Source organism: Kryptolebias marmoratus, linkage group LG4 (assembly GCF_001649575.2).
Source record: "Kryptolebias marmoratus isolate JLee-2015 linkage group LG4, ASM164957v2, whole genome shotgun sequence".
NCBI classification, from domain to species: Eukaryota; Metazoa; Chordata; class Actinopteri; order Cyprinodontiformes; family Rivulidae; genus Kryptolebias; species Kryptolebias marmoratus.
The window spans coordinates 6,429,047-6,501,135 of NC_051433.1; the positions used below are offsets into that span (position 1 = coordinate 6,429,047).

Consider the following 72,089-nt stretch of genomic DNA (forward strand, 5'->3'; position numbering starts at 1 on the left):
ACACTGCTTTCCTGTGTTGTGCCATGAAAGGTTTTTTGTTTAAAAATCATTTGTTTAAAATACTTTGTTTTAGAGAGCTATTTGTTTATCTTTTAAAGCTATAAGTCTGTCTTCAGAATAGTTGCAAAGTGTAATATAAAGAGTTAATTGGACTAACTCTCCTGTTATACTGTTAAAACTAAATCACAGATTCACAATCTGCAGTGACTCAAGTGTGTTACCTGTAGTTTTATTAGTTTTTTGTCAAATTAAAATGGAATTAAAATTGATTATTTTAAAGACACAAACAAATACAACTTATAAAGACACTGAAAGACAGCTTTGCACTGAATGCAGTACCTGTGAACGCACACAAGGTGTCACACCTAACAACAAATCCTGTGACTTCTAAAGTCACTGCATCAAAGTGTTTTACTTCATTCTGTAACCAGATAGAATTTTAATGCTATTTTAACCTGCAGTCAAACTGGATTTAGTGGCATTTCTTATATTCATATCAACCTTTCATGGTTTGACAAAATAAGATTATATAGATTTTAAAGTATTTTGTACTCATATTGTAGTTGGATCTAGAATAGAAAGTAAAACAAAAGTAAATTATGATTCTATTTTAACAGTTGATGCTTCTACAACACAATAATATAACATCCACTGAAGATATTTTTCTTCTTTTAGTATTTTTGAAAAATGCTGCTCTGATTAAAAAAATAAATAAATTCAGAGCAGCACCTGTAGTTATAATGAAGCTTTTTTGTTCAGAGTTTCATTTAAAAAAGACCTGCCAGCAGATTATGCATCTTTCTCAGAATCTTATTGCTACTTTGACCCTTTCTCTAAAATATTATAAAGTTTTGAGACCACAGTTTTCACATAATGTTCATAACTGAGCTTCCGTTGATGAGAAAGCACTGTTAACCCTCTCAAGGCAGGCGTTGCAACAACATATCTGATTTTTCCTGTTACTAAAACTTTATTTGAACCTGAGAGGGTTAAATAAAAACCTTGGAATCATTTACATCAGACAAATAAAGATCCAGCAAATAAAGATAAGTATTTACGAGTTGCCTCTCAGACTTATTGTTGTAAAAAGCTAGATGACTACTCCGTTACCAAGTTTTCTAATTAGGCTTTCTGAATTTTCCAGCCTGCTGTGGTCATGGAAAGCTCCCCGGGGACCTTTTAACTCAATGCTCCGTCTGCTGTCTGGTCCTGGGTGATACTTTAGGTCACCTTCTTCATTTTTCATGGGTGTTAAGCTGGACAAATGTGATGCTCACATTTCGTCCCACAAGCTTTGGTCATTGACCTCCGGGGCTGGCGCACTGCAGCAGAGCAGTCACAGAGCACTTTCCTGTCGTAAATCTTTATCTCTTTGAATCATTACCTGCCCTTCTCTGAACGGAGACGCCGTTCTCCGAGTATAACATTAAATTTAGGCATCAGGCAGAGCAGATATGAGAACACAAATCATCCCCAAAGAGGCACTGTAAAATACAATAGCTTTATTAATGTCCACCAACAAAAATATAAATGATGTATGAAAGTAACAAACCCTAAAAGCCCATTTGATGTGCTATATTATTCAATAAAATAACGTCTTTGATAAATTGAAAGCTTATTAATAAAAACTCCTCAATACTCTAAATTATTTAAGTTAATTTAAAAGGCATATAAATAATTAAATTGTTGGGAACACTTCTTCTGCAACAAGTTTGGGTCTCTGAAGAGTCTTAATTTAATACTAAAGAAGGAAAATACAGTGTTATATAACTAGTACAGTGTTATGTAGTTTTATAACATCGTCTATAAACAGTAACAATAACAGATAAAAAGCTTACTGAGAACAATTAAATGTGACAAAATGACTATCTTCATAATCTGAATTACGAAAAAAAACAACATTATCAATGTTGTTACTACAAAAAGATCTTACATAAGCACAATTAATGAAGTGAATTACTTTTTTTAGCTTTTCTGTTTCTTGCACCCCTCTAGGTCCTCCAGATGTATCCAGGTAAAAACCTTACAGAGCAAATTCCCAAATGGTTCTGAAACAAGAAATAAATTCATTTTCAGTTGTAGATTGTTGCATTTTGATGGTGAAATCACTGTAGCAGCAAATATGATCTACTGCTGGTGTTCTTTGAATGCATCATGTGCTCAATTATAAATAAATTAACTGAAACATGCAAAAGCATAAGATGCACAAAAACATCCCAGTCTTAATATTTTTTTTTAGTTTTTTTTTTTTTTTAATTTACATCATTTAAAAGGTTTGACCAAAGCGGCTACAACTATGTCACATTCCCATCATGTGTAAACAAAAAAAAGTTAAACATGTTTAACTTTCATACAGGTTCTGTCTGTAGATGAATGAATTTCTGTCACCTGACACCAAAAGTCAAAGGGCTATAAGACTTTTGGCCTTGCATGTTGTGATTTGACTGTAGTGTCAGCGAAATATCTCACAAACCAGTGGATCGATTTCAATGAAACTCTTAGAAAGTAATCATTGGATGTGCATCTATGACTCTTTAAGTTTAAGAACAATTCAGCTCAAGATGGCCACCACAGCCAATGACTTTGAGAAACATAAAAATGTCTACAACTCATCAAATAAAAAAAAATATTGAGCTCAATTTGGTGTGGTAGTAGCCCAGTCATCATCCTCACAAATGCTACGAGAACATGGAGCATTTCTTGTTTTTTGTTGTACTGCAGTACAGCATTCACACTTCAGCGCACTCGATCCTGAATCCAGAAAAGTTGCAGCAACCAGAAGAAACTGGAGACTTTTTAAGGATTTAATTAAGCCCAATCTGCTGAGTTCCAGGTGACTTTACCCTCTGGAGGGTGCAAACGACGGCACACAGACTGCTGTCTGTGCAGCTCTGAAATTGAATTAACATGTCTGCTGACAGTACAGTAACCCAGTCTGCTGATATGAGACACGTCTATTGTTTCCCTTAGAGCAGAGGGATGCAGCTTGTCACCAGCTTAAAATAAAAGGAAGAACAGTGGGGCTACATGGCTAATTATAGTTCCATTTAGCATTGTAAAACAGTCTGCTGTGTCACAGTGACTGGACCATGTGGCAGTATTTGAATGGATTTCTTGAGGTGATTTCTTATCAAAGGCAGGGCTGGATTTGATCTCTTCATGGACCAACCCCATGAATTATAAATGATGGCCTCACTTTGGCTTTGACCTTGCCTGAGCCATCTGTCTTTTAAATGCTAAAATGCTAACAGAGCTTATCCTTAGGGACATCACCTGCACAATCAGTGATCAGAAGGGTGACCTGAGTGTTAACTAGTGACAGCATGTAATGTACTACAATGTCTGAGATTTAAATTAGCTCAGAAAATACAAAAAAAAAAAATACAAAAGCAGCGCAAACAAAACGTATACAGTGATCCAGAATGTGTCCTTAATGTGGCCGTTTGAAACAAAGCAGCAAGAAAAACAGCCTTGGAGGCAAACGTAGATCATCTTATAAATGATTAATTTGGTCTGCATATTTAACTTGGTGCTTTTGCTTTTGAAGCGATCCCAGTAAAGGCATTGTCAAAGCCACAGCACTAGACATTTCTCCGGGTAGAAAAGTGTTTTGCCAAATAGAACAGGAAATTTAAATGTTTATCTTGTTCTTTTTTTAATTAATATCACACACAGTAACCAAAAAAACAACAGTCTTTCCATCTACATAAACTTAATTATTTTTGATCTCCTCAACTTTTTTAGCTAGACTGTTTTCTCTCTAACAGGCTTGTTGTAGCTCATCGGAGGAGAAACATCTGCTCCTTCAGTCTGCCATTCACACAGTCACACCAGAAATAAACATATTTTATCAATGCTAAAAAAGAAGATAACACCAACCCTTTTCTTGTGCTATGACAGGCATCAACGAGTGAATTTTATCATTGTGGTATCAGCAATGAGAACCAGCAGCAGGCAGGCGATAATAACAGCCAACATGAGGCGTTAATGAGTGTTCAGCTCCGAAGTCTCACACTGGCACTCATCACTTTTATAATTAAACATAAGAAGAAGAAGAAAAAAAGATGCGAAAACCTTTACATCTGCTTGATTATGAGTACATTTCATCCCAGAAATGAAATCAAGCGAAGTAAACTTCATGCAGTTTGCATACATGTTTAATGAAAAGGCACTCTTTGCAGAATAAATAAAACAGCAAATTATGACACTGTGTACTGTACAAAGTTGACACATACAGTAACAGTCCTCACATATTCAGTGCTTTGTAACATATTAAAGTGCTGACTTTTGAAATGACCAACTTTTGTCATGTTATTGCTTTTCTCATTGTATTTATTGCTTTTTTATTGGGTGAAAAATACATTCTTATTTTCACATCACCAAATTGCATATTATAGAATTATTTTAAAGGCATTGACTGAGATGCAACTACATTCACTGACATTTCAACACAAGCTCGATTTATATTCACAATATTTTCACATTTAGTAGATTTTCAATGAATGAAATGTGGCATGCATAAATAGTATGGATTTATATTTTATCATTATCTGCATTACATAACACCTCCTGTTTGTCTTTATTTCACAAACCTATTTAACATGACCTCTGATTATTATCCTGATTATTATGTGGGATATAAGAATATTTACTGTATGTTCAAATACTATGACATTCAACCCAGTACATATAAAATCTTCCATTAATAGGAGGTAAACCTTATTTCGGCCTCTTTGCCATGCGATAAAAATGATAAAACAACAGCAAATGGAAAAAACAAATTTTAAATAAAAAGTGCTTTTTTATTGGTTTTGTCCTTGTCTTTAAATCTGATCAGAAATATATAATATCTCACATTTACCCTAATAAACACGTTTTCCCTTTCAACAATGGATGATGTAAAACTCTAAAAGTGCTTAGGAGATATGTAGAAAAAAGCTTTCAGTGCAATAAATTGATATGATTTTAAAGGGTGAAATTCACATTCAAGTGTTATGTTGGGATTATCCATTTACAGCAAAAACCCTGTTTATTGGAGCTTAATGTGAAAAAACAGAAACAAAACCCATAGATGAAAAACAGGTGATTTTAATGACTACACCTGCTGCATGCAACTATTGCATGTAGAGTATAGTCAACATTAGGCAGGTTTGTTTTATACTTTGCAGCCTGTCTAAAATTAATAGCAGACATTCAACAGTGCCAGCTATCTATCACACAGATATTGTTACGCTGAAGGTGCTGCTGGCTGAGCGTTCACAGCTAAAGATTTGCTGAGAAGACAGTGTGTACACTGATGTCCTCCTACTTTGCACTGCACTCACTCGCCTGCCCTTGAACACCACACCAAGGCCAATCTCAATTTTGCTGAATATGATGAAATGGAGACTAACATAGAACTGTGATGTAATATGAGCTACGATTATACTTCCAGTTAAAATGCTCTGATCACCAAACAATTTTTTCTTTCCTGTGGGATAAATTTGCTCAACTAAATCACACCAGTTGAAATTTTTAAAGCTTGCAAAGCCTTTTCTCTCTATACAGTACTTGCACTTGTAGTTAAACTTTCAAGGTGAAATGTTTGTTTACAGAAAGGGTCGTGCGTTTCTTCGAATTAGACTAGATTCTTTCATCACAGTTAACAGAAAAAGTGTTTGCAGTTATGTTGATTGCACTTTGACACATCTACATGCAGACAGACAACTTGTGTAAAGACCATCTCACCACACAGTGCCTATTAATACTGTAATTATCTGTGTTTGAAGTACAAAATGATGAGGAAGATAAACTAACAGATATGTTTGATTTTGTCCATTTGTGTTTTTTGTGCCCTTAATAATGATAAGTAGATAAACAATCCATCAGTGCATGCCGTTTTTCTCATTCTGCCAAGTGCCGTTGCTTTTGTTCAACGAAAGGCTGCTTCCACTCTTGTTAGCGGCTGACATTTTCTGTGTAGCTTCCACTGCTGCGTCCATCACCTGTTTCTCCTCCTGCTCAGTCTCACGATGGTAAAAATAGTTGAAGTTGGAGACAATGACAGGAACAGGCAAGGCAATGGTCAGGACACCAGCAATGGCACAGAGAGTGCCGACCATTTTGCCTCCCATGGTGATGGGGCACATGTCTCCATAACCCACAGTGGTCATCGTCACCACAGCCCACCAGAAGCCATCAGGAATGCTGACAAACTGCGTCTGGGGCTCATCCACTTCTGCAAAGTAGATGGCACTTGAGAAAAGGATGACTCCAATGAAAAGGAAGAAGATTAGCAGTCCCAGTTCCCTCATGCTGGCTTTTAAGGTCTGACCCAAAATTTGAAGACCCTTCGAGTGACGGGAGAGCTTAAAGATTCTGAAAACTCTCACCAGCCGAATGATTCTGAGTATTGCTAATGACATGTTTTGACCTGAGTTCACATCATCATCTGGTGTTGTGGCCAGCTCAGTCCCCAGGGTTACAAAGTAGGGAATTATAGACACTATGTCAATTATGTTCATGATGTTATTAAAGAAATCACTTTTGCTGGGGCACACCACAAAACGAACACAAACCTCAAAGCAGAACCAAATTATACAAATAGTTTCCACAATGAAAAATGGGTCTGTGAGGTATGTCATTATGTTTTTAGCAGCAGGACGAGGGACAGACATGTCTTTTGTACCGTTGATCATTTGGGTGAAACCTGTAGGAAAGTCACTGTCCTCCCTGAACTCCGGAAGAGTTTCCAGGCAAAAGATGAAGATGGATATGACAATGACAAGCACAGAGACCAGAGCTACAGATTTGGCTGCACTGGAGCTCTCCGGGTATTCAAACAGAAGCCAGAACTGCCGCTGCAGTTCATTGGTGGGCAGAAGGACTTCAGGTTCTTTGATAAACCCTTCATCCTCACGGAACTGCTCCATCGCCTCGTGACCCAACTCATAGAAAACAATTTCATTAGCAAAAACATCTAAGGGAACGTTGGCTGGTCTGCGGAGTCTCCCCCCTGACTGGTAGTAGTAGAGAATCCCATCAAAAGATGGCCGATTTCTGTCAAAGAAGTACTCATTTTTCATTGGGTCAAAGTAATTCATTCTCTTTACAGGGTCACCCAGCAGTGTCTCTGGAAACTTACTTAGCGTGCTGAGTTGGGTTTCAAACATCAGTCCGGAAATATTGATGACAACTTTCTCATCTTTGTCTTCCACACAGTGCTTTTCAAACAGATCTTCATTTTCATAATAATCCTTCTGTATCTTACTGAAGACACTGTCTGTTGGAGACTCGCTGTTGATCAGGAGCTTCAGATTTGAGATCAGGCTGGCACTGCTGGAGTTTGCCTTAGAAGTCAGAGTTGGAGGAGTGGATGGTGACAACCCATCCTGACCGGACTGACGCCTGCGCCGTCCTCTGCGCGGTGACTGGTGAGGAGAAGCCAGCCGGTGGGTTAACAGATTTTGATCGGGTGCCTCCGAAGTTGGCGAGGTAGGGTACCCAGAGTCGTTAGGATCACCCAGGTTGATGCCAACATCATCCATGTTTTCGAAATTGACAAGTGGCACCTCCATCGCCTGCTTTGTCGCTAGCTGCTGCTTCGACAATCAGCCTGGTTCAGGAGACGGAGGCGACACTTCAACCAGTGCCAAGCTGAGGATCCTGACGAGGCTTCCCTCCTCCTGGTTACCATTCAGGCTGCCGTTCACTAACTGTAGTTTCAGGGTTCTGGTTAATCTGCAAAACAGGGTTGTTGAAAGAAAATGGATTATATTTTCTCGAGTGGTGCAATCTACAGGAGTTTTGTTGATTAAGAGATTTTCTGTCAGCTCTTGTTTGCATCAGCGCAGAACCTGCCATCTGATATTCTGCATATACAGTTATTTTTTTCCCTTCAATTTGTCTCCAATGACCTAAACAAAAATACAAACTCGGCAAGCTATAACGTAAAAGTGCTTACAGGCAGTATGGACAATTTTATTGCTGATCATGTGCTACAAAACTGTTTTTTTTTCTTCTGACATAACACTTGATTCTTCACTAATGACTGAAAGTACAAGCTCATTAAACTGGCGAATGTTTAACTTTCTCACTTTTCTAATGTCTGATTGTTTGGTTCTAATCCACAATTCAGTTTTTCTATTCCAGTTCACGACAGCTCTGAGTTTGCTTCATCTTTTATTAGTTGTTTATCATCTATCTTTGTCTTGTTTGAACAGGTAACCTAATCCTGAGCACATGCCATCAGGCTGTGATGCACTTGACACTAAGGGCCCTGCAAGACTCAGAGAGATCCGTGTGCCTTTGTTTCCATTCACAGTGCAGCAGATAACATAACAGTTGAGGATATAAAATTTAATCTGATATAAAAAAAACTATGAAGACTTTATGTAAGACATGCATGCTGATTGGACCAATGGTCAGAATGCATATTTAACTTTACCTTGTGTAAACAAACAGGGGTTACTGGGTTCAAAAGAGAGGAAAAAACAAAAACACAAGAACTGAAAGGTACTATTTGACATCCTTAGATTTCAGAAACTTTTCCGAAAGTACTTTTCTGCAGGTACAGCCTTTTTTTTTAAACTAACATGTTACTATCTGGCATTAACTTGACAATCAAAAAGCAGTTTTTCTCAACTCAAAGATCATCATGCTTATCAGATCTGAGCGCCAACGTGCCGCATAAAGCATGCAGATGTAAGGACTCACCCGTGTCCCTGGCTCTGCAGAAGTTTTAATGTCCTCTCTGTCCTGCCAGGCAGCTTCGTTCTGTACCTCTTTACTCCCTTCACTCTCCCTCATCAAAACTCCCAATCAAGAGTGTCTGTAGCAGTATTAAAGCTCCCACTAAGTAATTTAACACTGTGAGCGAAACCAGAGATGCTCAAAGCACCCACACAAACTCACAAACATACACAAGTTCTCCCTCACACACACAAGCACTAGACAAACAAAAAAGGCAACTGACTTTATTTTAAGTGGGGGTCACCTGGCTTTGTTCTCGCTGCTCCCTCCTCCGTCAGCAGAAATGCTTATAGGTAAGCCCTGTGATAGGAGATTTACTGTGTGGGAGCCAATCGCTGCTTGATCAGAGGAAGGGAGTGTGGGACCCACTCGTTCCCCCTTTTTCTGCAGAGTAAGCATCCACATGCAGGATCATCCAATCCAACCTCACCTTGGGGGTTTGACTGTATTCCTCCCCTGTTACTCCACTTGTCAAAGTTCCTAACATCTGCAGCAGTGTCTTTCTGCTGGAGTACATCAGCTTCTTCTCATTTTCATCCTAATTTATACTGACACAAGCTATTATTTCATCTGATATCAGTATTATAATACATATTGATAATGACTGAAATATTGCAATAGTTTTCAAAATCTTCACACAAACTTTATTTTATTTTTGTAATTCCCCTGCAATCATGTCCTAATGCAAAACACATGCAAGGTCCAGTTTGGACAAACAAAAATAAGCTCACTGGGAACTCTATAACTCTAGTATTTTTGCAGCTTGCATTTACAGAAAGTTGAAAGTTAAAGTGACTTTGAGGAACTGAAATTGTAAACTCCCATATCAAACTGCTACACTTTCTCTCAAGAGCCAAAACCTGCAATTAAAGTTATTCTTGCACTTTTTTAGAAGGACGATCAAGTTGGCAGGATGGGTTCAATATTGTGCATTACCTGATTGAGAACTACTTGCCTATTAGCGGATTTCATGTCTTCATCTCGTTGTCGTCCTGCTGCAGCCAGGAGCTGCTGGTCCTCTGTAACATTGCGGCTCGAGCAGGACCACTGCAGGCGAACACAGGCACATGGCTTCAAGGTCACAGCAAACTCTTTTAGGATATCACAGTCCATGCATTACCCCACTCTCACATTATTATGTGGTCTCACGAGAACATCAGCATACATTAGTTTAAATTATGCTGAAGGCTTTGACACAGGGAAATCCATGCAGGTTTTAAGACACAGAGACATGCGTGCGCTCACACACACATCGATCTGCTGACTTAAACATCTTCCACGTTTTTCCTGAAAGATCCTGCAATGACATTGAGGGTGCAGTCAGTCAAGGCATGACCTGCCATTTAAACACCTCATAATAAAATCTGCTACAAGCAAAGAGAGACAGGGAGATAGACGGTGATCACAGACTGCACAAGTCAGACCAAGACAGTAAATAATCAGTCCTTCTCCCTGCAAAACGATTTGTGTCAGTAAAAGTGGAAAAGAGGAGGTAAATGGATGAGATATGAACTCCGGGATGACGTAGAATGCAGCTACCGCATTGTCACTCATCTCAGGGGAACCAACAGGCTACCAGAGGGATTAACGCCCCTCCCTCTACCCTTCCATGCAGACCTCCATCCATCATCTGTCCCTCCTCCTTCCCTGCAACCGCCCCCCCTCCTGAAGACACTATCACCTTACTGATAAGCAGGCTGTGTTGACAAAGCAAATTATCCATCAGCAGGGTTATTTATGAACTTTACTGATGATGCATGGGTCGAGAAGCACCTCCAGCACACCTTCATGAACATGACTTCAAGTCATGCCTGATAGAAATATAAACATTTTGTCAACAGAAATAAATCCCAACTTAACACTGAAGTAAAAAAAAAGTTTTAAGATTTGTCTGAAATAGAGTAAAACAGAGTAAAATTAACACCTGAAAATCATTGTTATAGGACTATTTTTTATAATGACAAAAAATGACAACATCCTTTCTACATATGTAAATGTCCTTCATGCCACGTTTAAAAACTAAACTAACCCTTTTTTCTCTCTCTATTTTAAGTTTGACTTCTATTTTTTAGGTCCACTGTAGCAAGCTAACACAAATCAAGAGTCTGTCAAGTAGTTTTAAAAAGGTTTATGTTCTGTTTTTATAATAATGTCTTATTTTTCAGTAGTTTTGTTCCTGTTCAGCACGAATAGCAGAAAAAAGAGAAAGTCCAGAAAAGACGGCCATCTTGCAACAGAGCTGGCTGTAGATATTTAAACTACATAAATTAGCATCTTCACTTCACCAGCCATGCAGAATGGCTTTTATAGGCAAGTGGCAATGCATCTAGTTGTCATATCTGTCAACTAAATTTAACATGTTTTTCAGGCTTTTGTATCTCAGGTGTTTTGAGGTTTGTGATGAACCTGCTGTAGTTGTTAGCAGCTTGAGGAGGAGGAGGACCCCTTCTATTTCTCATCTAAATAGGTTCTTGTTTAATTTGTTTTTTAGTGCCATCTGTGTTTCTCATTTTTGTCTGTTTGTCATTTAATTATGGTGCTGATCCAGATTTAATTTACACAAAATCACTGCTTTAGTCACAGTTTGTAAGTGGATATTCTCAGGTGCGTTGTAGTAGCTATAAGGAATTCCCATCTTGTCACATTTTTAGCCATACCAGACCCAAAGACTCTGGTATTGACACAGTACCAATGAATCCAAGGTGGAGTCTGTAGATTTAGCTTACTTCCCAAAGATTCATCAGATTCAGTCAGACTGGTAGGATTCATGTGAATGCCAACAGTGGTTTATCTGTCAGTGGTTTCAATCCTTAAACAAGACCAATAATACAAATAAAAGTTATTGGAAAACAGATATAAAACCAGCCAGTCTGCAGATGACAGCCTGGTTGGGAATGAGTAAAAACTGTGAACTACTCATCTTGTGCATATGATCTGGGTAATTCTATCTGAAAAGCCCTTATGCTCATCCATTAAGGATGACAGGATTTCAAAGTGCCTGTAAGGTAGCACGGATTAGATATTCCAGACTCGTAATTTTATAGCTGCTGTAAAGGCAACTGGTTATTCCAGTCTAGTAATCCTATATATTGCACCAGGGGTTCTCCTTATTACGTAGCTGGTTGGTTAGGAGAACACAAGGGCATAACAGCTTTAAAAAAACTCCTACACAGCCCAAAAATGAGATACGAAGGACAAAAGTTCATTTTGAATTCTCCAAAATAACAGAAGTATGCTTGGATTTGCTTGTTTTTGTTGGAGATTATCAGCTTCAAAGGCTTAAACAGACAGTAATCAAAGTTTTTAGGTTTCTTATTTAAATATTTGTGAAATATATTAATGTGCAGAGACTGTCAAACTGGTAAATTTACAAAAAGAGCCCACGTTTTGCAGTGGGTTCCAGATAAAGGGTATGTTACGCATTTGTGCAGACATTTGCTACATTCTATCTCCCTCTCATTACCTTTCTCCCTCCTCACATCATGAAACAAAGGCAATTATGCCAGAGCAGAGAAATGCAATCCTTAAATTCATGTGACAAGGTGAACACTGTGTGGGGTCATAAAAAACCATGCCCTTCTCCTTGAGCTTTGTGGGCTCAATAACAATGTGTTACCTAACATCATTCGTACAGTGTGTTGAAATTCACTCCACTGACTTTCTTAACACCTTCCGGAAATTGTTTTAGCAACAGGGCTGTTTTATTTTAACAATAGTACCCTATAGTTGTCTTGTTAAAAACACAGTTTTGTCCCAGGTATAGGGTAAAAAAAGTTTAAGATTTGCCTTCCGGCAGCAAATGTGCCATATCATAAATTAATAAGTTTGATGCAAATTAGAAGCTTTGTTAAAATTACACTTTCCAATTTACTAAATGAAAAGGAGGGGCTCCACGTTTGGAGCTGATTGTTAGATCTTATGTATGAAGTTTTAGGTGAAAGGTCATGTGTTTGTTGATAAGTTATTTGAAAAATACTTCCAAAATAAGCTTAGGAGCAGAGTGTTTGTTGTATAAACACTCTGCAAGAACTCAGCTGACCCCAACCTTATATTTTTAATGCACTTTCAAGCTGACCTATTGAGGCGGCTGACTTTTGTTTTGAAAAACACACGGTGCCCTTTTGTTAATATTGGCAACTTTCTAACTACTTCAGACCAATATGCACCAAAAAAACCTTGCAAAGTAAGTCCAGTAAACTTTATAATTTAACTACGAATTACATATAAAAGGCTGATCAAGATAATAACAAGGCTGAAATCTCTCATGGTGTTCTGACATGTTCTGCATTTATTGATATTGTTATTATAAAATTTTATTTATTCATCTATTAATGTGTTGTTTGAAGATTCCATCTTGACTAACAAACATAGTTCTTGATTTTGAAACATGTAACAAAAAGATGCAAGTCACTCTACAGTGAAGACGCCAAATATTCAAAATAAGTAACAATAACATCATGTCCTAATGTCTTAAATATTTGACTCTTTTTCTTTTGTTTATGCTTGCAGACTGGTTTGTCATTAATACACAGCATTAGATGGATGTTGTGTGGTTTTAGAGCTGCATCTTTCAATACTTGGTAAATACTGTTGGTGGGAAGAGTACTTTATATCACATACACAATAGAATACAAGCACTATAGACTTAAATCATCAATCTGTTCCTCTTTGCTGGTAGAGCTAGTTAATCTTCAGAATCATTCTGCTCGTATCTTATAATTAATGATCACCCTGCTCGCTGAGACCATTGCTCTAAAACCACACAACATCCATCATGCATGTGTTTTGCAGCTAATAAACTCAGTCAGAAGAATATTTGTGTTAGCTTATAAAATATTTCTGTAGCAAACCCAAGGACTAAATCTTCACATGGTTTCTGGTTGCTTTGTTCAGCCTCTGGACGTTTATGTGCAGGAATTAGATACCCCTGTGCTGTTTGTGTCTCAGAGGTGCTGCCATGTTGCTGTGGACGGACAGACAGGTATTCAACACTAATCACCGGGTATCGCCTTATCCAGAGGAGCATTGTTGGCCTTTGTTGCAGCGGTTATGCTCCACATGTTACAGCTGCCTGTATCTGCGGGTGGATAAATGACAGAACAACATGCACTCTTTCCTCCGAAGGAATTTGTTTTTTACCATGAGACAAGGTTTCTGAATACCAGGCGTGACAAAAAACATAATTTCTTTGATTGTTTTTAGTCTTTGTTTACATCTGTGTGGTTTCAACTGAATTACTCTCTTTGATCAAATATGAATAATAAATGAAGGCAAGCTGCTAAACCGCCTCATTTCCAGCACCTGACATCAAAGCTCCACCCAGGAACCCAATTATGTCAGCAGGCAACCAGCTCCAGTTTCATACATGATGATTCATATGTTTAGAGGAAAAGCAGAACAGAAAGCACTTCACAGGATCGTAATCAAACCTGCTGCAATTATCTTTTTAATCAGTGTAATGATAGGACAAAAGTGAAACACTGTTTGAAAGAAACCATCTTACTGATTTGCTTTTTAAAGGTCTCTTAATGAAAGTCACTGTATTTTCAAACAGTGGATTTTTAAAGTAATGATCATCTTTTTTCTGACTTTATTAAAGGAACATAATTACAAATGAATGACACACAAATCAAGTGCACCAATGTTTTTGGAAGTGTTCCTTCAAGTTATTTCATACATAATGTAGAAAAGAATGTCTTATAAATGGCCACATCGAAAAATATTTTTACTTGTTTCTGTCTCTTTGTAAAATATCTTATGAACCACTGAACAGATTTAATGACACTTTCAGGTAGCAATCACTGAATGTGTATATACAACTTATTAACCTTTGAAGCCAAACCAATTCAAGATGGCTGCCACATCCAACTAAACTTGGATCAGATTTAGAGGTATTGAGCTACAGGCCTACAATTCAAACAGAGCTAAAACAGAGATTTACTGTTTTATTCAGTTAACCGATTTACCTGTAAGGATCTGTTTTTTGGTAGTTTTATTTGATTTTTTTTAAATTTATTGTTCTTTTGGGTTTAGTTCAGCTTTGTGCCATCAGTCACTTCCTTCCTCAGTGGGAATTTTCCATAGTCAGCCTGCTACGCCCATCTACACCTGTTCCTCATGAGTCTCAGCTGCTCCCACTGCTAATCACTCCTCCCAGGTCCATATAAAGTGTTTGCTTGCCCTGATTATGCCCGTTATGAGCCTTATGCCCTGTTTACGTTTGGTCTCTGTGTTTCCTCGAGCTCCTTGTATTTATGGAAGTTGGTGCTGCCATGCCAGCTTTTTTTTTTTTTGATTGTTTTTACTTGAGCCTTTTGTCAGTCTGCATTCCTGGGTTCAAAGCTCACACAAACCTTGATAACCAAATGCTTAAATTTTGCATTTCTCATTACAACGGGGCATTGATTTCAGAAATGTCCTGAACTTGCACCAGAATGCAGGATAGAAAGTGTTTCAGGGGTGTAATCTACACACACGCACACGTGAACTTGTATCTCTGTAGAGGTTCAGACAACAGAGCACGAACCGCGTCACTGATGACGACTATTTGTCAGAGGCACGAGGCTGAAGCCTCATCAAGTGATCGTTGCATACATAATGAATAAACCACAACCAGACGCTCCCTTCAAGCTGCTATTCAGCTCATTTTCTCTTTCTTCCTTTAATTGGGCTCCTTATTTAAGCTCATTTAAGTGCCCTCAGTTTATCCAGATTCTGTTTTCTTCGAAAGTACAGTTCTGAGAGTACATTTGACAACATGTGATCACAGAACAGCTTTTTTTTATTAAAAGAAAAATCATATGTACGGAAACTGAGAAAATAAAAAGACAAAACCCATGCAGAGCTCCTGATATTTCCACAGAGCTGTTAGTGGGATGTGAACAGTAAAAAGAAGCATGGGACTAAAGTGTTGATAAAATATTAACTCGCACAGAATATTTAAAGCCTCTGACATGTTTTTACTGCTTTCTATTTTGAATATGGTCTCAACATGAAGTGTGTGAAGCCAGCAGCACATAATCATTATTATTATTTGATTAAACCCTGAGGAGACCCTGACCCTAGCCCTGAGCCAAAAGGCCATAACCCCTTAAGTTTTTATGTTTTCAATTTTTTTTTCTTTTTTTTTTTGGTGCAAACTTGTATTTCAAACCATGCATACCTTTACTTGAAACATTTTAAATTTAATCAAGTGCTGATAGCTGTAAAGTGGTTACAGGCTCTTGGCATTCTTCACAGAGAAAAGTGAGAAAAATATTAATTTCCTTTCTTGCTGAAAGCTTTAAGCGGAATATATCAGCTGCTTGTTTAAGATAAATGAGTGAAGTGTAAAAAGAGATTGAAAAACTCAGCCTGCATATTGAATCTTTGATTACATCAAGTTTGGTTTTAAAATATCACATTTAAACAATTAGACAAATAATAAAATAAAATGGTTTCCAGGATGAACTCATTTGATTTTTTAAGAGAGTTGAATAAACACATTTTTCAAGATGACAGATATTTACTTTTATTTTGCTTACTTTGTTAAATAAAGGCTCTTTCTCCAGAAGGGATTCAGCTCCCTGTATAAGTGGGTTTGATGAACTACAAACATGTCTAAAAAAGAACCCCAAACCTCAAAAGGAAATAAAAACTAACTAAACATATTAACCCAAAAGGTGAAGCATCAGCAAATTAAAAACTTTGAATAACTTCTAAAAAAACAGCTCGTGAGTTCTTGTAAAACCAGACTGCAGCTCCACATGATCACATCTCTAACATTTATTCTCATTGTGCAGCTGTTCTTTCATTCATAAATAATATTTGAAAAGCATTTATTTGTACAAACTCTCACTTCAGATAATACTATAAGTTGACTCTTTGTCCGTTTCTCAGGTCAAACCTGGTCAGACCTCATCCTGACACTATGACCTCTTCTTGTTTTGCTTTTTTTTTATCCACGTTTGTCTGGTCTTTTATGTCTTCATGTCTCCAGGTTTACAAATGAGCATCTGTTCATTGGTTGTTGTGTGTGCTTTAACAAGTTTCATGGCTGGCTCACGTTAACTTGGCTCGTTTGTTACCCCCACAGGGTTAGAGAAAGGTGTGTGCCGATACACTGGTGTGCTAATTATCCATATGGTTGTAAGAGAAGCAGAAGTGTGCTTATGTTCTCCTGTGTCTTAACAATAAGGGTTGTTGTTGCTTTTCATTAAAAACACTATTATAGCCAAAGTCTTGCAGTGTTTAGTGCAGAAAAAGAAAGATAACTCAACACTTTTAGTTTAGAGCTGGACAGAAAATTGTTAAAATCATACTTTAATAAGCTTTTTTCCCCATCAAATCCATTTTTAAATCTTGTCTCATTTTTCCACGTAAATAACATTATTAGTGTGTTAGCACTCAGAGTATGTGTTGAGGATGACTCTCAGCTACAACCGTATTCAACTTGAGCTCAGTATTTGTAAAACTGACTAAGTAGGCATTTTTGTGTTGGTTAAGGCCTATGCTTTTATAATTTTCTGACCTTTCAGAATCACCTTCTGTCCCTTTAAAGGAGACAGAAATTTAAGGTTTGACACCACTGAAACAGGTCAAATCATTCTGTGTAAAAGTAAGAAGGCGTATCTCGGATTTAGCACCATCACAGTACTTGTAGCAAAGTGTGACATGAAGAATAAATGTCTGCTTGTGTTAAAGTTAAAACACACCATTTGCTAAATGAACAGCTTTTATATTACTGATATTTACAAGGAGGTTTTGTTTTCTGTGGTTTGTTTGTTAGTAAGGTTACTTAAAAACTAATGAACACAATTTGATTAAATTTTCAGGAAATATTGGAGTTGTCACAAAAAAACCACGTGATTAAATTTAGGTGGTGATCTGGATCACGATCGGGATCCTACAGTTTTTGAATGACTGTATGGCCTTGGCAGAAGGTTGAGCTCTCTGATTGCTTCTAGTTTATTTTAAAATCCTAAAGGTAAAAAGTATTCACTCATTGACTGGTGTCACAGAAACTGAAGCCCAGTGCACACCTCTAGAGGGCAGTAATACTTCCTTTTCCTGAACATTAAAATAAATACTAAAATTCTTCTTGAATCTCTGATTATTATTATTTTTTTTACTCAGGCTTAAACTCATCCTGGTGACCGCTGCACTGTGCTAAAAATTAAAACTCAATCTTCCCACATGTTCCATTCTCACTGTCTGGTGCTGAAAATAAAGCTGAACACCTCGTTATAGTGAGGTGCTTTATGATGCCAGGGCAGCCCTGTTAAATTAGCTCCAAGTCCCACAGCGCTGCTTGACTAATTACAAGCTGGTAAGTACAATAGAAGCCCGTGTGACTCCTCAGCCGTGGTCCTGTGGGCATGCTAGCATCACTGACAAACAACACACAGGCATTCACACCACCTTAACAATAACAGCTACAGTGTTATGCACGGTGGCGGACACCTGCAGCAGGACAGCACCCTTGGCTGGAGAGCTCGATCCCATCTGGCTTTCCATATTTTGCCCTGGTTTCTGGAAAGCGGGCTGCAGAGTGCTGCAGTGCATGGCCGGATCAAAGCAAGACTAATGACTACAGAAGAGCTGGAGCTCCACGGCACCGAGGCCCCAAGTGTTCCTGCTCTCCCCAAGCTGACAAAAGATGGCAGAAGATAAAGTGGCAGCTAATTAACTCAACAAGATGGGAAGAAAAACCTAACAACATATTATGGAAGCTCAGAAATAAAACACAACCTCCCAGGCAAAGAATTAAAGCGTGTTTTGTTTCAAATCTGAAAAAAAAGATAGCAATAAAAAAAATTAATCTTAAACAAAAGAAAGAAAGAAACAAAAAAAAAATTATTTTTTTGTCTGATTTTTCCTGTTATGGTTTATCACACAAGAATAAAAGAATTACAGAACCAAAGAGAGGTCACTTTGAAGAGTTTCTTCAGGAATCTGACCACTTAAGCATCTTTTTCCCTACTTTTCTTCCTGCCTCCATCTCTGCTCAGATTCATCCTCCTCCTCCTTCTATCTCTTCCTCCAATAAAAAGGCTATTAATAGAACACCCTGCTCTCTTTTTTAAACTGCAGAGAGCATCTAGTGTGCACTTAAAGGGAGGCAGAAGCTGAAGATACCAGGAGGAGTCTGAAAATGTCCTTTACTCCGCCTGCGGCTACAAAGACGCTGGCTGTCCTAAGAATAACAACAAACAGGCCTTTGATAGATTTGTGGCATTTTATATCAGCACAGATGCTCTATGGCTAAAATTAGATCCTCAAATCATTTGCAGACGTCGTGAACATTGTCAGGAAAAAGAGTTGGTGTAATATTATTTAAAAAGAACACATTACCTCTGAGCTGAGAAAGTGAAGAAATTACACACAATCAATAAACACACTTAACAGCAGTTTCATTTGAATAATTATTAGCTTCATTATTATTACTTTTGTCATGGTTATGATCATTTGGAAGGTTTAAAAGTATTTTCTTTTATTTCACATGGTTTTCCCATCCACAGATTGTCCTTTTTTGTGTAAAGTGCAGATAATACTATGATTTAAATTCAAAATTCACATACAGTATGTAGTACGTTTGTTTGTTTTGTTTTGTTTTTTGTTTTTTTTTACTCCGTCACTCATTTTATAATTATTTACATTATTCTTCCACATTTCATTTCACAGAAAGAAAATCCACCAACCACTGCATCAGCATCGTTGTGTGTTTTTAGGCCTCGATGATACAGGAGGACAGGGGTGAGGTGAAGAGCTGTACATATTGGTTCAGTGGATGCAACACTATCAGGCTCCAGGGTCAAAAGAAACAAAAAGAACACTGGTTTTCAAACACACACTTCCACACAGATTGCATCCAGTTTCTCATAAGTAAGAGTTATATTTAGGGGCTTTGTTACAGAAAGCTGACCTGGCATTTCAAAGAAACCTGAAACCCAGAAAGCTAATATTCACATTTCTCTTTTGTGGTCAACTCAGAGCAGCAAAATGTTGCAGGTGGTTTCACCTCTGCTTTAAGGTTCCTTTCAAATGCTCTGCCAGCTCCTTAAATCACCATAAAACAGATGCCTGATAAACCACTAAAATAAATCTATACCTAAATCTTCTTTTCTCACATAAACTACCAGCTTATAATCACTCCCTGCATAGATTTCTCTGTATTTTCGCTGCAGTGCTTCTTCTCATGGAGCGGATTTGCTGGCAGGTCCCTCAGTGAGTGACAGATGATATTCTTAGAGACTATGGTTCTCCCCATAAAACTGTACTACATCATTTTGCTTTAATTTAAAGAAGATTCTGCTGTTTTTTGTGCTTTAAACAGAAATAATTGTAGACGTTAAACTACAATGTTGTGATCTCTGACACATGAGTTGCTACATATGAATTTGGCAGAGGTACAGTAACGTGCACCGTGTCAAATGCAACAGATAAATGTTAACATTTATCATCGTTTCTGTCCACAGAAAAGGAATGAAGACGATAAGATGTGGTGCATTTGCATGCATAGACAATTGTTTTTTGGTCATACTAAATTTTATCCCCTCAACAGCAAATGGCTGTTGCATAAATGCAGCTGCTCAACCATGCTATGACAGTGACATTCAATCGCTTTTCTCAAACACAACTCTTCATTGTGCATCTTCACACCAAACTCAGTACCCAACAGATGATCAATAAGATCTTAGTTTGATTTAGGGAAAAAAAAAAGATTTTTTTTAAAATAACATGCATATTTTTTTTTTCACAAAAACTCCTTCACCTAAAAAGTATGTGAGTATTGCTGAAAAAAACTACCTACTTTCACGCTACCTCAAGTCACTCATTTTACATTCCCTGTTACCTTAAAACTACTTTTGAAATGCATTTAAAAAATCTCTAAAAACCTATGAATTTGGACAGAGACGATTAAGAAAGCCTCATGTCAGGCAGTTGGATGATGCATCCTGAGCACAAACTGGCAGCGATGGCATTGAAACACTTTGCTACTGCAGGTTTAGACTGTAGTGAACCAAATGAAACAACAAGGTTGGAAATCCTGCAATCACAGAATTCTTTGAGACAGTTCTTGCTACACACCTCCTTCCAATCCATCGCCTTTCTGCATCTTCCCACATCTGTGGGAAGATGCAGAAAGGCAGGAGACACTGAGACACATCAGACTATCACTGGGTCAGACAGTATCTGCTACAGTGCTGCTAATTATCACCTCCCATATTGATGTTACTGCCTTTGACTGTCACCTTGGCAGTGTTGAGCGAACTGTGGGAAGTCTTAGCTGGATATGATCCTAGAATCAGAACCTAATTCACTTTTGGTGCCAACCTTTAAAGACACATTGAGCTTCTGGCATCTGAGACTTATTCAGAGGACAGTTAGACTCCATTTAAAATCTGACCGATGTAACGTCGATAAGTGTCTCTGCATAAAAGCTTTGAACAACAATCTGACTTTAAACAGCTATTTACCAAGGGCAGTTTTGATTTAAGTGAAGGAAACTTCTGTAGAGACAGCGTAAGTGTCAGGTTATCTAAAAACTCACCAAATGACAAAACAAATTAAAAATGGCGAGTGAGAGTGTGTCTTTGGCACTCTGAACAAGCTCTAAAACAGAAGAACAGTGCTCAGAACAATTATTGTCACTAATAAAAAAGAACATTTAGCTGCACATTGAGGACAAGCTTTTGCTTATTCTTAAACATCGCCTTTCTATGTTTATAAATTATCTGATATAAGTTTACGTGTACTCTATATGTTTTCTGTCAGTATAGATATATCGGTTCATATATAAGAAATAAGTATATCTATGGCAACATTTTTTTCTGTCTTAAAGGCTTCCTTTTTGAGCTTAAATGCTTGCTAGAAACATTTTTTAAGGTCATGCAAGATTAGGAGAATAGCTTAAATCCAGATAAAAGGCAGGTAAAGGGAAGCTTTTTTTTCTATACACGATTCCTTAAAAGTTGCTATTTTTCATCATCATGAGGACGTGATTGGACGGACCTGTGGAAAAGACACCACTGTAAGACTATCATCTCTGCAGCTGTAATCAAAGTCCAGAAGCAGAGTTTGAGTTTACGTCCCAAATCACAGCTCAGTTTACAGCAGACTGGCAAACGTTAAATGGCAATGACTTCTACATGGAAGGTTAATATTGATACACGTCCTTTTGACTTCATGATTAATCCTTAAGAAATCTCCAAACATACAGCTTTAGGTTGTTGTGTTTCTTGTAACAGCTACCAGCAGGCATCTTTTTAAATGTGTGGATTTGTACAGAAGGCAGTGTGCAGACAAATATACAGTGGCCAAGTGGAGCAAGTGGCAGTTAGGAAACAAGTGGACCTTCTCATTGAGATAAAAAATGTCATGCAGTAATCTACTGACTATGTTTTCTAATTACACCACCTACCAACCTATTGGCTATCAGTTCAGTCACAGTTAAGCTACCTATCTATTTGGATAAGTACTCTAATTGTGAAGCTGTGAAATACAAAACAAGAAGAAACATTCAAGTTGTCTCAAAGCTCTGCAGTAAGACCAGCTTGGGTGAATGAAGGTGAGAAAGCTTGCATTGCAATACATACAGTACATATAAGACCAAAGCAGTGAAAATTCAAGGCCATTCTCAGTCATTCATCAGATACTGATGTCTACAGGGAAATAAAAGATGTCAAGCCATAAGCTTAGAGCTGATGGCTGTCATTCATCCTTAAAATAACGGTGTATTTAACCACCAACTTTGTCACAAGTCACCCTCGGGCCAAATCAGCACTGGAGTGGGCTTGCTTTATGCTCACGTGTCCTTTTATCTCTAAATGGTAAAGCATAAGACAGTTTTGTTTCATTGGCTCTAAGAAGCAGCATATGTAGTGCATGGCAGGCTCTTCAGAAAGTGCTCTTCAGAGCACGTGCCTTGGAAAATGAGAGACGATGGGACAGGAAACAAACGCAGGGATTGTGTTGTGTTACTTCTTTTCGTTTTAAAACTTTCCCTGTGTTTCACCTTTTTTCCCCCTACTGTTGTTTACAGTTGTGAGCAAAACATTTGTTTTTTAAGCAGCCACTCAGACAAACCCAACTCCATGCAAAAATTCAAAATTTGAATTTCAGTTTTGAAGAGTGAAGACAAGATTATTTTCCATATTTTTCAATGGTCACCAACATTCTGTATTCTATTGCCTTGATTTTTCCATCATGCACAATGTGGCAGGGTGTACATCAGTCCCATTCGGTTGCTCGATTCCACATTTCCCACTTCGATGGGGAGGAAACCAGACGACTACACGTCTGTGAGCATCTTGGTGATGTTTACGTAGTTTGTGTTGGCCAGTGTACAGTTGGCGGTCTTAAGATTCTCCTCCTGAAAGTCCTCATTGCTGTTGTTCACAGCCTCCTGGATCTCCATATAGTCTGATTTACTGATGGTGGAGCCACTCCGGCTCTTCTTCAGCTCCTCAGCTGAATCGGCTTTGGGCACATTGACCTGCAGATACTGAGCCTGTTCTTCACCTTCAGTCTCACGGTGATAGAAGTAGTTAAAGTTGGACACAATGACAGGCACTGGCAAGGCAATGGTCAGCACACCCGCAATGGCACAGAGGGAGCCCACGATCTTGCCACCAATTGTAGTTGGGACCATATCACCATAACCGACAGTCGTCATGGACACCACAGCCCACCAAAATGCATCCGGGATGCTCTCAAACTGTGACTCGGGCTCATCTGCTTCAGCAAAGTATACAGCACTGGAGAATAGGATGACCCCTATAAAGAGAAAGAATATGAGGAGGCCCAGCTCTCTCATGCTGGCTTTCAGGGTCTGACCTAAAATCTGAAGCCCCTTGGAGTGACGAGACAGCTTGAAGATTCTGAAAACTCGTACTAATCGAATGACCCTGAGAATGGCTAAAGACATGGCTTGCTGACCTGGTTGACCATCTTCTGCCCTATCTGCCAGCTCTGTGCCAAGAGTGATAAAGTAAGGGATAATGGCAACAATGTCAATAATGTTCATTATATTACCAAAAAAGCCTGCTTTGCTTGGGCAGGCGAAGAAGCGCACTAAAAACTCGAAGGAGAACCATATAATGCAGAGAGTCTCCAGGACAAAGAAGGGGTCAGTGAAGTAGGTGGATGTGTAGCTGATTATTGTGGTGTTGGTCTCAGGTGAAAATACTTCCGCATGAGATTTGTGCATTTCATCCTCGTCATTGCGGAAAATGGGAAGTGTCTCCAAGCAAAAGCTGACAATAGATATCAGAATGACCATGACAGAGATTATGGCAATAATCCTAGCAGGACCTGAGCTCTCTGGGTACTCAAAAAGAAGCCACACCTGTCTCTGAAACTCATTGTCAGGAAGAGGCCGCTCCTCCTCCTTGATGAAACCTTCGTCTTCTCTGAACATCTCAATGGCCTCCTCCCCCAGCTCATAAAAACGAATCTCTTCTGAGAAAATGTCAAGGGTGACATTGACCGGCCTTCTCAACCGGCCTCCTGATTGATAATAATACAATATGGCATCGAAGCTGGGTCTGTTCCTGTCGAAAAAGTACTCGTTTCTTAGGGGGTCAAAGTAGCGCATCCTCTTTTTGGGGTCCCCCAGCAGAGTTTCTGGAAACTGTGAGAGAGTTTTGAGTTGGGTCTCAAAGCGCAGCCCTGAGATGTTAATGACCACCCTCTCGCAGCACTCATGGTCGGCCTCCGGGTCGTAGTCCTGCGGGTGTCCTGGGTGCGCGGCCGCCTCATCAGAGGGGTCGCCTGTGGCAACAGTCATACTGCAGGGGGAGGAGGCCTGCACTTTTCAGTAGGTCTGGGTCCTGCAGCCTGGAGAACTGCAGGTGGGAGCCAGGAGAGGAAGGGGGGGTCAACACTGTGAAGACCTGACGGCCACAGGATGTCACCTAGGATATGACTGTAAATAGAACAGAGAGAAAAAATACAGCAAGGTCAGGAAAACCTGAAAAGTGAGTCAGCACTCAATACTTCTGCTTAGTTCAGACATGTCGAGCATTTTCTCTTCACTTGTAGAGCATAAAAAAAGAAACAAAACCTACCTTCTAAAATAAAAGAGAAATTAATGTTAAATTACTGCCTCATAAAAATTGATTTTCACTTTAATTAATATGCAGATAATAAATCCACCTTGCACATAAAATGATTTGATACAGGAAAACCCAAGTGCTATCTATTCAAGCTCTAAATGCATGACACTGATCTACTGCAACAGATAATATCTGCTGAACTGACTGGGAATACCTTTTCAAGTAAGCCAAACATGAGTATGGCAATGCAGCAGGCACTAAATTCATACAGACAGAAGCCTGGCAGGGTTATCTGCAGTCTAAACACACACAAAAAACACCTATAAAATGTATTGTTCCAGTCAAAGAGTATAAAATTAAAAGAAAAACGCACAGCTTGCTTGTATAAACTGACTTTTGTGTAGTTCTAATGGAGCATTTTTGGCTTGAAATGGTGCCTGTTACTAAAATATTCAAAAACATCTATAAATAATTTACCCAGAGAAGGAAATTGGCTTCAAGAGAGAAAAAAAATGTGTCTCTGTCTGCATCATCACTCTCAAAGTAGAAGCACAGTTTTCCAAAAAATGATAATAAAACAAGCAACATAACTGCAGTTCTGAGCTAATCATGCGTTTCCAAGTGAGCTGCAGATCCATCAGCCATGCAAACATTCATGGTAACAGTCTAACCACAACCAAGGAGACACAAAGCTGCTTTATCTTGATTTTAAAGCCTACATACCTGCAGGTTTCTTTTTCATTTCTGTCTCAGAGCTGATGCTCCCGCTGGAGTCAGGAACCAGCTGTGACAATCAGGTCCTCAGTCCTCAGGTGAAAAGGGAAAATGGATTTCCGATTGGAGACAGTCGATGATATTCACCTCATCATGTTGTCTGCAGCATCCTTTGCCGTGAACACCGCGTACAGTCTGTGCGGGTGTGTCCTCGCTTCCCCCCCCCCCCTCCTCCTCCTCCCTGACTCCTCTCCTCCGGGTAGGCTGTCGTGGGATGGCGATCGGGGGGGAGGGAAAAAAGGGAGGAGGGAGTCGGTCGAGGAGGTGCTGGTGCTCCCCTTATTAACCAAAAGGTGCTGGGATCAGCAGAATGGTTCTCCTCCACGCCTGAGACAGACGCAAAAATCGGACACTCAGAGACAACATCTGCAGAGCATGCTCAGCCGGGAAAAGCCTGAGAGCTCGGAATCTTATAACCAAAACATTATAATTGGATGAAGCAGCAATGAATAACCAGTCCTCTTTAGTTCTCAGAAAACCTGTGCCACCCAGCCAATATCCATGTGTATGTTGTCCCTGTTCACCAGCTGTCTGAGCTGCAGAAAGCCTTCTGCAAGCCTGCATGGTGGGCAGAGCCGCATCTCCAGACACTGACTTGAAACGACATGCATGAAAGTCGTAGTGGGCTTGAAGATTATGCAATTTCACTAAGCCAGCCCCCCCCCCGCACACACACACACACAGACGCACACAGCAACACACAATTGCAGCTCGGTAGGAGGTGGGGATTTTTTTATTAAGTGACAGAAACAGTTGTAGGTGAAATATCCGTGCAGAAGCTTGTCCGCGGGGTTGGTGCTGGCTACTGTATTCAAACCTGCAGTCAGGCGCTGCTATGCATACCAAGAGACGTGCTGGTGATGGAGCAGGAAAGGAGAGCTCCACACACGCACTGCTGCAGTGGGGCTGCACAGCTACCCCGGTTTCTGCTTTCAAATGTCCGCCCAAAATTGGTCAAACAGCAGTTTTCACACAGTTTTTGTCGAATCAAATCACAATATGGCAAGGCTTTTTTTAAGTTTGCAAGTGTTACAAATAATTGGTGTGTTAAAGCAGAAAATATTTCTTGTTCCATAAAGAAAAATCTCTGCATGCTGCAACAAACATCACACTGTGGCCATCCAATTATCTCAGGTGTCTCAGCCTGCACAGAAGCAACAACTCTCATCTTTTTTTTTTTTCCTGTTTGTTCACAGCAGTCACTGTTGTAATCTTTCCTGGCAACAAGCTGTATGAATAATAGATGGAAAGGGGACAAAAATAGAGCAAAACCTCCATCGCCGAGCCTGGCTATGTTCCTGCAGAAGAACAACACTGGTCAATTGCAAATCTTTGTGCTGATGATGGAGCTGGGCTTGCAAGTGTCCTGAAGTGACCATGAGAGAGCTCAGAGATCAGTGGGAATCCCTCAGCCTTGGAGGAGAGGGGGATGAATGAGGAGACAGCAGGAGGATTTGTGTGAGACTCAGGTTTGCCAAGGTTACTCTTGGCAGACCCAAGACCGTCCTGACTGCCAACCTCTTCCCACTGTCCGTCTGTCTGCCTGCTTCAACACGAGCAGATACTTCTTACTATCTCTTAATGGCTTTTCTCAGTTCCTCATGGCAGCACAACTATTATTTATGAGCCATGGGCCTGTTACAATGACTGTAAGAGCAAGCTCTGAAGCTCAGTCTGTATTATACAGGTAAAAGCTCTAAGTAATGAAAATGCTCTGAGTGCTTTAATCACATGAGGAAGTGAGAATAACTGGAGTAAGATGGAAAATGAAGGTGTCAAGAGTAGATTTGTTTCCAGGAGCTATTGATTTTCCCCACTTGTCCTCATCTCCATCCGATGTTGGTTTGGCACACAGACCAGTAGCAGCAAAGAAAATGAACTTGAGAATAAAGACACTGAAGGATAATTATCACTGATCCAACAGATAAAAAAACACTGCTAAAACATTTTCTTATTGTGAGTTTATTTATGCTAAGTTCAGGAAAATGTATATTTAAAGGCACTCACTGCTAAAGTCATGAAGACCAGTTTAAAACAAAATCTGCACTTTTTTGTTCTCATTATCTGTGCTCTATGTGTTCTTAAATGAAAAAAAATGTAAGCAAAATTTGATACCAGCTGCCAACTATCACAAGCATTTGTTTACATACAGAAACAGCAGACATGACTGAAAGCAGGTCAACAATCGAAGAGCCGTTTGGGATGTAGGAGGCCAACAGTTTTGCTGTTTTGGTTTGTTGAGTAAAGTGTGCAGATAAAAAGACAGGCCAGGTTGAAACAGTTAACTAACCGGTCTAGCAGAAGGATCACAAAAGCCTTATATTTCCACCTAAACATCGTTTCTGAGATTCTACCATTGTTGTATTCTATAATATTTGTTTACCAACACAGACTACAGCCAGACTAACGTATGTCAGTCATGTAACTCAGCATTTTGCTCTTCTATTCTTTAAAGTAAATTTTTTCCCTTTCTGATTATATACATGCTCATTTATATGGACATCATCAGTTCATTATTTATGTATTTATTTATTTATTCTCTTTCTGGTGATGTGGATAAAAGCCTGACATGGAACAAAGATATTTTAGGTGACGTTGTGGTTTCTCATCCTGTCAAAGAAAATTATTCAAATCCTCCTAATTCCTAAATTATGGTAAAGTTTTTGATCCAGGATTTAAGATTCAAGATCCTTTTTTTGTCCCATGTGTACTCATACAAGCAAAACACACTGAAATGTGTCCTGAAACACTCTTAAACACAGTACAAGCTGTGCAAATAAACAAAAAAAAAATTAGAAAAGCATAATTAAAAAAGAAGATAACAAAAGAGAAAAAGATCATAAGAAAAACAATGTTTTTGAATAGAAATTGTTAAAAAAAATGCTTACATACTAGTTAATATTGATAACAAAAGGATAATACTGATGCACTTCATTACTTTTTAAAGATTATTATTATCACTCTATTTTTTTATTTAAAAGTTAAATGTAAAAAGTCCCTTTACATTCACAGCCCTTTATACTTTAGAAAGTGCACTGTAAAAGAGCATATAAAATACTGCTTTTTATTCTTAGATGATTTCTGACAATGTCCTAAAGCTACAAATAATAAAATATTTCATTTCTAAGTAGCAGATTTAACGTCTCAGAGGTGAAATATATATCCCATGTTTACAAATGGCACATAGGAGTGCAGTCCCCGGGGTGTGATGGTCTTTACTGAACCTCTTTGTTCCCTGATGCTGCATTGCAGCAGCTACAGGTTTTCAGTGCACCCATAAACAAAAGAAGTCAGTTCAATAAAAGCTAATGTTGTCATAAAATGTTCTAAATAACATACTGTACATGTGATTTTTGCCTTTTAAGTCCTGTAGCACCCTATGCTGCAGAACTTATTAGAAGCAAATTCTCTCACAAAATATTTATACAGTTAGAAAAGGTAAAAATCAAAAAAACATTTTTTTTTCTACATTTTTTTCCCTGTTCTAGACAGCAACCCAGTCTTCACTTAGTCTCAATATCGCCATCCCTCTGGTTGATGAGTCATTCCAAAATTGCTGCTCAGGAGATTGAAAATGAAGTAAATGAGGCCAGTTTACTAAAACAACTACCGGACCAGGACAGCAGCTCCAGTAAACAAGCAGCTAAAGGTACACGGATATGAACAGTCACAGCTTCCTTTGTCCTCAGCGAGCCTCGGAGCGAACTGTACATTCGAGGCAGAGATGATAACAGAGGAGAGCATACAGTGCTGAGAGAGAAGGAGAAGGAAAAGGGAGGGAATGGACTGAGTCGTGATAGTCACACTGAGACTGCTGGATGAGGGCAGATCCTGGACAAGAGCCAGACATCAGGAGAGACGCAAGGACACCGGTCCTCTGCAGCATGCACTCAAGTTGGATGTTAGTCAAAAACTCCCACCTGTTCATTCGGTGAGCTTGGGTGTTTAGACTTGTTGTTTCCCCACATCATATGAGTAATTATATTCCACAAGATATGATATTACTCAGATAAATACACAAATGAAAACATTCAGGTCACAAGCTATCCTGCTGCTGGAAGGACTACGAGTCAGAGAGTGAGTCAGTGTCATTGTTGCAGGGATCCTCTCATGCGGCTTTATATAATGTTTCTATATGAGGGAAAGAAATTCTAGTCAAGGTAAGTGCCGCTTTGGGAACAGTGGGTTATATTACACCAAGGTCATGCTGGAAATAAAATACCTTCAGAACAAAAGGAAGAGAAGGGAAAAAAATCCAAATGCTTCGGAACACTTTTACAAATGTTTCAGGGCTCTGAAAAGAGACATGGTTGGCTTTACGCTCTGCATGCAGCAGTGAGTTTCACACTCCACACCTGGAGATTTTAACAAAACCAGGCCCTGCTTCCTTTTTGGTAAAGAACTGATGCATGAAATACAGGACCAGAAAAGCATTTGGACCATTCAGGTCTGCTTTGTACCTTTCAGGACAAATGAGGCCGCAGCACATTATCAGACTAAAGTCACTGTGTCACTGTGATGATGCAACTCTCTGACTTTGCAAATGACTCAAAGAATCAAAATCCCTTCCTCAGCTACAAACTGCTGCCTGAAATCCAGTCACCTCTGCTGCTGCCATTAGACACAACAGTCGCTCTGACTCACCTGAGGGATGTTATAAGGCCTGACATCTAAAATCTCAAAAAATCTGATTGTTCCTCCCTTAGAGTTACTGATCTCATTTTCCAAGTCAGCATTTATACATTAATGCGTGACTTTTTAGCTGAGCCTTATTTGGTTGCTATGGAGACGAAGGTTGGGGCAGGTGTGGGAGGAGGCTGGGTTCTGACATCACACCTACAAGCTTCTGTGTTTCAGGTGAAGTTAGAGCACCACGACAAAGCACTTTCTACGCAGTCAGCTTCATTAGTTAAAGATGATTTGTGTTCAGAAAAAAAACTGAGGCAGGGACTTTTATTTTTACACCCGGGGCGCGTTTCTTCCAGCATGGGAAGGAGTTGGGTACATGACACTTTTTTGTTTCAACCTGTGGAGGGTGGAGACATACGTGCTTCCTCAGACCTGCTTCCTGACAAACAGGCTTTCTTTTGTCTCACTGAAAGCCCTTAATAAAGAGTCACGATGCAGAAGAATGAACTTTATGAATAGCCCCCAGAGTGCCATTATATGCTCTGCAAAGAGCAAATGGATGAACGGCACCCAGGGAAATAATGGAAATATGTCTCAAGGCTTCTATTTTTAGCAACAAAATGTTAATAGTTTTAGGGCAAAGACTGCACCGCTTGAAATATTATCAGAGTTGGAGGAAAAATGTCCAGTCCTGTAAATAACAGATGCAGCCCCTGCTGCTCATTTTCCCTTCACTGGTTTGTTATTAGCAGGCATAAAGTTCAAGGATGACAAGAGGCACCTCTCCTGGCAGACATGCCCCACGCCGGCATGCTGGGGATCATTAGAGACCGCACGCTGCTGCGAGGCACGAGTCCTCTCATGTGGTGAATGTTAGCGTGATGAGAAGAGCAAAGAAGATGAGAAAGGAGGGGAAGCCTGGGGTCTCCTCTGCCCCCTCCCACCATTCTGGATTTTCATCTTCATATCTGCCTGCAGCAGCAGCGTCAAGGAGAACCAGCTGTGGGAAGTCTGACGGCGGCTCATGTTGTCGGTGTGTGTGTTTCTGCACCATGCACGTGTGTCCATGTGTTTACTATCCCTCTGCAGTGTTTCTGTTTTGTAAAGACCAGAATTCCAGTGTGCACCGAGGCATATAGGAGCTGTGACTGTCTTACAGCGGAGCAGCTGCGCTCAAGCATGTCCTTTCAGATGGACACAAGCACCTAGGAAGGAACAGTGACACAATGTGTTGGCACAATCTAAAACTGTCAGACACAAAATAATAAAAACACAAATGTGTGTTCTGCCTTGAATTTCCCCCTTTCTTTCTGCTTTTAAAGTGTTAAATCTATATATTTCATTGCATCTGTGCTGAAAAGTGAGTCTCATTATATGTACGGTACTTAGGTTTGAGTACATGTAGTTAAATCTTTTTTAAGAATTACTTTGAAAACATGTGTTTGTGAATTTTGAATGTGAATGTTTAACAAATGAAGTACAACTTTTTTTTTAACAAATTAATTTGGTACAAAATTCTCATTTTATAACAATAAAGTAGTCTTAACTGCGAAGTTCTTCCAAGTGACATCTTTCACATTACAGTAACTACCTAAACTTCATAAAGAAATGTTCATTAATTACATTGTCATTGTCACTTTTGTCTCATTGTTGTAGCTACATATACCCAAGAAGCATACGGGACAAAATTAATAAAGGTTGCGTATGTTTTAGTTCAGAAAAAGCTCTTGAACTTTGAAAAATCTTGAAATCTTATTTCAATCTGGATTGTGTTTGTTTAAGAAAAAAACATAAATGCAGTCATAACAACTGTAAGAATAAGAAATCTGTCCTGATAAACAATTGCCTATCAGGGCTGATAAATTTACCTCTAATGTTATCCCTGTTTCACCACAGACCAGAACAGAGGAAGACGAGCTAGCATGCAGGTGTCCCTTGCTAGCACTACTGTTGAGCAATGCAGGAGATGATTAACAACTCTGAGTAATTTGTGAGCACCTTTTCATTTTCCCTGGTTAAAAATACATTGAAGGAGGGCTTTAAGTCTGGCAGGGGAGACGGAGGGAACAGGTGGACTCAGCAGTTCTGAGGCAAAGCACCTGCAGCTGTGGGACAAATGTGGTTTACAGGACCGAGGGCCTCATAACTCCACACGGAGAACATAACAGAACAGCAAAGTAGCTGACAAAAACACATCTGAAGTTTAATTATTTCAGTCTAACATAATGTTGTGTTTACAAACCTGAAACAAGTCTGTGAGGTTTTAAATTCAACGTTTAAATTACTGCTCTAAAAAGCAATTTCACCATGAAAAAATGGGATCTTCTTATTTAAACTACTCCACCATTTAAAGCACAATATAGATATGAGAATCAAAAACAACATATAGGTAATTCTGTAAAATGCTCCCACTGGCATGTCACAGTAACTCAGCTTAACAGAAATAACAAACGCATAAAGTTATTTAGCCTAAATGTTTCATTTTTGTTGGTTCATTATTAAATGTCTTGTTATTGTTAGCTTTTTTTACATTTACCTTAAATATCTGTACTCTGAATTTATTTCAGTGCTGCTGAAGAGATCACAGGAGTGTTTATGTAATGTTATGTAATACTCCAAAAGGAGTTTTACATGGTACCAATTCTGCAAAGTAATGGTAATGCTCATTTTATTGCTTGTTTAAAGTCATGCAAAGTGTAAGTAAAGACTTTTTTTTCTTTTTTTATCAGCTCTGGCTCACAGGATGTAATTGCTTTTTATCTCATGGGAAATAAAAAAATAATAATGGGTCAAACTCAAAGCTTCTAGAAAAATTCACGGTAGTTTCCTGACCTATTTGACAAATCCCAGATGGTTTTTTGGTTCAAGGACAGAACACAGTTTGTTCCTGCAAGCTGCATGAGTAAAGATAGTCATACCAAAAACTACTTACTCATATATATAATTTTTTTCTAGCCTAAGTACAGGTAAGTAAATGTTACAACAAAGCTAATAAAACAGCACCACTATTCAACAAAATAGATGTTCAGTGGCAACAACTGGACATTCTTGAAAGGTTTGATATAAAGTTGAACTGTTTTGTTATTACAGCAAATAATTTAATGTCTTTAGTGACTGTCTTGGTTTTTGTGGTCAAGTAGTATGGTGCATTAAACAGAGATGTGTGATTTTATCATGTGGTGGTGAAGTTGAACCCAAACTGCAGACAAATACTCCTCTCATATGCCGGCTGGATCAATTCAAATGGCTTTACTGAACAGAAACCCAAGAACAGGACCAGAATATACAACATGGAGCCAGCAATCGAATGAGAGGACCGCTGGGAAGGTGATGGGTGAATGCAGGACAGCTGAGTTGATTACAGATTGCAGACAGGTGAGAATGTAGCTGCAAACAAGGACCACTGAGACTAACCTGTAACTGAAAGTCAAGTGACAATAATGCCAAACAAAACAGGAAAACAAAAACTCACAAAACACAGAAAACCTCAAAACCATGACAAGTTGATCCTGTACAGCTCTGCTTTAAAAGGATCAATATTTGCTTCTAACTATCAAAGAGCTCAATTACAGATATTTAAAAAGAAAACTCTTTGGTGATTTATGTATAAGCAGCAATGATACAAAAACAGTATCACCCATAATCGTCACACATAATATTTAAAAATATTTTTAGGTTTGATAAAGGTCCTGAAGCATCAAACTAATGAAATCTATAATTTTTGAGTTTTTTAGGGATGTTTATGAGAAGATTCTGTCACAGAAAACTTACAAATCACCTGAAATTTGAACTGCATCAAAGATTTATGCAATGGTATATGGACAACATTAGGAAACTATGAAGGAGCTGTTTTACCATCACAAGTTCAGTGTTTTACTCCTCCCTGCCAGTAATAATGCATTTGAGCCACTAGAGAGCAGTACTGAGCCATCCACGAGAGTAGTTGCAGTAAGTCTGAGGTAGTTCAGCAACACACCTCAGAGCCGCTCAGAGATAATCCAAATCTGACTCATTCAGTGAAGGGAAATGTAGTTTATAAGAGCTGTGATATATTCTTAAGCACTTTTTATCTTCATAGTTAATACAAAAGCAGCATTTTCATGATGCTTCAAAGCTTCCCTGATTGACATTTAATATATTTAACTGAAATTTAAAACAACTTTAACAGGAAATCAGTGATTGCTAAAGCCAAATTATATGCTCTAATTTCTAAATCAGCATATGAATTTCCCATAAAACCCTTTCCAATGCAGCTCGGAAATAAATAAAACATAAGAACATTTGTTTCATGCACACTGCAAGCCATCATGAAACATGAAAGGACGCCGAGCGTTAGAATTAATTTCAGACAGCTTTGAGTTTAGCTGCCTGTTCATTTGTTTGTGTCACCTGCAGCTCTCTGCTTTAAAAGCTCACGTGTCAGCATCTGCTGGTGTTGATGAAAGGTAGCTGACGTCACACCAAGTTGGCATGCCAACTCCGAGATCTGAAGCACAGAGCTGAGGATGTTTCAGTGAGGAAAAACAGAGGCAAATTCCTCTTTTCATAGATATCTGCCAGTCCACCGAGGCTTGTTTACCCAAATATCAGCAATGAAAACTCACTGGCTGAAAATTTCATTCAATTAAATATATTTAGAAATTTATTATACAAATGTATATATAAAAAAGAAAATGCATCCTATATAAGCACCCTGCAAAGAAGGGAGTGTGTAACCACAGTTTGAATATCTATGGGAAAACGCAACACAAAGCCATGGTAACATCAGAGGGGGGTAACCCAGGAAACCACCGTCGTCATGGAGACTGCATCACTGGGCGGGTTTGATGGAAGGCGGGGACCTGCTGCACTTCTCGCTTCTTTCATCCATGCTGTTTTCATGTTGTCATCACTGAGCACGTGACACACACACACACACACACACGATTCTGCTCGCTTCCCACAAACAAAAGCAGTGACACGATGATCACTTCTCACTTCTGTTTTATTCAATATAGATTCTTTTTATAGGCATTTCTGAATGAAAATACAACTTTACAAAAAGCTTAAAGTCATGATAAGCGTTTCTTCTGCGCCCTTCTGCCTCGTTTTATTCCAACAGGGGGCTGTTTCACAAAACTTAGACAATGGTCAGGGTTTTCTGGTTATCTTGGCTTAACCAATCCTTCAGTCAGTTTCACAAAAGCAAAATTTACCGTGGAGATTTATTCTGTGACGTTAGCCTGGTTTGGAGGAGGCTAACAGCCAGGTTTAGTTAAGTTTGTTTTTATGTCTCAGTCAGGAGTCACCCTGACAGAAAAATGTTTTTATGTTTTTCATTTTAGTTAATTATCTAGCCTTAAAATATCATAACTGGGCCCGCAAATTAAACAAAAACATAGATTAACTTGTGATTATCATTATTTTCATAACTAAATGACTGGTTTTGACACATTGACAGCTAATATTTATATAAAGGTTTTTGCTCAAACTGGTTTTAGATGTGCAAAAAACTGACTTTTGAAATGTTTCTTAAGTTATTTTTCATATATGTAGTAAACTTATGTAAAACACCAATACATATCAGTTTATAGCTTCACAAAGATTTTGTTTTTATGAATCACAGGGCAAATATGCCTCCAACAAAATGAAATCATTTCAACCTGTCAAACTTGAATAAAATTATATTTTTAAGCTTAACACAAAAGTAACTTTTGAAAAAAGTACCTTTATTAAGACAATATTAGAGTCAAACCAATAAAACTGATGCTAAATTTAGTTTTCAGGTAAAATTTAAGTAATTTTTTAAAATTTTGCCTAACCTTTACTTTTAAAACTCAATAATCCATCAAATTTGTTTCAAAGTAAATGTAGGAGTTTAATTTCACAAAACACATGTTTCCTTATTTAAAATGTCTCATTATAATATAATTATAAGATAAAAGTTAATCATTTTTTTATGAGTTTCTATACAGAAACTCATATTTCAACTTTTAATTCTTTGATTCTGGGCAGAGGTTTTGTTGGAACAAAATATTATCAAGATGTAAATAATATAATAACAGACAGATTTGTCTACAGATCTGACTGTTATTATAATGTTTACATATTAAAGACAACATACAGGTTAAAGTACACTCACCCTTCCACACAGAATGCACAAGTTTTAACCTCCCTGATACACCCCCTCAGGTAAATGTCATGCTGTCTGGCAGTGTTAGTAAAAAAGATTAATTCTTTTAAGATCTAAATTTATTTTTTTGGCTTTGAATGCTCAGCATATTGATTATTATCTGTAGCTCGTTTAAAATTAGCTGAAAAGCGGGAACCATTATTCTGAATCAGTGAATCTGCGATCGGCCTCCTGATCTTTTAAAGGAAGCAGTGGGTAGTGAACTGAGCAGGATTACCTCAACCTGGCTTAATTTAGCTGCTCCTTTTCAGCCTGGCTTGGTATTCATGAAACTGATCAGACTAGGCTTGGTGAAGCCCAGCTTTCTCCTTTAATGCTGGATCAGTCAATTCTGCTTTGATGAAACAGCCCCCAGAGTCCACCATGTGGGCCGGTTATGATATCGAATGTAACCTAAATAGACATTTGGCTACATAAATGACCAAAAAATAAATAAACATTACTGGACAACATAACTGCTCTTTCCACGAAGCACAAGATTTTTTGTCGTTTGGTAGATGCTACACTTGTATTCCAATCATGAACAGCAACGATTTCCGCATAATAACATTGAGATATGTAGGCATTGTGTGGCGTTTTACACTCAAAACACATCAAACACCTAATTGCTCATTAAACAGTTTGATTTTTTTATGTCCAGTAAGTTTTCCAGAAGTTTATAATCTCAATAAAAACATGTCAGATTGAACAAAGAGTACATGTTTTGTTAAAATGGACATTTGCAGCCACAGATATGGACTAACACATCACGACTGGCTATAGCTTATTAGTCAGGCCTAATTATTTCCTCATGCTTCATTTACACGTCTGTGAAGATCTTCTTGATGTTCACGCAGTTCTGGTTGCTCTCAGTGGTGAAGTTGGGCTGTTTGAACGCGCTGTTGATGCCCTCCACTATCACCATGTACTCCGACTTGCTGAGGGAGGAGGAGCTGCAGGACCTCCTCAGCTCCTCAGAGGGGAGGTGCTCGCAGCTACCTGTGTTCAGGTACTGCTGGTGCTCCTCCCCGTCGGTCTCCCGGTGGTAAAAGTAGTTGAAGTTGGACACGATCACCGGCACGGGCAAGGCAATGGTCAACACGCCCGCTATTGCGCACAGCGACCCCACTATTTTGCCCCCGATGGTGACCGGGTGCATGTCCCCGTATCCCACCGTGGTCATGGTGACCACGGCCCACCAAAACGCGTCGGGGATGCTGGTGAAACTGGACGAGGGGTCGTCGGCTTCTGCGAAGTATACCGCGCTGGAGAAGAGGATGACTCCAATGAACAGAAAAAATATGAGCAAGCCCAGCTCCCTCATGCTCGCCTTGAGCGTCTGTCCCAGAATCTGGAGTCCCTTTGAATGTCGCGAGAGCTTAAAAATACGAAAGACCCTCACCAGTCTGATGACCCGCAGGATGGCGAGGGACATCGCCTGCTGGCCTCCGTTGGTTTGCCTCTCGGCCAACTCTGTCCCCAGGGTGATGAAGTAGGGGATTATGGCTACAATGTCAATGATGTTCATGATGTTTTTGGAGAAAGTGGTTTTGCTGGGGCAGGCGAAGAACCTGACCAGCAGCTCAAAGGAAAACCAGATAATACACAAGGTTTCTATAACAAAGAAGGGGTCCGTGAAGGGGCTTGGCACGTAGGGCGCAGTGCCATTAATTGTTGGTGCCACTGTGGCGATATCTTTCTCATCCCGGAATTCAGGCAGAGTCTCCATGCAGAAAATAACAATTGATATCAATATAACAAGCACTGAAACAATGGCTATCCCTCTCGCTGGTCCAGAGCTTTCTGGATACTCAAACAAAAGCCAAGCCTGCTTTTGGAAATCGTTTTTGGGCAGTACGCGCTCCTCCTCCTTTATAAACCCCTCGTCCTCGCGGAATTTCTCCATGGCCTCCTCACCGAGTTGGTAAAACTTGATCTCCTCTGAGAAAATATCAATGGGGACATTAACGGGTCTCCGGATGCGCCCCCCCGACTGGTAGTAGTAAAGGATGGCATCAAAGCTGGGTCTGTTCCTGTCGAAGAAGTACTCGTTCCTGAGTGGATCAAAGTAGCGCATCCTCTTCCTGGGGTCCCCCAGCAGCGTGTCTGGGAACTGGTTGAAAGTTTTCAGTTGCGTCTCGAAGTGCAAGCCCGAGATGTTGATGACCACCCTCTCGCAGCATCCCCGGCGGCTGCGCTCGTATCGATCCGCCGACAAGTGAGGCGCGGAGAGCTCGGCCGACTCCTCCAGCATGTTTTCCACCGTCATCACGATGTCCCTCCCCGCCTCTCCATAACCCCGGCTGTCAGTCCCGTCCTTGCCCCTGTGTTTGGCTGGCGAGGGCGGCTGAATACCGCTGGAGGCATTCTCATCCATACAGGTGTTTTTTTTTTTTTCTCGGGGCGGGGGGCAGAGAGTGCGCCGCGTCACTCCCAGCCAAAGCTCCCAGCTTTGGAGAGCTGAGGCGGTCGCCACTTTACATCTCCTCTAACCATCAACAACCTCTACGCGCGCACACGGTGAAGCGCTCCTCTACCCCTCTGTCTTTTTTTTTTTTTTTTTTTTTCCTTTTTCCTTTTTCAAACACATCAACACCCGCCCACGGCGCGCATATGTCTGACATACGTCCACCACCCGCCCAATCGGAAATTAACTTGACACAAAAGAAGCCAGAAACACAAACACTTGATGGAGTCACAGTTCTGTCATCCTCACGTGAAGCACACTGATCGTGTTGTTACGTCAAACGATACTAAAACGTGAGCATGAAACCAAAACATCTATTTTCTTTATCTCAAACAGGATAAGATAAAAGCCTAGCGTTCCTTGAAGAAATGCGCATCTCCCGCCGCCTTTTATGCTGGAGTTTTAAACTAAGATCATGTTTTATTGCGAAATGACGGAGCTATAACCATTTTAGTCAAACCTTGAAACTAGCCTTGTGCACAATGGCATGCGATGTCTTCTATGAGCTTGGAGCATGTGCTGTGAATGTCTCCCAGCAATTACCGTACGAGATTTGAGCTCAATATCGCTGAAACTGACCAAGTTATAACTATTTTTATGTTAATGAAGTTCTGTAGACTGTGGCGGCCATCTTAAAGTGGGCTGACTCCAAAATGTAATCAGCTGTAGACGCAGTTTCATTAATTACTTTATTAAAGTTTCATAAAAATCGATTCAGTGGTTCATTATATATTTTGCTAACAGACAGACAAAGTTCACTTTAAGAGATATTGGTAAAGTATTAAAATCAATTCTCACTCAATCTGTTAGTTCTTGGAATACGTGTTGAGGACCAGTCTCTTCTACCACGACACAAAATTATAGCTGAATATCTTGAAAATTGGCGGAGTTATACCCAGTTTTGTGTTTTTTAAGATCAATAGGCTGTGGCGGACATTTTAAATCAGAATGAGTCCAAAAGCTAATCAGTTGAAGATAAACATCCAAAAATTATATTGTGAAAGTTTCATTAAAATACGTTTTGTGGTTCATGAGATATTTTGCTAACAGTCAGAGAAATTAAGGCGCGCGCACACAGAACGGGCAAAAACATTATCGCTCAGCTTTCGCGCTCTGCGGCGGGCGATAATTATTCCCCTCCCTCCTAGAAGCGTGATTATGAGCCGAGGATTCTCATGCTTGTTCTTTTGTTTCGTGTTTTTGTTGTTGTTGTTGTTGATGAGGGGGTGTTGCTCTCCATGGTGCTGAAAACAAACCCACAGCCTCTCCTCGGCAGCAACGAGTTCAGCTCAGCTGCTCGGCTCGTGTCTGTGCTCGTGTAAAGATGCCGCCGGAGAAAAACAAAACAAAAACAACAACAAAAACAAGAAACAAACACAAGCTGTGAAACAAGTCATCTCGTTTCCACTCAGGAAAACACTTGGCCGTTATGTAAAGACCCGTCTGGAGCACGACGAGTGCCAGCTTCAGTTAAAGCTGAGATTAATGACGAAAAATGTGAAATCAGAGTGAATTATGATTTATGATTTATAATTTATAGTGACAAGCCTCATCAAACAAGCCTTTCACTGCCTGTGGTGACGGATGACGTCCAAACAAAAAGGTTAAGCAGGATTCAAGGCTGCAGATTGTATTCTTCTATTTCCTTTACTGCACACCACAGCCTACTCATAAACCATTTAAAGAGCGTGAGGCGGAAAATAAAGCCATTTTTATCCTCACCCAACGTTGAGGGGAAAAGGCTGATAATGTTTATGCACATGTCTGTGTCTGGATGTTAGCAAAATATCTCACAAACCACTGGGTGGATTTTAGTGAAACTCTTAGACAGTAATAAATGGATGCACACCTACCGCTGATTACCTTTAGGAGTCAATCTGATTCAAGATGGCTGTCACAGCTAACTCATTTTGTAAAACATAAAAATGGCTAAAACTCAGTCAAAGTCATTTTTACAGATACTGAGTTAAAATTTGGTGTGGCCGTTACTGAGACTAATACACAACATATAATCCAAGAACTACCCATTGCACAACATTTTAGCCTAAGACTTTGGCATTAACCCCATTTGTCTGTTTGCAAAATATCTCATGAACAACTGGCTCAATTTCACTAAAACTCTCAGAAGGTGATAATTGGTTGTGCATCTACAACTGATTAACATCTGGAGTCAATCCAATTCAAGATGGCCACAGCAGCTAATTAACATTAGCAACCACAAATATGGGTAGTACTCGGTCAATTTTACATATTTTGAGTTAAAATTGGTGTAACTGAGAGTAACTCACGATGCATACTCTGAGAGCTATTACATCTCACAAGGTTTTGTACTGTCACGTGAAACTGGGCATATAATTTATAAGGTTTGGCCAAAATGGATATAAGTCTGTCCCTTCTCATCCTAACATAATCTTAGTTCAACACACTAGGATACAAGGCAGCAGGTTCTGGAAACAAATGCTAAGTCTTTCATTTGAACTATGAAATTGGAGTTTACTAAAATGAGCAGAAAAGTAACACATGGATCAATAATCTAAAGTCTCAAAAAGTTGTTCTACAGAGAGAAAAAATGTAAGAACTAGGATTCCTTGAAGGAATGAATATCACCCATGGCCTTTTAATGACAGAGTTGTAGACTAAGATTATTTTATGCTGAGTAATAATGATGTAGCCGTTTTGATAAAACCTTTAGAAATGACATTACGTGAAATCTGATGCTGTACTACAAGATGTCACACAGAGAATGTGTTCTGAACGACCTTCAGCTACGACCACGTCAGATTTTAGCTCAATACTGTATGTGTAGAACTGACAGAGATATAGCCATTTTTCTGTTGGCTAAAGATGGTTAGCTGTGGTGGCCATTTTGAATTGGACTGAATCCAAGAGGTAGTCAGTTGTAGATGTTCATCAAATGGCTGCTTCCTGAAAGTTTAATTAAAAATCATAAAGCAGTTCATGAAATGTTTTGCTAACAGACACTCACATGAACACACACACGAGAAAAACATTATCCAACTTCACCTTTCAGCAGCAGGTGATAAAATATCCTACAACAAAATCCCAACTTGCAATAAAAACTTTAATAGATTAATATTGAGTTAAAGATTTAAAAGTTTTTGTACTTTGAACTGCAAATAATAGCTTACCTTTAAGGCAGTTCTCTAACTTTTCCAACCCTTATAGATTTAATTTAGTGTCTAAATTGCAGTTTGTTTATGTTCTGAGTATCATTATATTATAAACTTCTTTTCAATTTAAAAGCAAACCACAATAAAGGGAGAAAACATTGTTTTATGAGGAAAAGTCCACAGATAGAAAACATTTGATGGACATTATTATCAGTCCAGCTCCGACATTTGTTTAATCACTTTTTGTTGTCATTCTTTGGAGCACACCGTGACATCCAGAGCACACAAACTCAAAAAGCCAACTTTCATACCACTTTGAATAACAACAACCTCCCACTTCTCGCAGCTTGGTTAGTTTGCGTGTTAGCCTTCAGGAGCAGCGCTGCCAAATTTGCCGTCCTGATGGTCTCCCTCTATCCGTCCTCGTGATTAACATTCTTTTCACTCCCGTTTTGTTCCAGTTCCGTCTCCTCGCTGCATCCCAGCAGTCAGGTGACCTTTTCTCTGCTCACTTAGATCTGAGGCTCTCCCGATCATTCACACAGATTTTTCACTCCGACTCGTCCCAATCCATCCTCCTTAATGATGCTGCAACATCTAAAAGGGCATTTTACTTTACACCAGCCTAATGAAGTAATTCTCCGGCAGCAGTCGTTTGATGGCTCAGCTGACAGTGTTGTCACAGTGGAAAGCTGTAATTTTAGCACCAAACATAAACAGTGACTCAGAGTGGAAGAAGCTACTGATGCAGTAGTAAACTCAGAACAACAACAAGAAAAAGATAAAATAAACCGATTTCTTCACATGGTTTCAACATCTAAATAGTTAGGCTTAAAGTAAAAACAGGTTTGTCTTAATGACACTATTCATCTTCTACATCTAATTTCAATAGTTAAAATACAGAGCATGTTATCCATACATTTACACATTAAAATGTAATTTACTGTTAATCACTGTTAACACAAGGCACTCACCAAAACTGGTATAAACATGAATTTAAATTCTGCCATTAAAAAATTACCCCATGTGACAAAAAAAAAAAAAAAAAATCTCACTGTTTTGAGCAACCTCCCAGTGGTTTCAAATCAGTAAGCATGAGAAGTTTAGTCTGGGTTCTCATCACCATGGCAACAAAACATCAAGTGTTTTGAAAAGAGAAAAGGAGTTAAGTTGAAGAAGTTACATAATTTCCGTCCCAACTCGTGCAAGAGCAAGCAGACTGGAGACTATTTTTCACATTCCTCGCTGAGGTACGAACTCGTTGCATGTCAAGAACAGAAGGAAAGCACCATTTTGTGTGTGTGTGTGAGTGTGTGTCTGTGTTGATTGCAAGGCCACTAATCAAAACCAGAAGAATTGGCTCGACATGAAATTGCAGATAATAAAACTTGGACCTTGGATTGGAAAGACACTTTTATTTTCTAACAACACTTGATTAAGTGCGTCTGGTTTTTCACTCTCAGTTTTTTATTCATTTTAATTTTGTCAATTTGAATTTCAAACATAATAGCTGAAACAAATTGTGTTTGACCTCCCTTCCAACCAAGGCAGCAGTATTATAGTCTGTAAGCAGAGTGATTATGAGCTTCCAGATTCGGGGAAAATTGAGTTTTGATGTGTTTTACAGCTTGTTTGTTTCTGGGAATGACAGAAACAAACAAGCCACCACAACAAAAAAAGAAAAGTAGCTTTTGCTGTGAAAATGCAATGTGAATGCTGAGTGCTGAATGAGTTTGCTGAGGTTTACTGAAGATGAGAAGCTGAACATTAGCTAAAAACTAAATGTAACAAAACACTTGTTACAAGGGGAAAAAATGAAGCAAAACACTTGACAATAGCTAAAAATTAACACAAATGTTTGTTTAAAGCTAAATGTAGTAAAAGCTTACTGAAAGTAGTCCGAGGCTAGCTAAAAGCTAAAAGCATCAACAGACCAAGTAAAAATATTTAATGGCTAGTTAGAGGCTAAAAGAAGCAGAGCACTAGCTAAAAGCTTTAAATAACAAAAAAATAAATAAATAAAAGCTGCAAGTATCAAAAGCCTACCTAAACAAACTAAAAGTAGCAGAGGTGTAGCTAAAACCTAACAGTTGCATTAAAAGACAAAAACAGAGTAAGCCTGCTGAAGCAGAGTTCAAAGAGAACAATGTTTTTGAAGGAATTGGAGAGATCTCCATGTATTTCTATAGGGAAAATATTTCCAAATCAAGTTAAAAGTTTTGAAAAGGTAAAAAAGTTACAAAAGCCAAAAATCATAGTACACACACAGTATGCAGAAGTAGTTAGATTGCAAATAACATATGGAAAAAACAAAACAGGAAAGACATAGTGTTGAATCCGCATTCACACAATCAGCTTCCCCTGGTGCCTCGTTATGAGAATGAATGAGAGACAAAGAAAGAATCAAAATAACCGGGTTGCCATAATAAATTATCCACCTGCAGATTTAAAGTCAGCTCAAGAGCCAAGTTGTCAGAGGTGATATCACAGCTGCTTTGTCAACACTCCCCACACTGCTGCTGATTTATTTTCCCTTTAAAAGTAATAGCCAAGAATATTTTGCAACAATCCGCCCTGCTTTCGTGTCCAAGTCTCACATGCATTCATAAATGCTTAATGCTGTTTCGATTGCACAAGGTCATTTAGTCTGCTTTTGCAAGCCATTTTGTTGCCTGTGAGCTGATGATTAAACAGACCTATTATACATCCAAACCTCTGGAGCTGAAGGCAGCTGAAGACTGCCATTTCATCCGTCTGGGAAGTTAAAGAATGACCCGTATCAACTCTGGCAAAAGCTGGGATTTTAACCGTCGTTACAAATGACATTGTGTGTCTGGTCTGCAGGGCAATGAGGGCCTTTGATTTAATAATCCCTTCCCAAAGATCTTAACTGTAAGTTCCATTCTTCAGCGTGCAGATAGTGCCTGAGAAAAAGAGGATGGCTTCCATCAACAGTGACAGTGCCTGGACTGCTTTTTGACTAATGAGGTGCAGGACTTTCCTTTCTCTGTCTGCTGGGTCTGGCTCACAGGCAAACACTGGTGGGTCGATAACAGCAGAGAGAGAAACCAGCGCCCATCGATCAGCCGTGCATCAGCTGTGATTCCAGCCGATGCCGAATCATTACACTTTCACACACTGTCCACTCTCACAGCGGCCAGGCGTCAGCGGGAAGGCCAAGGTTATAAATAATGCAACACGTTTCTGGGTACAGGTTCAAGCAGATGAGGTTAAACAAACATTTTAACCTCTGAGGCCTGTTTAATAAAGGCACTGCCACGCAGAAAATGCACTTTTATATTAATATAGTTGACAAACACTGACAATAAGGTACATGGTGTATATAAAACTATATTTTTACTAAGTTTAGGGTCAGATTTTCCCCAACAACTGTTATCAGCTATTTAGACATTGCCTACATTGATAACAAAAACCTTGAAAATGTACCAGAAAATTGTCTTTAATGAGAATTATTTGAACAGCCTTTGTTGTTACAGGTTATCAGTCTTAACCAGCACAAAAATGGTTTAACTCAGTCAATATTACAGAATTTGAGCTGAATCTGGTGCGGTAGTAGCCGAGAGTCGTCCTCAACACGTACTCTGAGAGCTAATATTTCTTACAAGGTCTTACATGTGAGATTGGACATAACAAAACAGCATTAACTCTGACCCTTCTCAGCACAAGATTAGTTTTTCATGAAAGGCGGCGGGCGATATGCATTCCTTCAAGGAATGATAGGCCTTGAATTACTATTGTGGCCAAGCATCTCAAACCCAGCTTTTAATCTTAAAATCTTATTAAAATTTTAAATTCACTGTCCAGATTTCGGAGGGTGTGTAAAACAGCACACTGTGGTGAGTTAAAGAGGTGAGAGTATTTGGTGCGTTGGTCCAAAGAAGTTTGAATTTGACATGCTGTACGCTCTAGTAAGTCCGTCTTATCGCCTGGGATGTGAAAGCAGCTGCTGCCGCGCTGATGAATAAAACAAGTGTGGCACTCAGGGAGGACAGTGAGGGAATTGAACTCTGCATTTTATTACCTAGTGTACTCTGATGTCATATGGTTGCCTTTTAAACATATGAAGACCAAACACAAACAGGCCTCTTAAAATGCAGATTGTTTTTATGTAGAATGTGCATCGTTCACAAACAGAGGCCAGATAACACAGCCTCTCCTAAACAAATGTGGAAAAGTGGGATGTTTGCACTGAAACACAAACCCCCACATCTAATTTGATGAATTGTAAATTCATCTAATTAACATGATCTGACCTTTAACACAGACAGCATCCAATGTGACTTTTTTTTTTTTTATCAGGGCTCCAAATGTGCCCTGGAGGCAGCGTGACGAGCGAAAAGCCACACTTGCCTTGGGGATGTGTCACGCAAGCGCAAAGAATTATGGCGATGGATATGGCATGAGACATGATCCATGTGGCGTTGCTATTCCAAACAGCATCCCTGCAGTGAAACGTGAAGGTCGCGAGCGGAGGGGAGGGCATATGTTGCCGAAAAGATCCAGCCTCCTGGATTAGAGATCCCCGGGGTGAACGAGGTCTCTGGCCACGGCACGACATGTTGTCACAGTTACAGATTGGCAGAGATGGGTAGATAAACCCCTCCTGAGCTGTGGAGCATCCCTTTCTGCCTTTAACAGTTCATTTTCAGCTACAAGGAAACCACAGGTATCCTTTAAAGGCCTTGTGTTCTTTAAGGGAATGCACACGGCCCAGCTCATTTCATCCCAGAGATTTAGACTGAGATCATGTTCTGTTGAGAAATTATAGGCTTGTAACTGTTTTTGGTCAAACTTTGAAAATAACATTATGGCCAGGGTGTTGTGGATGACTCTCAGCTACTACCACATCAAATTTTACCTCCAAATCTGTTACACTGACTGAGTTATAGCCATTTTTGTTTTTGCTAAGGGTGATTAGCTGTGGTGGCCATCTTAAATTGGACTGGATTGAGAAAACGGAGCCAGAGCAAAGGTAGTCAGGATTAATAACTAATGGTTATTTTGAGTATAAATGTCATTATGATAATGAATGCCTTGTTGAATACTTAAAATATGTTAAACCTGAAATGTACAGTTATCTACTGCAGTCTAAAATCAGCTATGGTTTCATCAGATAAACTAGAATTGTTTAATGACTAATGTGCCTAAAAGGGTCCTGTGATAGTTTGCAAACGTACAAAAATACATCAATGAAGCTAAAAAAACCCAACAATAATTCATTTTGTCCAGTTTCATTTGTCTGAGTTTTGGTCTCACCATCTTTCAGTTTAATTTCTGCAAGCGATCAGGCTTGCACCTCCATGCTGAAACCGGCGCGAGAGACATCTTTGAAGTGTGAACCACAGTTTGCACAGAGCAGATGGGCTGACGAATGTAACTCTTGACTGCTTTCTGCGTGTATCTGGCTGCCAAATCTCAGCGAGAGATGGCAGAACGGCTTGTGTGGGAATGTAGCGCACAGCAGCAGGAATCACCAGAACGGAGAGAAGCAAGAAATTGGTTCAAATTGTTATCAAAATACAACGTCGCCAAACATATGCTGATTTAATTTGTGTTTTTTCAGCCACTGATTTTCTTGTTTCTCTGACACTTTGATGCCGTTACTGATTCTCTGTGAGCATTAATGTGATGTTCTTCGAGAAGCGCTGGGGTATTTATGAAAAATATGGGCCTTTAAGATGAAACATGTTAGGGTAAATGTAATATAATCATAAAATCAGCTATACTCCTGATGTTATTAGTAAATGTGCACGAATATTGTTAATGCCATAACGCAAACTGTAAAAATCCCATTTATCCCAGAGAAATGTCACTCACTGAGACACACTGACCTTTCTATGTGACAGAAATGACAACAAAAATTAAAAATGTGTGTCCACTGCTGATATTATTTTAATATCATAGCAATTAGGGTGACTATTTATTTTTCTTAAACAAATATTTACACATTGCTTTTTTTATTGGATTGTTTGTTTTGTTTTTTGTTTTGTTTTTTTTGTTTGTTTTTTTTGGGGGGGGGGGTTGCACTTAATGCTCATGCTGTCCTGCCTGAATGCTCACAGTGATGCTACTATTTAATAGATGTGTTCTAATAAGTTTATTAATCACAACCTTTTGCTACTTTGATCAAATTCATGTGTGCGTTCTGCAATTGTTGGCTTTTAAATTGTGCTTACGTGAAACAAGATATTGTCTAATTTTATTGAGCTGCTAGAAGATTAAAATATCAAAGATAAAGCATTTTGGAATTTAAATTTTCAAAAAGGGCTAAACGCAACAGGAGAAGGATACGTTTTTGTTGCACACTTTTAGTGTTACGCATTTTTGCACAGGAACTGGATAAATTTAGACAGCTACAACAAATAAGAATTAAGAGAAGTTGTTCCATATTTCATTATTTAGTCAAGCCGATGTTTTAAACAAGGAATGTAAAAAATAAATAAATAACAACAAGCAACAACAACAACAAATCTGTGCACCCAGCAGTGCTGCAAGGTTACAGCACACAGTCAAGTAAAACTAATACCAATGTGCAGACAGATGGTGGCAACGCTTTGATGGTATTTAGGCATGCCTTGTGGTAACCATGACAACCACGGTGAAAACGGGGGATCCCTGGTCCTCGGTGATGCAATGGGAATTAGGTTGCCTGGTATTTCAGGCTGTGAAATGAACACTCTGAGATTAAATTTCACAGCTTCTTGCCCAATGTGCACTGCTTAACTGTACCCCCGCATGTTTAAATGCACACACACACACACACTCTCTTTCTCTAAGGCTTTTACATGCACGTGCATTGTTGGGAGATATGGAGAGCGGGATTAGGGATATCCTACTTATTTTTGCTTTGTGTGTTTTCAGCTGAAATCAGAGTTCACACAAATGTTTTCACAAACAGAACGGTTCCTAAACCCAAGTTTCCCTCATTGATGTGTCTGCAATAGATGTTTTCTAATCAAATATTTGTCTGCAGCCTCAGCTAGGGAAGATTTTTATTATATTACTGACAGGTGATTCATTGTCTGTGCATCCGGACATGGACAGAAACATCAGTTATTCCAACCTGACACCTGCTGAGAAAGGGGGGGAACGGAGACATCATGTCTCTGAGGCAAAATTAAATCTCCTAAAGGACATTTCTGTATTGTTTTTTTTACGAAATCCACCAAAACAAATCTGGTCACACCCACAGATTAGCTAAACGTATTCAGACAAAACTACTAAGTTATGATAAACATCTTAGACTTTTTGCAGAATTATTATTAATAAGGTGTATACAGTTTTCCTTCAACGAGCTTTAAAGGCTTTTACTAGTAATAAAAGACACAAAAAACATACAGAAAATGAGACACAATTAACTGCAAAACAAAAGAACAAGAGTGCTTTTGATTTGGTGAGAATAGTATAAATCAAAATTGAAACAAAATACATAAATAAAAGGATGACTAGAAAACTTTTGCTTTAACCCAGGATCCTTAAAATTATGGTGACATGACATTATAACATATAAGATGGGCCTAAAATTTTACACTTTAAAAGGACTTGAACATAAGAAATAACAATATAAATCTTTGAAAGATGCCTATAATGACCTTAAACCTCAGTCAGATTTAAACAACAATATCTAATAAGTTTTCTAAATGATTCTTAACTCAACTTAAACATTTTTTACATCAACATAAATGTTTTTAAAGCCTAAACCAAACATGTCATCCAGGAGATCATGAAATATGTTTAATGAAACAATTTTACAAAGCAAAAGCAACTTTGCTTTTGTTGTTACTTATAAAAATGAGATAAGAAATTACTGTTTAAATATATAATTTTTAAACTTGAAGGAACAATCTTTAAATGCTTGATGACTTGTAAACACCCAAATAAAACCTCCATAAATAAAACATGTCATGCATTTCCTTCACTCCTTATTCCACTAAATACATGTTCAGTGATCTTCATGCAACATTTTGCTGCTGCTCTCCTCCTGGACTTGTTGACAGATGTGAAAATGCGACCACATATCGATGATGACAGCGGCAGCGTTCTGTGTTACAGGGCCACTCAGCCTCCACTGGCATCGGTTTGCATTGAAATATTTACCGATAACGCCACAACGGGCTGACTGGGGTAATGATTCAGGTCAGCGGAGATGACGAAGGATGAGCACAGCTGTGGGAAAAGACCCAATGACAAACACGTCCAGCGTGAGCTCACAGAAGCAGGGTTATATAAAACAATGCTACAGTGCTTTCAAATTTAATCTGCATTATTGGGAGTATTATTTATATCTGCCTGGCAGCCGTGGTGTGAACCGTTTTTCTCAGTAATTTGAAAAAGTGCAAAATTCAGTTTCGATTCAGTTTATTTATACTGAGCCAAGTCACAACAAAAGTCATCTCAGGGCACTGTACAAAACAGTCATGCAATACATTGATTATATCTGATTACTGAATAGCCTCCTGTTACCCTGAGCAGCAAGCAGACAGTGTAAAAGTAGCTGCTATTCGCCATGAATCACACTATGTAATTTAATGGGTTTTATAACAATTAAAAAACCATCACAATGAAATCCAATCATTCAGCAAAGAAATAAGGTTCCCCCTGATTTATTTTTGATGCTAATGGATGAGCAATTCATCTTTTCTGAAAAATCCAAACAAAAGCAAACAAAGGAGAAAGCTTTCTGAGGACAGACTTCAAAGCACGAGTCCTCATTAGACAAGTCATCCCTTTGAAGAGCAAGCTCTCCTCGGTGTAAAGTAACAGATGGATCACTGTGAAAGCTCAGTTTTTCTCCCACCGGGGTTTCTGCAATTATGAGCACATTAACAGAAAATATTGTCTTTGGCTTTGAATGTGTAGCATGCATGTGTCTGCAGCCGGTGACGATTGAAGCGACACAGTGAGCGCAGGCGTACACTTTTACTGACCAGGACAATCAATTTCACCAGCCGGCACGCTGCTGCTGACAGTCTCTGCAGAACCAAAATGCAACCATAAATCTTGTGTTAGTCAGTTTATTTGGCTCCATTAAAGGGTTTTGTGGATATTCTGAAGCAGGTTTTGACTTCAGTGGTAATAAAAACAAATAAAAAAATCAAACCAAAGTAAAAAAAAAAAACAGAAGAAGATGTATATTTATAGTTTGCAATTAGTCTTTTATTGCCAAATGCTTTGCAGCTTTATAAAATTTGTTTTGTATAATCTGTCCACTGGCTCATGATATATTTTGCTAACGCTAGTCAAATGAACACACACATGCAAAAACATCATCCTTTTGTTTTCAGCAGCTGGCAAAAAATAATGAATTTAAATCAAAATTAATTTTTAGAGCATATTTAAAAACAACCTTAGTTGACCAAAGTGCTGTCAAAAGTCTGAATTATGAAATTAATATTTAGCAAATCAGCAATAAATAACAACTAAAGTAAAATAAAAATAAATAAATAAATAAATAAATGTGATTGCACAATAAAATTAACATATTCGGCTTAATTGTGGCTAAAAGCCAGAGAAAAGGAGTGGATTTTACACTTCTCATACAGAAACAAACCTGCCTTCATGAGCCATCCATTTACAGAACGTGTCAGAATATTATACAGATTCTCATGTATTGTCAGGAAAAAAGAGCAGAGTTGGACAGAAGAATGACACAAGCATAAAACATAAAAAGGATGCTCCCTTCAGTTTCACCTAAATCAAGAAGGAAACAAAAACAAACCCGCCCGCTTCTGCAGGTGATGTGAAAGTTTACATATCTAAGATGACACTGATCTAGTTTTCCACTGAACCATTACACTGTTTATAGTCAGGGTGATTTATTCTGTGCTCTGCCTCAGACTCCACAATGGCACAATTTAAATGGTGCTGTAGATTCTCAGTCATCCAGTTTATGATAATTGTAAGACGTTCAAATTTGAGCATCTTTTAAGAGCTTTTTTTAAAAACCATACCCGGATGCCATTTAGCCTTCCTGCACAAAGAATCAGTTTTAAATAACATAAAATGTTACAGCTGCAAATATTTTGTACACAATTTCTCAAAATAAATCCTAATTTTTTCTGTTTAATATCCATATGATTGTTTTGTTATTATTTTGAACTATCCAGCTTTGTCTACATTCAAAACATGTTGATGCATTTGAATGAAGAACACAATTTGTGACTTTAAATGTAGCTTTACACAGCACAAATATGTGTGAATACATGCATACAAGAACAAACTGTGTTTATCTTGAAGCATAAAGTCCAACCTCACTTCTTAACAAAGTTGGGATAGTGTGTAACATAGTAAACACATCAAATGTTGAAACTAAGAAACTGTACAACTACAGCCACAAATTTCTGAAAAGTTGGGACAGCACCGTGTTTCCCACTGTTAATCCTCTCCTCTTCTTTTAACAACAGTCTATAAATGTCCAGGAACTGAGGAGAGCAGAGTTTTTTGTGGGGGAATGTTGTCCCATTTATGTCTGATGTAGGATTCTAGCTGTTCAACAGTCCTGAGTCGAATTAGCTGAATATTTTTGTTTAATGATGCGCCAAATGTTTTCAACTGGTGAGAGGTCTGGACTACAGGCAGGACAGTTCAGGACCCGGACTCTTCTCCTACTCAGCCATGTTGTTGTAATGGATGCAGTCTGTGGTTTAGTATCGTCCTGATGAAATATCCAAGGCCTTCCCTGAAAAAAGACATTGTCTGGATGGGAGCATATTTTGTTCTAAAACCTGTGTCTACTTTGCCCTTCCAGATGTGTAGTCCAGAGGAACTAATGCACCCCCATACCAGCAGAGAGGCAGGCTTTTGAACTGTGTGCTGATGACAGGCCGGATGTATGGAGGACGTAAGTCCATGGTTTCCAAAAAGAATTTCAAATTTTGATTTGTGTGATCACAGAACAGTTTTCTATTTTAAATAAGTTTAGGTCCAGAGAAGAGGATGGTGTTCCCATATACTCTAACCAGCAGAGAACTTTAACCAGCATTTTTGAACGACACGGTGGTCTGTTGAACAACTAGAATCCTAGATTAGTCAAGAGGGGAAAACATTCCCCTCCAAACTCACCAGCATCTGGTCTCCTTAGTTTCCAAACATTTACAAACTGAATCACAGTAGGAAACATGGCCCTGTCCAAACTTTTCTGAGTTGTATTGCTGCCATCAAATTCAAAATTATCTTTTTTTTTTCCTAAAAAATAGTATAATTTCTTAGTTTTAAATATGATATGTTTACTACTCCAATGAGAATGAAACATGGATTTATGAGATTTGTAAATGAATGCATTTTGTTTTTATTGACATTTTACACAACGTCCCAGCTTCTTTGAAATTGAGGTTGTTCATGTGCTTTTGTGATACAGTGCTACTTGTTCATTTACATGATCAAGCATATGCAGTAATTCATGCACAGAACCAAGACAGCAGAAAGTGACACATTTATTTAAAAACATCCGCTCCGACTTTAAATGTGTCACGTTTGATTCTGTTCGCATTTGTTCTCTCGGCACATCTGACTTAACAAACAAGGAAATATTGGACACAGCTCATTCCACACCAAAGGGAGGTCTCACTCCTTCCTGTCGGTGCAATTGCCTTAGCTCAATGATTTATGAAAAGCAGAACAATCTGAGCACAGATGGGACGTAGATATAAATATTCTGACCAGTCACAAGGAAACCTCTGCTCCTATAGCTCGAGGTGATCTGAAACGAGTCACGCCAAGTGGAGAAGAAATGTGTTGGAATAAGGTAGAAAAAATAAAATAAAATTCAAGCTAATTAATATAAGGTGTTTTAATTGCAATCAAAAGAAAAAAATCTAAAGAAGAATAAATTTCCAGCCTCTGATGTTAATCACATGTAATTTTATTGCTACTCTGCGTTTCATTTAGTTGTACATGAAGCAACTCGGGCACAGCCACAGTTGTTTACTGCCAACACCTGATCCAGGCAGCAGATTGCCCAGCCATCACATCAGTGCATCTCCTTTTTTTTCTTCTTCTTCTTCTGAGGTTTCCCAGGAGAATTAAAGGCAATTTTTCTGTGATGAAAAACCCTTCGAAAGCAAAATGCTCATTACACAGTTTCATTGATTTTAACACCAAACCTACATCAGTTTGGATTATAAATCAGATAGAAAGACTGTCTCTGGATGGTGTTTTCAGAAACCAGTAGATAAACTGGATGACTGAAACAAACACCTGAGGGGTCAGTCTGTTTTGGATCTCTGCAGCTTAGTGGACATGTATGAAATATGGAAAAGATGTTGGCTAAGATCTTTAGAGCCAGAAGTTTACATTTGGAGACTGATTTCGTCCTTTGCACTTCAGAAGGTTCTGGTGTAGAGAAACTAAAAATTACATGAGGGTCAAAGCAGGATGTAACTTTTACTCTGAGTCATAATTTTGAGATAGTATCATGATTTAGGTGATCTTTTGTTTTTTTTTTTCTTTAGAGTGGTGGGAAATGGCTTCCATACCCTTTGGATTACAGCCAACAGGTTTCCAGATTGATCTCATTTTTTTCCCTTTAACTCAGGCTAAGCTTTGACAACAGGCTGTAAGTAGGGCTGCACCGCTTCGACTTTAGGGAGACAACAAAAGAAAATCCACAACAGTCAGTGTCACAGAGAATATAAACAGTTTACCAATTTAAGAAAAATCTGTCCGTCAAACATTTTGACAACAATAATGTTTATCTTTGATCAGAGGAGACACCAGTGAAGCCGGCTGAAACAAAAAAACACAACAAACTGACAAATACTACCATGTGTGTTGGTGTGTGTGTGTGATTTATTGATGTTTATATTTTTGTTACATCCCACATACAACATCCTGCATTACTCTGCTCTAAAGCTCGGTGCAGCAGGTCTATATATAGGCTAATTATTATGCAAGACTATCTTTTACATGAGCAGGCATGAAACATTCATTGAAAAGTAGAGGACTGAAGCCGCTGTACGGTTCTGGTCACAACAGTGACACTTTGATACAGTCCTCCAGCATGTAGTCGTCTAAACAGACCGACACTCCGGTCTTGGACTGTCACAAAGATGAAGTCAATCGAGCCTTAGGGGCTTTGACTCTGCCTGCTCAGCTGCTGCTGCTCCTGCTGCCATTTTGTCTACTGGCATGAGCCCTCACCATCTCATCTGGGCACTGCTTCTCTGACAAGGAGAACATGATTAACAAATAAATCTGGATTTTCCAGAAGCAGACGACCTGGGCATCTGTTGTTGTTGTTCCTACCCGGTGAAAGATCCCTGGGAGAACTAATTTGCTCCTTCTTCTAATGAGCAGTTGGACAGACATACCTGCCCTGCTGCTGCTCCTCTGGGGATAAAGGCATTAAAAAACAGGATGTGCTATGTTGTACATCTTCAGGAAGAGGATGCAATAAAAGGCACATACCACTGCTTTTAGTGTCTAAATGAACACAATTTCATTCATTAAAAAATGTTTTAAAACAATCAAAATTTACACAAATTAGTCGCACAAAGTTTTCAGGCTTTTGATTTATTATAACAAAAGAAAAGTTTGATTAAATGAACTGAGCAGTTTATTTTGCTGACTTTAATAAATCAATACATAGTTTAAAACAATTAATCAGTGAGCATTTAAGTCAGCATGAATCCACTAGAGGGCAGCAGATAGACTTTGCTCACACTCCTAGAACACAACGTTTCTACCATCTTGTTTCAATCAGCTGCACAACTGGACTACAACAGACAGTAAAGTGACAAAAATTGAAAATGACAGCCACCCCTTGGTGCTGTTGTGCTTCTTTCCCAATTCATGTGACCGACTGACCCACCAACCTGAGATTAAGGATGTTAAGAAAAAGAATCACAAACTTGGAACAACTTGGAATTCAGGAACAGAAATGTGTTGTTTAGCAAGGTGTAAACGCTTAAGGTTTAATCATCCTCCCAACTCCAGAAATCTGCTTACACTTACGACCACTGGGATACTACATGATTATCCATAAACTATATACTGTTCACCCTTCTGAGAACATAAAATTCAAGCTGAGCTAAGAGCAGCCACGGTGGGAATTATTGCGATGCAGAATGGACACATCTGGTGTCCAGATTGTCAGATATGTTGGAGGCATCTTGTGTGTTTAGTTTTCAGGCTATAAGTAGATCCAATTAACTTTAGATGTGTGAGATCACGTCAGGTGACCCTTAAAAACGAGTTTTAACTCTCCTCTATGCATTTGAGGGGATAAAAACAACTGGTACACACATAAAAAGAGGCAAGAAAATGGCTTTTGTGATACTCTATCAAAAATATTCCCTTTAAATTTTTCACACAATCTAATTGTTTGCAGTTAGGTTTATTTCAAACAATATTACCTACTTATGTCTGTCAAGCAAGCATGCTGTTTACAGTATAGAAATTTGACAAAATCTAGCAAAACTAATAAGTATCTTTTTGACAGAGCTGTTTGGTTTTCTTGTGGCTTTACAGCCATTCAGTGACTTGACAAGCAATTCACAGAGAGGTTGTGTATCTTTCTGTTCGTAATTATGAGCCTGTCAGTGTTCGGTATTACTGAGGAGAGGAAGTGTCGGCTCAGCGAGGCGCGCTGAATGAAAATCTCAGGTCACTGCTAGAGAGGGAGCCATCATATGACTGGAAAAAGGCCACAAAAGCCACATCTAAAAGTAACCCGTATGAGCACAGAATTAAAAAGACAACTGAATCCAGGCCCAGAGAACAGTTCGAGTTAATGCCAACATGTCATACAAAGTGCAAATAGAAAAATGACGGTAAAGTATGGAAAGTAAAACACCTCGGGCTTCGTGTTTAACAGCGTACATGGACAAAGGTTACTGATTTTCATGAATACTGTGGGATTCTTAAAAGGAATATTGTGTAAGAATCTGCAGTCAAAGTTGAAAGCAGTTGTGAAAATAAAAGTTTCTCACAAATAATTCTGAATTCTCTCAGCTGCCTGCACCAAATTGCATTGCCCCAACTATTCACAGAAGTCTCCAAAAGCAACATTTCTAGTCCAAATCCTGTGCTAAAGATATAATCATGGCCATGTCTGCAAATAGTTTCATTAAGTTTATGAGTACAGAAAGACTAAAACCAACCAGGGTCATCAGTTATAACTAACAAATACTATTTAGTCAACAATATCCATGACTTGTCGTACTGAGGGAATTGAATACTAACATCATATTATAATGAAAAAGGACAAACTTATAACCATTTCGATTAAACCTTGGAAATTACAATATGTGCAATCTCATCCAGTATGTTAAAGCTCGGAGTATGTGTTGTGAATGATTCTCAGCCAATACCACCCCAGTATTTGCTCAGTATTTGTTAAAATGGTTAAGGTATTGTCATTTTTGTGTTTCTTACAGTGAGTTGGCTATGTCAGCCATCTTGAATGGGGTTGAGTCCAAAAGTTAGCCACTTGTTGATGTACTCTGATTACAATCTGAGAATTTGATTAAAATTCATCACAACAGACAAATGAACACACACACACACACAGACATGCACAAAATATAAAATCAGTTTTGTCATTTCACCTTGGTGGACAAAAATAAAGGGGAGTAGTGTCAACTTTATTGGATTTCTGAATGAAAGGTCTACAGGATACGGGGTACATACCTTTTATTCTTGTATAGTTTATAGACTACCCTCCTTATGGCCATGGAGTACTTAAAATGAATCTTACAGCTTTGACATTCTTTAACTGTGTGGTTATGTATATACAACTTGGTGATTAGAAATGTTTGCATCACTTCTTAATAAACATAATAAACATTTTCCTGTTCATAAAATACGTAGCTGAAAGTCAGTGTCTCTCAGAAACATTCCATGTGGATGACAGAAAAAAGTCTTGGGGGGGAATATGACAGCATCCTCTTGTGTCAAGCTGTGTTTCCTACTTATTCTGTGTGTCACCCTGCAGCACCAAATTGCTGGGCAGTAGCAGTGAATCACAGCTGCAGGGCATTATTGGTAGGCACAGAGCCAGCCCACAGATATAGTGGCTGTAAAGAACAGCAGGCGATATCACAAACCCCTATTGTTGCAGAATGTCACTTGCTCTGACGTAAATCCTCCAACATTAAAATTTCACACAAACCAGTGACTTTACTTACATCATTAAGGACAATGCATTCCTGCTCTGACAGTATGTGCAGTTTGGTACCATTTTTTTCAAAAATCTGGCTTTACAGTTTAAACAAAAAGGATCCAGATCATTGCAAATTTAAAGAGAGAGAGAGAGAGAGAAAACATAGCTGGTTAACTTGAATCAGAAACAATTAATGATAGTTGATGGCAGATGACATTTAGGCATGACTACACAAAGATACCATTTCTATTCAACCATAAAAAAACAATAAGTGAAAAAAAAAAATACTCAGGAAACAGTCTGAATACTCACTACATCATTGTGACATGGAAAACAAATGAGAGCTCATCTGACAGCAGTCATTTTTCTCAGGGAGATATATCAAAACACACACACACACACACACACACACACACACACACCAAACTTTGTATAAACAAACACTAACAAGATCGAATACATCCCTCGATCATCAGCTCACAACTGTAAACACAGATGTGCTGAGAATCATATCATGTAACAGAAACAGACAAGCCAGAGACGGAAACACAATAGATGCTGCCTGACAGAGACACATGTGAGGACTGGCGTGGGATATAAAAAGATATGAAACCACGGGTTGAGCTAGGGAAGATGCACTTTTTGTGAAAATGCAGTGTGAATGCTGAGGGATGAACGAAGAAGCTGAAACTGAGTAAACGAAGCAGAAAATATTTTAAAAGCAGAAATAAGAAAAATGCTACCTTATAGCTAAAAGTATCAAAATACTAGCTAAAAGTACCACAATGTTAACTAAAAGCTAATACTAGCTAAAAGCTAAAAGCATAAAAAGCCAGCTAAAGCTAAAAATAACAGAATGGTGGCTAAAAACTAAAACTAGCAAAAGAAGATGAAAGTAGAGCAAGTATGCAGAAGCAGATTTTAAAGAGAACAAGGAAGGAGCTGAAGAGATCTTAATGTATTTCAGTTGGGAAATGATGGTTAATAAAGTTAAATAGTTTGAAAAGTAAAAAACAAAACAAACCACAAAGAAATCATAGCACCCATTTTCAGAATGATCCAAACATTTTAATGGATGAATGGCTAAAATAATATAAAAGTATTCAGAGGGAGTTAGATTGCAATTATAAAACATGAAAAAAACTATGTGAATGCTGACTCAGCGCTCACACAATAAAAGAAATGACCAGAGTTTCGAATCCAGCTGTAATATCATAATATCGTAAGATACTTCAGATAAAATGGATCTGGTCATACGGTTGACATGGAGTCAACAAGTTTGAACCTTCCAAGACGGTTAACTCTCAGACAGCTCGACATGAAATTATATAGAAGAGAATTTTTTGAATTCCTCTCCTTTGTAAGAAATGTAATCCAATGCAGAAACGGTTCCTTCTGTCACAGACAACGCAACCATTGTCCTCTGAGGTTAGGGAGCCCTTCCTGAAAGGCTATCTGCCCGGTGGCCCTGAGCTAATCTGACCTGGGCTCAGGGGAGGTCACGGGCCACATGCTTAGCCTGGTTTCGTCTGGTGGTCTGAGTTCAGATCCTTCAGGTCCTTACTCAGGTCAGGTGCTTGTTTTGCTTGAGATAAACTGACAAAATAGCTTGAATCATTCTCAGAAAACTTTGTTTTTTTCTTCTTTGAAGTACAACACGATACTGCAGGCTGATGCAGATCCTCGTTAACTTCACTGAGATAATCGCCACACTGGATTTGAGGCCATCTTTTTTCTCGTGGACAGCGTGTGGAAAATAGCGTCTTCCATGCAGAGTTCCAATCCGAATATGATTCTCCATGACCACGGCGAGTACGAGGACGCTGTTGACCAGGAAAGCTAACGCTGGCTGAGAAAGATGACGTGCACTGAGCTGTGATCTACTCGGTCTTAGAGGTAATCAGTTCTGAATGTTTCATAGGATGAAGAATAAGCCCTCGCTTCCTGCTCGGTTCCACAAAGTCAGCTGTCTTTTCGAACGCTAGGTCCAAGTTGATGTGGCTGATGAAGGCCAGATGTGAACTGCCAAAGCACACACCCTTTTTTTTTTTTCTTCTGAAAAAAAATCAGACTTACTGTGTTCCTTTACAAACAAACACAATGATCTGAAACTTTCTATAAAATACCAATGATGTCACTTGGTTACAGCCATCTTTACAGAAAAATAAGCATGAACACAAAATTTATCCAAGGGAAATTAGAAAATGGGTAATATTCCACACAAATGAGACAAATGTCTTCTTTTTATCTACAAAACCTGCTATTAAAAAACATGAATATTTGTTCTTACATAAATGTGATATGGGCTCTCAGGATAACTCCATCTCATGACAATAATATATGAAGCATGCATTATTTTACAACTAAACAGTTTTAGATTCTCAAAATACATGTAAAAGCCTAGCATGCCTTGAAGGAATGCTTATCACCCTTCACTTTTCATGCCAGAGAGTTCAACTAAAGTCATTTTATGTTGAGAAATGACAGAGTTGTAGCTGTTTTGGTCAAACCTTTAAAATAAAGTTATGCAGAAAATCATGTAATATTGCAAGATGTCACACTGAGGGTACAGTGTGTGTTGAGAATGACTCTCAGCTACAACCACATCAAATTGTAGCTCAATAGATGTCAATTTGACTGAATTATAGCCTTTTTAGTGTTTTCTATGTTCAGTTGGCTTTTGGCAGCCATCTTGAACTGGTTTGGGTTGGCTCCAAAAGGTAATCAGTTGTTGATGTACATCTAATAATTACTTTCTTTCAGTCAAATCTTTCCAGTGATTCATGAGAATTTTTTTGCAAACACACACACACACACACACACACACACAAGCAAAAACATTATGTAAACCTTTCATCAGCAGATGATTATAATATTATGTAGACTGTGTTCTAACCTGACTTTCTGTCAGCAAACTTATATCCAGTAAAATATAAAAACATGTTTTTTATCACCACATGCTACCAGATACAAAACCACAGAATGATACGCAGCCAAATCTACAGATTAAATTCTTTTGGTGTGTGTGTGGTTTTTCTGCTCTGTCAGAATTTCTGGTCAACGGAACAACTGATCTATAAAAAAAAAAAGAAAAAAAAAGCATATATCCTCTCCAGTTGAAATTATTTCTGCCTGTATTTTCTCAGCATGGTTTAGGTCTGAAGGTGTCCAAAGTTTTTGATGAACAGCAGCGGAGTCTGGTCTGGCCTGAGGGGCCGAAGGAGTTTCACAGCACATCAGCGAGGGGCCAGGTTTCAACTCCCAAAAGCACAACAGCACCAAAACAGGAAGAAGCTGCAATTTAGCTCGTCTCTCAGGGGTGTTTGATCACTCCGATTCCCTGAAACCACGCACTGTCCACAAATTACAAGTTGGGTTTAATCCATTATATAGGATAGCAAAGCTGCGGAGGCACCAGCTGAAACATATTCAGGAAACAAAAGGGCAGCTCTTCGAAACCCAGGCGGGACCGCTGTTCAAAGTACGAGCCATGTCACGGAGAGTTTAGGGCAACAATCGCAGTCAGGGTGTAATCCAAGTGTAATATGGTAAGCTGATTCTGCTTCCATATGTTCTTGTTGAAATCCAGATGTGTAAAAGTGGTGGTGACATACATGTGAACACGGTGAAATCCTTAGCTTAAAACAAAACAACAAAAAAAAAACATAACGATTATCTAATTTAAAAGAAGGGAAAAAACTTAAAACACACACTGTTTGGTGACCTTGACTTAAACCTGCCAGGCTAGGATGAGAAGGGAAAGGCTCACAGTTTCAAAGAAACACTCACTTCCACACATGTACTTTTAGTGCACCTGGTTTAGTTTATCTCTAAACTCAAATCTCTTTTGAACCATTAGCACTATTCACTCTCACACCCCCTTAGAGGTTCAAACACACTATAACTCTATTCTTTGTTACGGCTTGTGTCTGGAATTACGTCAGCCTAAAAAATGCAGAGGATTTTCACATTTTGAAGGAAAACAAGCATCACCTGGTGGAAAATTTTCTGAATTCTGAAAGTTAAAAGACGTTTTGTATATCTCTCTGAATGATAAAACTATTCTGCTCTGCGGCTCAACAGTTCAGATGTTTAATATAAACTTTTAGCCAAATTTGCACGTTAGTGTTGGAAAGCCCTCGGAAAAGTTCAGACCTGTGAAAACTGATTTCCTAAAGATGATAATGACATCTTCCGACTCTGTTCAACATCTGCTGATGCTTTCAACACAGAAGAAATCCAAATCAAAACTTGGCTAAAACAGTTCTTGTGGGAAATTAGATGGAAACAGAATATGGGGAAAATAAATATTACATCATAATCTGCTGCTATAAAACACAATGCAGGTCACTTTCACTGGTTGATGTCTTGGACAAAGAACAGGAAGTACACAGCTGTGCTAATCTTTTTTATTATGTAGTAAATAAAATTATTGCAATTGTAAAGACACTGTACAAAAAAGTTAATCAAAGTTGCAAATAGAGTTTGACCGATAATGTATATCAGATATGGTCAATATAGCAGATCTTCCTTTATTGGCATTTATAGAAAAAGCCAATATTGTCAGATTTTTATATCTTCTAAAAATTAGTATCCACATTTACATCAGCCCATAAAACCTAGAGTCAGTTTGGCTTCAATAGAACAGAATATGTGATAAAATGGTGCGAATAGTGCAGCAGCCATCATCGTGAAGTTGATATTTTCTGCTCATCACGTGGAGATTTGAAACCAAAAAGCTGAACTAAATTTCTCACAGCTTGAAGAGGAGTGAAGGCTCTTGGCACCTGCAACTAATTAAAGTAGCGTTTACTGTTTCACGTATGGTGGGCATGCAACGCTGGACATGTTTGCATGCTATTCCTCGAACCGCTCACGAGCTTTGCCGTCAATAATGCCACCTTGCATAGATTAAATGTTGATAAGATGAAGGTTAGCTTGAAATGGCAGGCAGACAAGCGAAACTAATTTCCTCTCAAAGAAAAACTGTCGAGAACAGGAAAAAGTTATTAAAGGCCTAGCATTCCTTCAAGAATTGCATAATCGCCTCATACTAGGACCACCTTGTGTCGGGAAATGTCAGAACAGACCCTTGAAAATAACATTATGTGCAGCTTAATGTGATATTGTAATATGTCACATTATCTTCAAAGATTTGTTAGTGTTTAGAGTATGTGTTACGGATGACTATCTACCATGCCAAAGTTTAGCTCAATACATGTAAAATCCACTGAATTACAGCTATTTCTGCTTAAGCAAGGGTCAGTGGTTGACTGTCAAAGTTATTCAGTTGTTGATGTAAATCCAATGATTGTTTCCTGACAGCTTCACTAAAATCTGGCACACAGAGACAGGCAAAGACATTATTGCCCAGCATTTGCCTTCCGGTGTCAGGTGATAGCAGCAGCAGTTGTTCTGAAACTGACCCATAAGACTTTCTCTGAACCTGAACACTCCTTCCCATCCACAGATCAGGGCAGGCACTAGGACCTGCAGTTTTCTGCAGCCGCACAGATCCTACAGCCTCTAAGAAGCTCCTCACTTTCTTTCTGAACAATTTTCAAACAAGTGCAAGACTCAGAAAGGACTGTTTGGAATAACTGCATGTTCCCCTCTTTGGAATTGGACATAAACTGGAATATATATATATGTATTTTTAAAACTCCAGGAGTCTTACATCAGAAGGAGAAGACAGAGCTTTTACTGAGGTACACGACTATTTTACAGGTATTTACCGTGTATGAATCTACTGTAAGTTACTAACCTATAAAGCAAAACATTAGAAATAATTTATTTTGGAACAAGAATTACTGAAAAGACTAAATGAACGACTTTAATATGTGTAGTTACAAAGTTAAAAAAGAAGCAAACTCATGCAGCATTTCTTTTTTTCTTGATTTTCTGATATATTTTGTCTTATATATTTTTTTATTATTTCATAATAAATCCTATCCAAGGACTTTTACTTAAAAAATAGTGTTGTTTGAAGAGTTTAGAGTTGTAGGTGAGAGCCAGTAGGGAGTCGATCATCTGCTCCATCCCTTAAGAAACTGTTGAGGTTTGGCCTCATCAGGTTACAGCAGCACCGATCAGACCTGCACCCGTCTGCACGTTCTCCAACATTCCTGCACACTTTGTGTATTTGTAAGGTATGTTGTAAACAGGGAGCTAGCTGCAGGGGAGTTTTCTGAAATTATGTGTGCCCACAAAGTTGAAACAAATTATTGCATTCTTAACATTAAAGTCAGCTATCAGACTTGAAAAGACTTGGAAGGTACTCTGCAACTTTAACAGACTTTTAACGATTGCTAAGCCTCATTTTAGAACCTTTAAAATGATTTTTTTTAATTACTTTTAAAAAGTAGATTTCTGTTGAAAATGTATTTACTAAAAATGCACTGTATGGACATTTTCTGACTTAATGTTACTGATTTATGTATTAGCCTGACTTTCTGTCAGCTGGAGTGAAAAAGAAAATGCTCAGCTGAAAGGAAGCCCGCTCCGCTCTCAGACAATGGCAGCAGTAGTCAGTTTACAACGACAAAGAGCCATATGAGAGGGGGGTGGGCTGCAGGTAGGATGTTGGTCTTAACGAAGCTTTAAAAGACGTCTAAAGGACAGGACATTACCACAGCAGATTTTAAAATTCTTCTACTAAAGATCTCAATAATCAATGTTTTTTTTATGTTTGATTATTACCTGCTGCTGAAGGCAGTAATGTTTGTCCCGTGGATGTCTGTTAGCAAAATGAACCACTGGACAGAGTTTAATAAAAAATCACTGGATGTACATCTACAAGTCATTAACTTTGCAGTAAAGCTAATTCAATATGGCCGCCACTTAGTAAACACATAACTGGCTTTAACCCAGCCAGCTGTGGTAGTAGCTGAGAGTCATCCCCAACTCATACTCTGAGCACTAAATGATCACGAGATCGGCCATCACTGCATGTCTGTTAGCAAAATATCTCGTGAACCACTGAATGGATTTTAAAGATACTTTCAAGAAGTAATCACTTGGTGTACATCTACAACTGATTACCTTTTGGCATCAACCCAATTCAAGATGGCTGCAACAAGTAATCCTTAGCCAAAACAAAAATGGCTATAAGAGTCAGTTTTATAAATCATATATTGATCTAAAACTTGGTATGGTAGTAGCTGAGCATCATCCCCAACACACACTCAAAGCATTACACTGTGTGCCATATATATTTTCAACACATACTCCAAGAGTTACTGAATTTGTGAGGTCTTGTATTAGATTGTGCATAATATCATTTACAAGGTTTGACCAAATAACTCAGTCCCTTCTCATCATAAAATGGTTTTAGTTTGAAACTATTACAGGAAAGGTGGTAGGTGATATGAATTCCTTCAAGGATTGCTAAGCCTTTAATTATTTACAGCGTTTAAATGTCTTTTTAATCTGAAGTGTTTCATAGTGGAAAGAGGAGCAGATTTTGTCGTGTCTTGTTTCTTGAAGAAAGTAAGTCACTCATTCTGGCGGCAGCCAGAGCTTTTAAAAGAAAACTTGCATTTGGTGTTTTTATTTTTTTTACATGACGCTATTAAGTGCATAGTTGTGGTTGAACTTATGCTGACAAAACAACAAAACGGGATTCTGAGTAGCTTCGACTTTTGTAAATGACTTCTTGATGTCTGGATTTACATCACAGAAAAAGAAATATGCAGAGAACAAAGCTGATTGGGTGAAACCCATGAGATCTACTTACAAAACTAAACTGGCAAAAATTGGTCGGACGCCTGGTGAGTAACTTAATATGTGCAGAGCTATCTGAAATATGCTAAGAATGCAATATGTTTTGATCTTATGTATTTTACAACATCTTTGATTTATGACCCGTGGCTCACCTTAGGCCACATGTGTTTATGTGAGGTTTCATAACTTTTAGGATCGAATAGTGTAGATGAGGACTAAAGAAACTAAATAAAAAGATGCTTATCAATGTCATGAGAATTGTTTCTTTTATTTTCCTTCCTGCAGCTTGTCCTCAGCCGGCCTGCTACAGATCCTGTGAGGAAGGCAATCAGGCTTTAAAGGTCTCTGTTCATCTAAAATAAAGCAAACAAAAAAAAACTATTTATGCAAAACTTATTGCTCTGCAGTGAAAAACTGCATGCACCTTTTTCTAAAGTAGATGAGCGCATGGCAAAAATAGTGTCCATTTCAGGAAGCGATAAACGTACTTGGTTTTTAAAATAATACAGAAAAACAAGAATCCCGGAAAGTGGTAAACAAGATGTTTGAATAATTATAATCTTATTTTTCCAGGGTTTTTTCCATTAAAAATGTTGCAAAAATGAAATCTCTCTCATATTCCTACAGTCCTTTTGTCATAACTCTGTGGAGGAAGGAAGTCAGAGTTAACGCTTCATTTTAGTCGAACGCTGGAAATGCAGAGCAGGGCTCGCTTCTGCAACTCACTTCTTAGAAAATGGTGTTTTCACTCATACGTGAAGTTTGAGTATGAAAGGCTTGTAAATGTTCCTCCAGGCTGATCTTTTTTTCTAGCTGTGTTTTAGAGGAAATATGAATCCAACCATTGCACTATATACATGAAGCATCTACAACTGATTTGCATTTAAAACAAAGCAAAATGAAACAATTCAGTGTGGTTTCTATGGGATGGATAGTTGTACAGGCACAGATCTGTCATAAGAAAAGCTAACATACTTCTAAGCTAAAGTACTTCTTTCTAAAGGAGCTTTGAAATTTTTTACTTTATTAATTCATGGGCTGTCATTATCGCCTGCCGCCAAAGGCACAAGTGATGCGATTATGTTTTTACATTTAATATTTAGCTCAAATCTGGTGTGGTAGTAGCTGAGAGTTATTCACAGCACATACACCGAGCCCCTAACAGATCAGGTGACAGATCACAATATCACATAAAACTGCACGTAATGTTATTTTTAGTTTGACCAAAACTTTATAATTTTTCATCATAAGAAGATCTCAGTCTAAAACTCTGGCATGAAAGGCGGTGGGCGATATGCATTCCTTCAAGGAATGTTAATTTAATTAAAATATGAAAATATTTGCAACAGGAAATACAACACAATAAGTTTAAATTTACTACATTTATGGTTTTACAGCAGAACCTTTACACTGTTTATTATTTGGTTTACCTCTCATGATTTATCATATCTTCCTATAGTTAGATGTAATACAAACAGCGTAAATATTTCTCCTTCCCTTCCATTTTGCTCAAAAAGAGCCTGACTGTAATTATCTTCTTTTCCATTTCAAAGGACTTGGTTCCTCCTTCCCTCATCGGCATCAATCTTGATTATCCACCTTTCATATATAATTGCAGCAGAATCTATCCTTCCATAAAGACATGTCGGATCATCTTTGCAGCCTCGGGCCCAGTTCTGTGAACCAGATACTGACTTAAAAACACAAAGAGTAGCACAGGCCACAGTTAAAACCTGCGGTACACCTGGACACAGTTATTCTCTCCGCTGACACTGGATGAACTTTAATGTGGACCACTGAAAAGACTTCAGCGTTTGTAGTGGAAGTTCAGTGCATTAAATGATTAAAAACATTGTAAAAGTGAATTTCTGGGAGTTCCAGCAGGTCTGAGCCTGTGACTGAGCAGCACTGCCTCTCTCCAGTGAAGTGCCCCTGCAAGCTGGAGTACCTCATCATCTAGGAGGGGAAATTACACAAACACACACACACACACAGATTATAAACTGTGACTTGCTCTCATCAACCTGCATGCAAATTCAGGTATTTACTGTAACAATTTAAATGTTTTCATTAGGACAGTGTTCACTGTTCTAACCCATTACTGAAATAGAAGTAATTTTTAAAGAGTTGTTTGTTTTTACAATATTCTTTGATGCTTTTTATTGCTCGCTACCAAAACGCATAGGCACATAATACTGTTTTGGCCCTTGGTTGTGTGTGTGTGTTTGAGTGTCCTGTTGGGATCTGGTTTTTGATACTTTTTGTAGTTAGAGTTCCCACTATGTTTAGTTTTCTTCCTGTGTTTCCAGTCATTTCTCAGTTTATTTCCCTCATTCACTTCGCTGCTCCTGAGCTCCTGCCCCGCCCACTCTCACCTGTTCCCTGCTGCCAGATCCCCAGGTGTTCCTGGTTCTGTTAATCAGCCCCGGTCCTTACATACCCTGTGTTTCCACCCCTTGTGGTTGCTGCATTATCCTGTCTTTCATTTGTCTGTGGACCGCTCAGTTAGTTTTGTGGCGAGTTCTCCTGTTTGTGTTTGTTTGCTTCCACGGCAGCTCTTGTTTTCGTAGTTGTATAAATGAAGTCGAAGTTTTCCTTGAGCTCCTTGCGTGAGTCTGTATCCGGGGTCTATTCGAAAACACACTTCAAACTCTGATGTGTCCATCTTTTACCAAAATATTTCAAGAACCACAAGATGGATGTTAATAAAACTCCCAGGAAATAATAAACGGATGTTCATCTCCAACTGAATAATATTTGTAGCTAACCCAGTTCAAGATGGCTGCCACAGCCAGTAGACCTTAAGAAACACAAATGAATATAACTTAATCATGTTTGCAGTTTCTGAACTAACATTGGGGGGGATAGTAGCTCAAGGTTTGACCAAAACAACTACAGCTCCATCATTTTTCAACATAAGATGATTTTAGTCAAAAAGTCTGGCATAAAAAGGTGTTTCTGATACTGATGGCAAATGTTTTTCACTTTCTGTCCACCTGAGAGTAATTAGTTAAGAGAAACAGTAAATGTCTAATTTCTGTGTTGCAGTCTCACTAATTCAAAGCTTGATTTTTGACCAGAAATCAAGACTAAAGAAAAATATTTCCTTTTGAGTTTTTTCATGTGGTAAGACACCAACCCAAACGACCTCTGAGCTCATGGCATCCAAACAGCCAGGGTTGCTGAAGAGTCAAACATACTATCACATACGAACCCTAACATATACGCTGCCACGTTTGTAAGCTTACTTTGTTTGCCTTCCATAAAAGCGGGAATGAATTTATTTGGAAAAGGAGCAACCATAATATAAGGATGCAGAAAACTGCTCTGTCAAAATCAGCAGTTGCAGCGAAGGAACCGCAGCTGTGTCAGACGTTTAAAGGTCTGGATGGACAGTAAAACACAGCCAGGACAATCTTTATCACTGAAAGTTAAAGCAAAAAATGGAGACTAAAGCCAAAGCATGAAACAAATTTCTATGTCCTCAAGGTGTCAAAACAATCTTTATTGCCAAGGCCAACTCTCATTCTGACTTTTTCCTGCTGCACAAAGTTTAAAGTTAATATCTGTTAAATCATGAAAAACATTCTCACAATTTACTTTCCTCTGAGGATCCAGATAAGCAGATGGCCTCCCTTCATGTCCTGGGTTCAAAAGATTCATTTGGGAACCTGGAAGGAACCGGGGTACAAACTAACATTAGCCTATTAATCAGTTAATCATAATCTTCACTAATTTGTAACTGAATTAAAATAAAACTCTAAATATTCACCAGTCCGCATTATAATTTGCAGTTAATATTTTTTTTTTTCCACTCTAGTAACAAATATTGATTTTCAGCAAAAGTTTTCAATTTCCTGCAACCTCATTTTGGCTCTAACTGGTATTTTATAGTAGTTTCAAACAGTATAATTTACTGCAGCTATAAAACAAATTCCCTGATAAATGTAAGGTAAACTACAATAAAGCGTTGTCCAGTAAAAATAAATTTGAAAAGTAAATGCTTTTTTTGGCAAAGCTGTAATGCATTATTTAAACAAAAAGAATCTAGTGATGAGCAGTGTTTTTATCTCCTCTTTCTAAAATTATTTTAATAAATACCCCAAGTTTCACTTTGTGTTTTTTTTTCTTTTTTCTTTCTCGGCACGGGTCCATGTATGTTGGCTGTTAGAAAAAGACTTCTGAACGTTATGTGTGTGTGTGTGTGTGTGTGTGATATTCTCACATTTATTTAAAATGTTTTGCCACCCATTAAAGAGCTATTTTAAATTATTTTAATCATGACTTTTCTCATTTCTTTCATGCTTGGTGATATATTTGACATCAAGCCTCCTGAGTGTTGATATTAATAATTATTTTTCTCTAAGTGCTCTCTAACCTAAACAAAACCAAAAATACTTTAGTTTGTTTGTTGCCAATTTGTTCAGGATGTTGGAAACTGTCAATTCATATTTTATCTTTATTCAAGCAGAAATGAGAGTGTAATTATTTCACTATTAACTTATAAAACTGTTGAAAAAAAAATAAAAACTGCACAAACAGCAGGTAAAATGATAATGGTTCTTGTGTTAATGATACTTACTGTAAAACAACAGCAGTAATCTGAACACAGCTGCTCTGCAGGTAGGAAATCTCAGAACAGGAAGGACCAGAAGGCTGTACTAAGATGTATCATTAAAGACAAGCAGAAACATCTTTGTGTCCAAATTCAGTGTCACAAACCCGTTTATTTGGTTATCAGGGTCTTTGTTTGCCCTGTCTCCGTAGATGTTTTTGTCACAAACTGGTGTGAAAGTGACTCGAGATTAGATTCAAAACTGCATTGTTTGTGTTGGAAGGTTGAAACCGGAGACAACCTCCTCTGTTTAACGTTGGTCTTTCCTGTTTGACATACAGTATATGGTTTCCTTCACACCCCCCTCGAGCTATCTATCCTCTCTGTCCAAAATATGAACATTACTGTCCTCAGAAGAGTGTCCCTTGTGTTAAAGATGTAGCTGGACAGTTGAGTATTGGTCTGAAGAGCTGGCTGTCCTGAGTTGTGCCATGTATTTATGGAGATTAGTTTCCCCAATGCAGAGGTCTGAACTCTCCTCGCTGCAGACACCAGGTTTGCCGGATGGTTTACACCTGAGCAGATGCCTGGCAAAGTCTGCATGTGCAAAAATGTGCTAATAATCAAAGTCTGTAGCCTAATACTGCTGACAGACACAAATAGCAGTTATATAAACACTAGTCTTCTTTCAAGAGAAGAATACTGTGTATACTGTTTTCCATCAGAGATCCTAAATGTAAAAAATGTGTCTGGCATCTGATCTTTTAAAGGGTCTGATTTTTATTATGACAGTCTTAACACTGGCCAAGTGTGGACACAGGAGGATGTAAAGGTCTGGCCAAACAATTTCCTCAGCAAACAGAGAAAAAAAAAAGAGCAGCTGTTCTGTCCAAGAACTAAAAGGCACTTCTGATGTGGAATTTGCCCTTTGTTGTATTCTCCAATAAACTCCTTACTAAAACAAAACATCAGTGTTATCAGTGGGAAAACTGAAAGACAGCTCCGGTTCAGAGAGGTGGCTTTATTTTTTTATTTTTTTTAAGTTAAATCATGAGGAAACTTGATGATGATGAAGTTCATCTCAGGCATCAAACATCTGCCAAGGTTTGAGCACAAAACAAAATGCTCATTGTTGACTGTGACCCACTGGATGATGGAAACAACACATATTCCGACCTCCCCGACTCAGTGTTGTAAGAATACGTTTAACTAATTTGCAGAACTTTGACAGGCTGCATCATTGTACTGTTGTGTTTAGTTACAGTCTGTATAGAAAATGAGGTGATCTGTCTTCTCTCAACGCAGTCGAACCAAACGGAATCAGTTACGAAACTGTCCTCAGATCAGCCATTTGTCATTCTTAGGGGATTACTTATTTGTTATTATCACTGATTAAATCTCTGCCTTTATCTTTTTTACGGAAAACACCTAATGATGCATTATTCTGTTGTAATTTCTTATCTCAGAAGTTCAGCAGAGTGTGTTGCATTTGTTTGCAGGTGTGAGAACTACTTTACAGTCTATGTTCTCTGTGTGTGAACTGTTAAACCTCATCAATACTAAACCATAATTAAAAGTCCAGCATTGCTTGAAGGAATGCATATCGCCTGTCACCTTTCATGATAGTTTTAAGTCAAGATGGCTGCCACAGCTGCATCTTGGGAAATGTGTCAATGCTTCGACTGAGTGTTACAAATATAATAGACTTCTGTTCTGTAGTTGAAGATGTTTCATTTCCCATCTTGGAAGCTTTTCTCAATCCACACTGGAGAG

General features: G+C 38.6%; 4 protein-coding genes across 7 annotated transcripts in view; 1 reads left to right on the top strand and 3 right to left on the bottom strand.

Moving 5' to 3' along the window:
* Positions 1-4,161: 4,161 nt before the first annotated feature.
* On the bottom strand, positions 4,162-8,919 carry LOC108231537 (potassium voltage-gated channel subfamily A member 10). Its single transcript, XM_017408622.2, has 2 exons — positions 8,695-8,919; positions 4,162-7,719 (listed from the first exon to the last, which is right to left on the bottom strand). The coding sequence occupies exon 2, from the start codon at positions 7,554-7,556 to the stop codon at positions 5,865-5,867; it is 1,692 nt and encodes a 563-aa protein (XP_017264111.1). The 5' UTR covers positions 7,557-7,719; positions 8,695-8,919; the 3' UTR covers positions 4,162-5,864.
* A 10,461-nt stretch (positions 8,920-19,380) lies between these two features.
* On the bottom strand, positions 19,381-25,669 carry LOC108231706 (potassium voltage-gated channel subfamily A member 2). Its single transcript, XM_017408954.3, has 2 exons — positions 25,491-25,669; positions 19,381-24,637 (listed from the first exon to the last, which is right to left on the bottom strand). The coding sequence occupies exon 2, from the start codon at positions 24,497-24,499 to the stop codon at positions 23,003-23,005; it is 1,497 nt and encodes a 498-aa protein (XP_017264443.1). The 5' UTR covers positions 24,500-24,637; positions 25,491-25,669; the 3' UTR covers positions 19,381-23,002.
* Positions 25,670-35,136: 9,467 nt separating this feature from the next.
* Positions 35,137-38,812, bottom strand: LOC108231514 (potassium voltage-gated channel subfamily A member 3). Its single transcript, XM_017408598.3, has one exon. The coding sequence runs from the start codon at positions 38,696-38,698 to the stop codon at positions 37,142-37,144; it is 1,557 nt and encodes a 518-aa protein (XP_017264087.1). The 5' UTR covers positions 38,699-38,812; the 3' UTR covers positions 35,137-37,141.
* A 24,780-nt stretch (positions 38,813-63,592) lies between these two features.
* Positions 63,593-72,089, top strand: part of ngfb (nerve growth factor b (beta polypeptide)) — a 24,004-nt gene continuing 15,507 nt past the window's right edge. For 3 of the 4 annotated variants that reach the window (XM_025004260.2, XM_017408560.3, XM_017408559.3), the window contains exon 1: positions 63,593-63,766. The gene's annotated coding sequence lies outside the window, so the exon portion shown is untranslated. The remainder of the gene's footprint in view (positions 63,767-72,089) is intronic. The other variant, XM_025004261.2, reaches the window with a different exon arrangement.

What these genes read in the sequence shown, in the direction of transcription:
- LOC108231514 (XM_017408598.3), bottom strand. Translation starts at nt 38,698, where the DNA reads ATGGATGAGAATGCCTCCAGCGGTATTCAGCCGCCCTCGCCAGCCAAA.
- LOC108231706 (XM_017408954.3), bottom strand. Translation starts at nt 24,499, where the DNA reads ATGACTGTTGCCACAGGCGACCCCTCTGATGAGGCGGCCGCGCACCCA.
- LOC108231537 (XM_017408622.2), bottom strand. Translation starts at nt 7,556, where the DNA reads ATGGAGGTGCCACTTGTCAATTTCGAAAACATGGATGATGTTGGCATC.